Source organism: Muntiacus reevesi, chromosome 9, assembly GCF_963930625.1.
Source record: "Muntiacus reevesi chromosome 9, mMunRee1.1, whole genome shotgun sequence".
Taxonomy (NCBI): Eukaryota; Metazoa; Chordata; class Mammalia; order Artiodactyla; family Cervidae; genus Muntiacus; species Muntiacus reevesi.
The window spans coordinates 855,139-926,492 of NC_089257.1; the positions used below are offsets into that span (position 1 = coordinate 855,139).

General features: G+C 44.1%; 3 protein-coding genes, 2 long non-coding RNA genes and 1 other non-coding gene across 6 annotated transcripts in view; all 6 read right to left on the minus strand.

The window, feature by feature from the left end:
* Window positions 1–3,409: 3,409 nt before the first annotated feature.
* Window positions 3,410–19,382, minus strand: LOC136174531 (membrane-spanning 4-domains subfamily A member 7-like). Its single transcript, XM_065944709.1, is given in 7 exon segments — window positions 3,410–3,509; window positions 3,511–3,527; window positions 6,640–6,846; window positions 8,517–8,573; window positions 10,271–10,405; window positions 18,890–19,008; window positions 19,304–19,382. Coding segments are annotated over 7 exon segments (714 nt in total).
* Window positions 19,383–42,897: 23,515 nt separating this feature from the next.
* On the minus strand, window positions 42,898–44,262 carry LOC136174172 (uncharacterized). The gene is made up of 3 exons (XR_010664383.1): window positions 44,247–44,262; window positions 44,053–44,166; window positions 42,898–43,085 (listed from the first exon to the last, which is right to left on the minus strand). It is a non-coding gene; the product is annotated as an uncharacterized lncRNA (long non-coding RNA).
* Window positions 44,263–45,225: 963 nt separating this feature from the next.
* Window positions 45,226–46,621, minus strand: LOC136175098 (uncharacterized). Its single transcript, XR_010664431.1, has 3 exons — window positions 46,540–46,621; window positions 45,656–45,791; window positions 45,226–45,270 (listed from the first exon to the last, which is right to left on the minus strand). It is a non-coding gene; the product is annotated as an uncharacterized lncRNA (long non-coding RNA).
* Window positions 46,622–54,921: 8,300 nt separating this feature from the next.
* MS4A2 (membrane spanning 4-domains A2) lies at window positions 54,922–65,647 on the minus strand. The gene is made up of 7 exons (XM_065944758.1): window positions 65,586–65,647; window positions 64,012–64,135; window positions 63,105–63,239; window positions 61,497–61,553; window positions 60,139–60,294; window positions 59,693–59,791; window positions 54,922–58,452 (listed from the first exon to the last, which is right to left on the minus strand). The coding sequence occupies exons 1-7, from the start codon at window positions 65,645–65,647 to the stop codon at window positions 58,354–58,356; spliced, it is 732 nt and encodes a 243-aa protein (XP_065800830.1). The 3' UTR covers window positions 54,922–58,353.
* On the minus strand, window positions 60,543–60,615 carry TRNAC-ACA (transfer RNA cysteine (anticodon ACA)). Its single transcript has one exon. It is a non-coding gene; the product is annotated as a tRNA-Cys (tRNA).
* A 3,244-nt stretch (window positions 65,648–68,891) lies between the features above and the next one.
* Window positions 68,892–71,354, minus strand: part of MS4A3 (membrane spanning 4-domains A3) — a 7,825-nt gene continuing 5,362 nt past the window's right edge. Inside the window, exon 6 of the mRNA XM_065944711.1 lies at window positions 68,892–68,981. Within this exon, the coding sequence (XP_065800783.1) occupies window positions 68,892–68,981 (90 nt within the window). The remainder of the gene's footprint in view (window positions 68,982–71,354) is intronic.

The following is a 71,354-nucleotide window of genomic DNA, read 5'->3' on the forward strand; positions in this document are numbered from 1 at the left end:
ACTTTTAAAAAATGTTTATTCATTTGCTTACTTTATTTTTGGCTGTGCTGGGTCTTCACTGCCGCACCGTCTTTTCTCTGTTGCGATGAATAGGAGCTCTCTGTAGTTGCGGTGAATGGGCTTCTCATTGCAGTGCATCTCTTCTTGTGGAGCACCAGCTCTAGGGCGAACAGGCTCAGTAGTTGCGGCACATGGGCTTAGTTGTTCCACGTGGCCTGTGGGATCTTCCTGGATCAGGGATTGAACTCCTGTCTACTACATTGGCAGGTGGATTCTTTACCACTGAGTCACCAGGGAAGCCCTGTTTTCCACGTTAATCCTTGCTATGCTTATATTTGTCGTGATTTTAACAATTAAACCATAAAGCAAATAGTTTCACAAAATCTGCCATAATGTTCAAATATTATCTTGAGTATTTCCTAGTTTGTGGCAACCAGATATAGCTGGGTTTCTTAACCTTGGCATTGCTGGCATTTGGGGCCTGAAGATTCTTTGCTATAGAAAGTTGTTCTGTGCATTGTAGCATCTCCCAGGGCTGGAGATTAGAGGGTGCCTTCAGCTCCTTGCCTACTCAGTGAGGCTGCTAACTTGCGTCATCAGACCAGCAAGGAGATTCTCACCAGAGTTGGTTAAGATCAGAAGGATCAGAGAGTTTGTGATAAGGATCTGAGTACGTGTGACTCAACCAGTAATTTAGGATTAAGTTTCTGAGGAAGCTGCATTTTTTAAAAATCGTGACTGAGAACTTGGTCTTCTAGTATGTATGATAAATGTCCGCAGTGTCTTCTTGGGCTTGGTTGAAACCTTTCACACCTTTTCTTGCCATGAGTTTATTAGACCTTCCTGTTAGTGATTCTTGCTAATTGATTTCCCAAACTGAATGTGGTTATGAGGCAAAAAGTAAGGAGCCAAAGAAAGACTCCCAAATTTCTGACTTTAGAAACTGAGTGGATGGTCACTCCAGTTTTGAAAGACAACCAGACTAGGGGTAAGGTAGTGGATGAGTTAGAAATGAAAGGTGAAATGTCCTTACCAATCATCCCATGAGTTTGCAATATTATCCTAGATAATGCTGAATATAATCCTCTAGACAGTCTGAAGAAACTTTATATTAGCAGTAAAAAGTAAGCAAATAAGTAATAGATCTTGGATAACATATAATTTTATTGCATTGCTTGGCTTACAGGGTAAAAAGAAATCTCAGTTTCTCCAGTCCCAATGTAAAATATTCAACACACACACTTGAAAACAGTCAAGTAGGGAGTAGGAAGTGAGTACTCTACTGTAGTTAACAGACTAGTGAGAATACACATACAATTAACAAACAAATAAAATCCATAGGAAGTCAGCTGGTGGTAAGTGCTGTGGAGAAAAAGCAAGCAAATGAAGGCAGAAAGAGGGATATAATTTTATGTAGATTGGTGGGGGGATGTTTCATTGTGAGTGAGCGGTTTGAAGAAAGACCTGAAAGAGATAAGAAAGCAAGCAACGTAAATGATTGTAAGAAAAGCATTCCAAATCGAGGCGCCTGCAAACGTAAAGTTCCTGAAGAAAGAGTATGCCGCGAGACAGCAAAAGCCCATGTTGGTAGCATAGCGAGCAGGGAGGAGAGTGATCAGAGAGGCGGGAGAGGAAGTGAGAACTCCGATACTAAGGGCATTTAAGGAGGCTGGCTTCTATTTTTAATGAAATGCAGTTGCTTTGAGCAGAGGAATGACATGACCTGACATTACATCTACAAACAACCCCACCATCTGCTATGTGGTGTGGGTGCCCAGTTGGTTTATCACTGTGATAATGCCAGTGGAAAATGATGCATGCTCATGAAATGGTGAGAAGCAACCAGACTCTGGATGTTTTGAAGCAGGGCTTAGAAGTTTTTAATGATAGTTTACATATGGTAAAGTGGAAGAAATTAAAGAGTCAAGGAAGACTCCAGGGTTTTTGGAAGATGGTTTTTTTTTTTTTTTTTTTTTGAGGAATCTGACCATGGAGAAGAGGTGAGTGACAGCTCAATAACTAAACTGGCACAAGAACTCAAAAGTAACTTTTGAAAAAAAGGTTTTTTTCAACTGTTCCCTGCACACAAATCATATAGGCAGAGTACTGGTATCCAGATCAAGAAAAAGAGTATCTGCAGGAATGCATAGGCCCTCTGGGTCCCCTTCCAATTATTAACTGCAAAGGTAACCATTATCCTAACACTCTGAATTAGTTGTGTTTGTATTTAAACTATATACAGGGAATCATACATTGTGGATTCATCTGTATGGCTTGTAATTGTTTGCTCAATTGTGTCATTGGTAGATCATTGGTGTATCATTGGTAGATCATTGGTGTATCATTGGTAGATCATTGATGTATCATTGGTAGATCATTGGTGTATCATTGGTATATCATTGGTGTATCACTGGTGTATCACACTCCATTGTTTGTGTGTGTAAGTCACTCAGCTGTGTCCTTTGTGACCCTCGGGACTGCAGCCCGCCAGGCTCCTCCGTCCGTGGGATTCTCCAGGCAAGAACACTGGAGTGGACTGCCATGCCCTCCTCCAGTGGATCTTCCTGACCCAGGGGCTGAACCCGGGTCTCCTGCATTGCAGGCAGACTCTTTACCATCTGAGCCACCAGGGAAGCCCATCCATTGTTTGACTGCACCACAATTTTTATTTGTCTCTCCTACTCTTTGGCATTTGGATAGTTTCCTCTGGAGGGCTATTGTGTGTATCACTTCTGTGACCACCTCTGTACATGTCATTTGGAAAGCGTCCTGTGAGTTTCTGTTGCACATTTCCCTCTAGGATAAGGCCTAAGGCCTAGACCAGGGGACAACATGAGGAATCTCGTTATTGGGTAGTTCACATTGTTCACTGCAGTACAGTAACAAAGTTAATTATATTTCTATATGTCTAATTTCTTGTTTGGTCTAGATCTTAGATGGGAGAGAGCCTTGTGGTTAATTATGATCTTTGAGTTTAGATATTTAAGAATAAAGTCGTTAAATGAGACAGGGTTCAGAGGCATATTTAATGGACAGAAATAGAGCCATATTATTTTAGAAGTACTTTTTAATTGAAATGTTCTTGGAATCTCTGGTGTTTAAAATTTAAGCAATGTGAGCATGAAAACACCACAGAAGCAGGGCCTACAAAGCCACATGACTCCGCCAGCTCACACTAGCTCAAGATCACACATTTCCTCTTCTTTTTATTTTGCTGTCTATTGGGGTTCAGTTGCTTTGCCACCTGTTCGGCGACGCAGCAGAGTGAGCCAGCCCTGCGTGCGCGTGCGCTCCCTCCCTGCCTCCCAGAGCGCTGAGCAGAGTCCCCGAGTTACGCAGCAGGTTCTTAGTGGTTATCTGTTTTACCCGTCGTAATGTGCATATGTCAGCTCCAGGCCCCCAGCCCTTCTTACTCCTGACCGGACGAATGCAGGGCTGTTGGAGTAGACCTTTTCCACCAAAAGACAGACGCGCATGCAGCTGCCAAGAGCTCCAGCGCCGTGAAGGTAAATCGCCACTAGGGCACCCTGTAAACCCACACAGGCCTCTTGTTCAGGAGGCGAGACTGCGAGTGAAGGCTCTAACAGTGGAGAGAAGAAGGCACGGCGAGGACCTTGTCCTCCTCTTTCCTGCTTTTTCTTTCGGATCTCTGAGCCAAAGCAGGGAAATGAATAGCAAGGATTTCCACTCAAGACCTCGGTATTCCACATTCAGAGATGACAGTCATCCTTCATTTACCTGTGCGTGTGTGAAAGTCGCTCAGTTGTGTTCGACTCCTGGCGACCCCATGCAGTCCATGGAACTCTCCAGGCCAGAATACTGGAGTGGGGAGCTGTTCCCTTCTCCAGGGGATCTTCCCAACCCAGGGATCGAACCCAGGTCTCCCAGGTTGCAGGCAGATTCTTTACCCGCTAAGCCACCTGGGAGTTCGCTCATTTACCTCTAGTTGCTCCTATTATTTTCTTTTTTTTCTTGGGTGCTTTTGATTGCCATGCTGTTTCTAGGTATGGGCTTGTTTTTATTCATCCTGCAACAATCTCAGTGCAGTCCTTCAGTCTGAAATCTCATATCTTTCTTACACTCTGCAAAATTCTCGCTTATTTCTCTTGCACCCTCCCTGTCTACCGAGCTGTCCCACTGCAGCTCATATGAGATGTGTTGAACCTTCTCCCTTCACTGTGTACTCCATGTCTTTTAACTTCTTATTGATATTTGCTAAATTTTTATCTTAGTGTATTGTGTTCTATGTGTTTTAATGACACTTATATATTGTATCTCCTATTTAACTGATGCTAAGTTCTTAATTTCAAATATTATAATTTTTATTTTTAATCATACTGTTTAGCTCTTCTTCAAATCCACTTTTTTTGTTGTTGTTCATTGCCATATTCTTTCATTTTGGTTTTAATTCCTTTTTTAATATCTTTAATCATTTAAAATGTAGTTTCATTATAGCATTTTTTCAAATTATGATGTAATCTCCGACTCTCAGATAACTAAATTTCATATTTGTCCCATTTTCTGCTATCCCTCATTTTTTCCCTTATGTTTTTCAAAATATTTTTATTCTTAGATAACTTCAGTGTGTGGGTGGTGATGATTGGAGAGTTCTTTGGTATGTGGGAGACACATAATTTGGACTTCTGGACATCTCTGTTGATGGAGAAGACTCTTGAGAGTCCTTTAGATTGCAAAGAGTCCATCCTAAAGGAAATCAAGCCTGAACATTCATTGGAAGGACTGTTGTTGAAGCTAAAGCTCCAACAGTTTGGCTACCTGATGCAAAGAACTGAGTCGCTGGAAAAGACCCTGCTGCTGGGAAGGATTGACAGCACAAGGAGAAGGGGGCCGCAGAGCGTGAGGCGGTTAGACGGCATCACAGACTCCAGGAGACAGTGGCGAACAGAGGAGCCTGGCGCGCCGCAGTCCACGAGGTTGCAGAGAGCTGGACTTGCGTTAGCAACTGAACAGCAGTAACTCTTGATGGGAGTTGGGTTTGATTCTGATAGTACCTTAGGAGTTCCACAGATCCAGGGACAATTTTAAGTTAGTCATTTTATTCAAGGTTCCTCTATTTTATATGTAATTTTGGATTTGGATACCCCACCTGCTCAAGGCTTGGCGAGATGATTTCATCCTATAAACCTTTATGGAAGAGTTTCTGGAAGGTTCTTGAAATGCAGAACAGAGTTTTTTTCCTGATCTTATTTCTTAAATAGGCTAAATATTTAGTCTCAGCTCCTAACATTTTGCGGGGCACTCAGTGTGAGCCTCCTGCATCCAGTGTGCCTAAAGAACCTCAAACCCTATCGTGGGAATTAAAGCTCCATGAGCCCAGCCTCCAACACCTATGTTCCTGTCCAGGCCGCCATGGTCTTCTGATCTCTGCTCCGGCTTTAATCTCCTTCTTAGTGTCTAGGACATGAGATGACCTTCCTGCCGCCCTCCCTTCTTTCCTTCTTCCATCTCTCGACGTTTATTTTCAACTTTAAATTTGTTACTTTCCCCAGGTAATCTTTATGTTGATAAAGAAAGAGTGGACCTTTGAAGTCTGCCCAGTCTGCCGAGTTGCAGCTTCTCTGATGCTGCAGGAAGTTCTCTTTGGCTCTAGTTACCTGAGAGTGGGAGGTAGTTTGAGCTGAGTTTTCGCTGAGTTAAGCTCTGATTACCCGAGGCGGGAAGAACGCCTCTCCCATTCTCCATGCTTTGCCTGACCTCTCCCCTGCACCAGGGTGGTACTATCTGCTGGACTTCCTCAAGCTGATTTCCAACCAGATGAGTCTCCGTGCCCTTCTGTTTCCTCAAGCTCCTGGATCAAAGCACATGCTTTTGCCAACCTCTGGGTCCCACAGGCAACCTCACAGAAGGCTGTGAGTTCAGAAGTGTGCACACATTCTCTGCAATTCAACAGACAGATCCAAGGGAATGAGAGAGGTTGCCTTTGTTTCCTCAGCTCAGACAAGGGGGAGTCACAAAGGGAGTGATCTTTCTCCTTAAAGGGCCAGAGTTTATGGTGTCCAAACTCTGAGCCTGCATATAGAGGACTGACTAAGCCAAGATGGTCATAATCAACAGGTGGTGACCATCAAGTTTGGGGGAAAAGCGGCAAGAAGATGGTGCCTGGGGATGCTGGTGTTTCTGCTAAGAGTCAAATCCCTGGGTAGACCGTCTCTCATTGTCTGCAGCCCTGCTGGGCCAGTCTAGTAATTAGGTGCTTGGGCTTAAGGTTCAAGTTCCATACCAACTTACCATATGGTGCATTAATCCCAAATCAAATCAAGTTCAAATCAAAAGGAAATGTTTCTGTCCATGTTGGGGGTGGTGGGAATGCCTGTTCAACAAAGGAGGCACTTTGAGGGCTAGAGCTGTCGAGAATAGGGCATTTATTATTTAAGAAGGATGACCAAACGGATCACCACGCACAGTCCTTCTTGATTCCCTGTTATGACTTTGCACAGTGCTTTGCCTGTATTTTGCAGCCCGCTGACCAACCTCTTTCAACCATAATTTTTTGTCTTTCCTGTTTGCTTGCAGACATTCAAAGCAACCGGGCTGCAGACTGCTGAAAAGTCAGAAATGTATGCAAAGCAGGGACACTGAGATTTCACATGACAGGAGGTATGATCTGAAACTACTTACTGTTAGACCGACGCTGTTCAGGAGACAGTCCTTGACTTTGTATATCGAATAATAGTACCTCGAATAAGGCAGTGAGGCTAGGTAATCCCTTCCGGAGTCACACTGCTGAGAGGCCGTCCTCAGAGCTACCAGGCTGTTGGCCAGCAGGACGAGGCCCGCTCCAGCAGCCACCGAGCTCACTGCACTGGAGATGAGGCTGTTCGTGGCCTGGAGGAGAAACTCTGCATTGGGACCTCATCATGGACGCAGCACGTGGCGCTGTTCACCCCCATCCACGGCGCTGCAACGGGACTTCCCTGCGTCTGTTTTCCTCCGACCTGTGTGCTCCCTGGGGACCCAGACTGTGTCTTATTTACCCTGTAGGCCCTTCTCACTACCTGGCTTGTCACCTGATATAATCAGTAAAAGTTGGCTGAATGAGAAAACGTATGAACAATTCCTTCTTAGGGGAAGAGGTCTGGCTCCTTGACTCTGCAGGGCCTCCAAGACGGAGGAGCAGCTACTCAGGCAACTGCCAGGCGCCCTTGACTCCTCAGCAGCTTTAGCATCTTTCTTTTGCTCTTTAGGGCTTCTGGAGTATGGCCTTTGGTCCCTCCTGGGAGGACCAGTCTATGACTCTCTTCCCATCAAGAAGCAGCTTCAGAGAAAAGGCAGAAACCAGCTGGAGAAGTTGGAATACCCATCTGGAGGCGGATCAGACCAATGAGAACCACATCCGCCACACTCTCTCCTGGGGCACATTCCGCGTCTTGGGGAAAAGGGCTTTCCCAGGATGTGACTCCTCCGCAAAGAGGAGCCAGGCTTGGTGGCAGGCTCCCAGCACGCGCTCTGTTCTTCTTTAACATCACAGTGGGGTACCGGCTGTTGGGGAGCCCCGTCGCCCTGTCCTCTTACCTCTTGGCCCCGCAGCTGTAGGGCTTTGTGTGCTGAGTCCCTGAAGGGGGCGCAGACTGAACGGGCGGCGTCTTTGCCCGGAGTTGCCAAGTGCAGGCGCTGGAGCCCACGTATCGTCTTGGGTCCCACATGTGGAGCCCACAGCATCTTAGGTCGTCCCAGCTGTGGTTTGCCTTTTCAGTGAATTCAGGGCACTTGGGAAACCACCTCTGAGAGCCACATGTTTCTCTTCCACATTCTGGAGATGAGAAAGCTGGGGGCTAGAGAAGGAAGGAACCTTCTGAAGCACACAGAAGTGTCAGCGGCAGAGCTGGGATGGAAGTAGAGGTCTCCTGACCCCAGTTCCAGAGCTCTGCCCCCACCCCATGCTGTGAACTCTTCAGTCCATTGGCTCTGGGGTTAAGACATTCAGCTTCAAGCTTCAGGAGCTTATACTGGCCTCATACGCCGTCTGATGTGCCCTCATCCATAGCTAACCAGACTGTGGATCTTCCTGAGTCAGGATGTGGCTTTGCCCTACATCATCTTTGTGGGTGTGTGGCTGTGGGGAGGGGAGCTTGCTATGGCGAGGATCAAAGACCTCAGCGCCTGCCTCCCCTCGCGCCCTACTGACTTTGTCAGCGAAACGACTGCAGTCTGACAGCTCTTTCTAAGGGGGTGGAGGAGATGGCCACAGGACCTAAGCCCACACAGCTCTGCCTCTCCCTGTCCTAGGAAGGATCTCTAGGCTCTAGCGAGATGGTCGTCTGTCCCCTTCAGGGCCAAGAGAGCAAGTCATAAAGAGCCCATGGTATATTCAAGATTTTCTACCGCTTAAGCAAATAAGGTAAACCTTCTGCAAGCTTAGAATATGACACTGGAGAACTATTTTGCAGGGCAAAGAGCATGCATCAAGGAGGGAAGAGCACAAATTCCCTCTTAAGAGTTAACTCCAAAGTTCCTTTTATTCCAGTCAGCTAAGAATCCATGGTTCTCGTACTTACAAAAGGCTTACTTGATTTTTTCCCAGAGATAATTGAGAGGGTTCCGGTAATGGCAAACTGCTCAGAAAAGAGAGAAATGATGAGTTGACTTAGAGAAATGTGACCACCATGTTACTCTCAGTCGATCAATGTGTGTGTGTGTGTGTGTACACATGCTGAGTTCTCAGTCATGTCCAGCTCTTTGTGACCCATGGGCTGTAACCCACCATGCTCGTCTGCCCGTGGAGCTCCCCAAGCAAGAACACTGGAGTGAGTTGCCGTTTCCTTCTCCGGGGGATCTTCCCGACCAGGAGTCAGACCCTCGCCTCTTGTGTCTCCTGCACTGGCAGGCAGATTCTTTACCAGTAAGCCGCCTGGGAAGCCCCAACTCAATCAATACATCACGTAAATTCACTGGGATCCATATGGAGAGAGACCCCTGATTTTCACCCCCAGGATGCCTCCATTGACTTTGAAGAATAGGCAGATACACAGAGGAGCTGGATTTATGTTCATGGAAATCACTGGGAGCTGAGGAGGTCTGGGAAGGGGGCACACATGGACGGAGGAGAGTGTTGCTAGACTACGAGGTAGGAAGAGAGGAGGCTGAGAAAGACCATGACTTGAGGGCTTAGAAGGATAGGAGCAGCCACCCACAGCACGGAGGAGACAGGCTCTAATGCAAAGTGCAGAAACACATGGGCGTCCAGCCATTGGTGGCAATAACCTGAGTTAGGCTGGGAGTTGAGGGAAATGCGAAGGGTCAGTGAAGAGTCTTTTATGTGAAGAGTATTTTAAAGCCCCGTAAGTCCGCATTTGATCCCAGTGGTATTAAGGGTCCACTTGGTGAAGGGATAATGTTTTGAGCTGAAACATGGGTTAAGCTGTGGTTTAAACTTGGGATCGGGTGGTCACAGACAAAGACAGTCAAGCATGCTAGCTTCATTAGAGAATGCAGGAGCCCAGACCGTGGGTTAGATAGTAGAGTCAAGGACAAACAGTGCTCTGGGGGCAGAAGCAGGGCTCCCCTGCCTCAGTGCACGGATTGTCCACACGAGGAGTGTATCCATACAGAGGGGCGCCATGGAAAGTCTGTCTGCCCAGAACGCCCCTTTTTCTCCTGTCAGGATGTTGCATGGAGAAGAAGTGGCCTTTTCTGGGAGATGTGGGGAGGTCCTGGACAATCTCCAAGGAAAATGATCTGCTGGGCCCTTTTCCATGAGCTGCTACATGGAAGGCCTCAAAAAACTTTCTACCAGATGCTCGGGATTGCCTCTGACAATGTAGCAAGAGTGTTCCTGGTTCCCATGAATCTTACCATTGTTAGTTTAATTCTCTGCAGATCTGTGGCATCTACCAGCAGTGCTCATTTTATTTAAGAAAAATGAGCTTTTCACTTTCTGCTGACAGGTGGATTACTCTTAAACTGGAGGGATTCCAATGGCCTCACCAAAGGGCCAAAGAAGGATATGAAAGACCTGTCACTTTCTGGAAGCATGTCAGGAAGCCAGGTAAGAAGTGCTGTACTGGCATGCCCACTGTGTCACCATATTGCCCCCTGCCCCAACCAGTCACTCCCTGGGAGGCTCACACAGGAGGGACTAAGCCCCTCTGCCGCTTTTCCTGAACTAGAGACACGTGATGGGCAATAGTAACAGAGGAAAGGTGGGGGAACTCAGCCTTCTCCTGCTTCTTGGGATTGAGTCATTCCATGACTTAGAACCCAGTTGGCATTTATAAAGCATATCCCCTCTTGGAGACCCCACTCTACTCACACATAAAGCTCCTAAAAATGGGTACCCAGACATCAGAATGGTGGAAATTGCTGGGCTGAGCTGGGAAGAATTGGGAGCAGAAACCAAAATGACCCCCAAACTTGAAATCACCAGGAAACACAGGATCTGGATGGTCTGAAAGAAATAAGAGGGAAAAGTGTAAAAACTTCCAGAGAACACTGTAAACAGATGAGAGCTATCATTGCATGCACATTGTGAATTCTAAAGAGTGCAGAATATACGTCATCATCTGTAATTAAAAAGGAGCAGGGGAGTGTTACAAGTTGCCAATAGGCATTCTATTAGAGAAAGTCATATATAACTAACCTCTTTTACTTTTGATAGAATTATTAACCTAGCAAATCAGGGAGTGATATATGCATTTTTAACTTTATTTTGCAAAAGGTAGTTTACAGGTTTTTGTTTGGTTTGGTTTGGTCTAGGGCAAATAGATAGGGAAAAATTTTCTAGACAATACTCCAGTTAGATGGCTATAGAAAGCAAATTTATCATGGGAATGTTAATAAAGGGCTCAGTTCCAATTGAAGTAAAGTAGAGTAGAAAGTCTTTAGTGCCATAATTAATCTTAATCATCATTGGATTTTAATAATTATTAATACTTTTTAATGACACAAATGGTGGTGATAATAGTCTGTATTTATTGAACACTTTCTACATTTTAGCTACTCATCTTGTCTCACTTCTAGATAAGAAAAATGAGGCACCAGAATTAAAATAACTTGTAAAAACCCATGCCAATGGCCAAATGGAAGAACTAGGTTTTTAGCCCTATTCATCTGATATTGAGTTTTACTCACTTTACTCACTGTTTAATATTTATTAAACACTGTTTTAAAACTCACTCTTTTCATATTTATTGACTATCCCAGACACCAGGGGAATAAAGCAAGTGAAAATCACTGCCACCAGATGTGTATTATGTCCTTTACTGATGAATTCCTTGGGAAGCAAAATGAGTTAAGAGCAAAGTATTAGGAAATGAGCCCTCAGAAGCACTAAGGGTGTGATACAAGCTGTGTACGGCCTTGTCGGCTCTTTTTACCAACTTTGCCGTTCTTTTTAGTAAAAAGGTAAGCCCACTGGACAATTTTGAGCAAGGATAGTGCATGATCCAATTCACATTTTTAAAAGATCATTCTGTCTGCTGAGTTGAGAGTAGATCATAAGGGAACAGAGCAGGGACATCTATAAAGAGGGTATTTCCATAATTCACATGTGAGATGATGCCAGCCTGGAGGAAGATGTGGATAACAGAGGTGGCGAGAAGTTCCGTCATTTGGTTCTAGATGTGCTGTGGAGATTAAACCTATGGGACTTGCCAACGGTGTGAATGTGGATTATGAAACAGGAATGAAGCGTGCCTCCAAGGGTCTCGGCTTGAGTATCTGAAGTGATGGAGTCAACACGGATTTAAAATTGGCAATACTGTATGAGGAGTGGGCTTGGGGCTGGAAGATCAGGATTTCAGCCTGGGGCAGACTAGGGAGAGGTGTTGAGTAGATATCCAAGTGGAGATGTACATAGGCTTTTGGATATGTGAGTCTTAAGTTGGGAGAAGAGATCCTGGCAACAGATATAGCCTTTTTGTTCCAAGCTGCAAGTGAAGATAATATTTAAATCCCTATTACCAGGTGAGTTCCCCGTTGTAACAGATATGGAAAGAGTGGAGTCAAGGACTGAGCAGTGGAGAACCCCAAATTTAGGATCAGCAAAATAGAAACATAAAAGGCACAATCCAGGAGAAAGGAGGAAAACTGGAAGAATTGATGTCCAAGAATAGAAGGAAAATGAAAGTCGCTCAGTTGTGTCTGACTCTTGGTGACTCCATGGACTATATAGTCCACAGAATTCTCCAGGCCAGAATACTGGAGCAGGTAGCCTTTCCCTTCTCTGAGGGATCTTCCTGACCCAGGGATCAAACCCAGTTCTCCCACATTGCAGGCAGATTCTTTACCAGCTGAGCCACAAGAGGAACCCAACAAGACTGGAGTGGGTAGCCTATCCCTTCTCCAGCTGATCTTCCTGACCCAGGAACCAAACTGGGGTCTCCTGCATTGCTGGCAGATTCTTTACCAACTGAGCTATCAGGGAAGCCCATCCAAGAATAAATACAGTGTTTCAAGTAGGAGAGAGTGATCAGCTACACCAAACCTTCCTATTAGTTTGAGAAAATCAACACTGAAGACCTGGAAATTGGGTTAGCAGCGTGGAGCAAAGGGGACAGATACCACCAGATATGGCTCAAGAGAGAATATCATCCAAGAGTAATTAGAGACACTGACTTCCCACCGTTAGGAAGTGCTCCTGGGAAGGCAAGGGAGAAGGTGGCATTAGCTGGAGGGTGTGTGAAGTTAAAAGTATTTGTTTTTGCTTTTTGTTTGTTTGTTTTCAAGATTGGGAGAAGTTGCATTAAGATTCTGCCCTCGTGGAAATGATTAAGAAAATTTTCAGAGAATTACTGGACAAGTGATAAGGGTTGGAGTCTACCACACCCAGGGAAGAATATCTTAATTAGAAGGTGGGCATTTATTTTATTTTTAGCAATGGGGAGGAGATAAAGAATGTATGGGCACAAATGTGGGTAATTACAGACATGTAGCAGCTTGCGGATGTTCTCACCGGATGGGCTCAATTTTCTTAGCATTTTAGGAAGCAAGGTGATCAGTGGAAAAGGAAGACTCTAGAGGTTTTGGGGGCGGGGGAGGGAAAGAATGTACGAAGTGGTTTTCTGGGGTCAGAGGAAAGTGAACAGATGAAAGAAATACCATGCATATTTTAGGCAGCTTTGACAGTCCATTTGGGCTTATGGTCATAAATAAGAAGTGATGTGTATGTGTGCATGTGAGTGTGTGTATGTTTTCAGGCATGGTTAGTCACATGAATTCAAGTACAGATTAGGCAAATGGGCAGCATTAGAGTCAAATCAATGTCATAGATTTTTTTCTGGAGAGTGTGCTATAAGGATATGAGGATGAGGTTGTTGAGGGCATCACAAGAGAGTGGGCTATGGGGGTCATGGCTGGGAGAGGAAGGCTCCGTGAAGGAGGGTTCTTATCAATAAGTTTCAGCAAGGTTAAACAGTCAATGGAAGTTGGAGGGAATGATCTTGAGAGATTAGAATTTGTAGCTGGAGTATGAGATTCTTGAAAAATAGACAATGATTGTGAAAGGTTGTTGCTGAGCCATGAAAGACGCTGGGATTCTTGGCCTCCAAAGGCGAGGAATTTGATCCAGGCCCAGAGATGAGGCTTGATTGTTCAGAGCTTTTGTGTGATAAAGATTTATTAAAGTATAAAAGTGATAGAGAAAGCTTCTGTCATAGACATCAGAAGGGGACAGAAAGGGTGCCCCCTGCTAGTTTTTAGCAAGAAGTTATATACCTATTAGCAGGTTGATAATTAGAGAAAGGAAATGTCTCAAAACTCAGAGAGTGGCCCCAGCCGCTCACCCACAACATGCATTCTGAGATAACATTGGCACCAGCAGGGTCATCCCAGGCCATAAGACAATTGACAGGAATCTTGAAGAAAGGCAGGTTTCCAAGAAAATACACAGTCTCATTAACATAGCTTAAGAGAACATTTCCATGAGTAAAACATACTGGTTTGTTGAGCCCTAATCCGTTCTGAGTCTTAGGAAGAATCCACTTGAAGAAAGGCAGAGTCTAAGGTAAACACATAGTTCATTAACATAGCTTAAGAAGAACATTTCCATAAGAAAAATCACATTGGCTAGCTCAAGGTTCAAGAAACCTGAAGTTCAGGTGGAACCAGCTGTCATCATTGCAACACAGAATTTTATTTTATTTTATTTATTTTTTTTTTTAAATATTATTTTATTAGTTGGAGGCCAATCACTTTACAACATTTCAGTGGGTTTTGTCATACATTGACATGAATCAGCCATATAGTTACACGTATTCCCCATCCCGATCCCCCCTCCCACTTCCCTCCCCACCCGACTCCTCAGGGTCCTCCCAGTGCACCAGGCTCGAGCACCTGACTCATGTATCCCACCTGGGCTGGTGGTCCGTTTCACCATAGATAATATACATGCTGTTCTTACAAAACATCCCACCCTCACGTTCTCCCCCAGAGTTCAAAAGTCTTTTCTGTACTTCTGTGTCTCTTTTTCTGTTTTGCATATAGGGTTATCGCCACCATCTATCTAAATTCCGTATATATGTGTTAGTATGCTGTAATGTTCTTTATTTTTCTGGCTTACTTTACTCTGTATAATGGGCTCCAGTTTCATCCATCTCATTAGAACTGATTCAAATGAATTCTTTTTAACGGCTGAGTAATATTCCATGGTGTATATGTACCACAGCTTCCTTATCCATTCATCTGTTGATGGGCATCTAGGTTGCTTCCATGCCCTGGCTGTTATAAACAGTGCTGCAATGAACATTGGGGTGCGTGTCTCTTTCAGATCTGGTTTCCTCGGTGTGTATGCCCAGAAGTGGTATTGCTGGGTCATATGGCAGTTCTATTTCCAGTTTTTTAAGAAATCTCCACACTGTTTTCCATAGTGGCTGTACTAGTTTGCATTCCCACCAACAGTGTAAGAGGGTTCCCTTTTCTCCACACCCTCTCCAGCATTTATTGCTTGTAGACTTTTGGATAGCAGCCATCCTGACTGGCGTGTAATGGTACCTCATTGTGGTTTTGATTTGCATTTCTCTGATAATGAGTGATGTTGAGCATCTTTTCATGTGTTTGTTAGCCATCTGTATGTCTTCTTTGGAGAAATGTCTGTTTAGTTCTTTGGCCCATTTTTTGATTGGGTCGTTTATTTTTCTGGAATTGAGCTTCAGAAGTTGCTTGTATATTTTTGAGATTAATCCTTTGTCTGTTTCCTCATTTGTTATTATTTTCTCCCAATCTGAGGGCTGTCTTTTCACCTTACTTATAGTTTCCTTTGTTGTGCAAAAGCTTTTAATTTTCATTAGGTCCCATTTGTTTATTTTTGCTTTTATTTCCAATATTCTGGGAGGTGGGTCATAGAGGATCCTGCTGTGATTTATGTCGGAGAGTGTTTTGCCTATGTTCTCCTCTAGGAGTTTTATAGTTTCTGGTCTTACATTTAGATCTTTAATCCATTTTGAGTTTATTTTTGTGTATGGTGTTAGAAAGTGTTCTAGTTTCATTCTTTTACAAGTGGTTGACCAGTTTTCCCAGCACCACTTGTTAAAGAGATTGTCTTTTTTCCATTGTATATCCTTGCCTCCTTTGTCAAAGATGAGGTGTCCATAGGTTCGTGGATTTATCTCTGTATCACTGATGAACATAGATGCAAAAATCCTTAACAAAATTCTAGCAAACAGAATCCAACAACATATTAAAAAAATCATACACCATGACCAAGTGGGCTTTATCCCAGGAATGCAAGGATTCTTTAATATCCGCAAATCAATCAACGTAATACACCACATTAACAAATTGAAAGATAAAAACCATATGATTATCTCAATAGATGCAGAGAAAGCCTTTGACAAAATTCAACACTCATTTATGATTAAAACTCTCCAGAAAGCAGGAATAGAAGGAACATACCTCAACATAATAAAAGCTATATATGACAAACCCACAGCAAGCATCACCCTCAATGGTGAAAAATTGAAAGCATTTCCTCTGAAATCAGGAACAAGACAAGGATGCCCACTCTCACCACTACTATTCAACATAGTGTTGGAAGTTTTGGCCACAGCAATCAGAGCAGAAAAACACATAAAAGGAATCCATATAGGAAAAGAAGAAGTGAAACTCTCGCTGTTTGCAGATGACATGATCCTCTACATAGAAAACCCTAAAGACTCTTCCAGAAAATTACTAGAGCTAATCAATGAATATAGTAAAGTTGCAGGATATAAAATTAACACACAGAAATCCCTTGCATTCCTATACACTAACAATGAAAAAACAGAAAGAGGAATTAAGGAAACAATACCATTCACCATTGCAACAAAAAGAATAAAATACTTAGGAGTATATCTACCTAAAGAAACAAAAGACCTATACATAGAAAACTATAAAACACTGATGAAAGAAATCAAAGAGGACACAAACAGATGGAGAAACATACCGTGCTCATGGATTGGAAGAATCAATATTATCAAAATGGCTATTCTACCCAAAGCAATCTATAGATTCAATGCAATCCCTATCAAGTTACCAACGGTATTTTTCACAGAACTAGAACAAATAATTTCACAATTTGTATGGAAATACAAAAAACCTCGAATAGCCCAAGCAATCTTGAGAAAGAAGAATGGAACTGGAGGAATCAACCTGCCTGACTTCAGACTCTACTACAAAGCCACAGTCATCAAGACAGTATGGTACTGGCACAAAGACAGAAATATAGATCAATGGAATAGAATAGAAAGCCCAGAGATAAATGCAACACAGAATTTTAAAAGAAACCTCCTTTTAAATTTGTATAGAGAAGGGAAAAAAGTCTTAGATTTGTAGTTTGTTTCCTCCTGCTGCTTAAGAGAGATAAAAAATCGTCTGACACTTGCAGCCTGTTCCCTACATTTGGGGGCCGTAGCTTTCCCGCCTGCTACCTTCTCATTTGGTTTCCTGCTGTTAGTATTGATAAGATACAGGATAGGACTCAGGGAATGTTTGTCTAAGGAAGGTTGGACAAGATCCGTGGGGAGAGGAGGTCAAGGAACGAAGAGGGCACGGCGCTGGGAAGGATCACAAACACTGATATTGAAACAGCAATGGCTTATGATAGAATCTCTGCTGCATGGAGTGATGGTGACTGAACAGTCAAACTCTTAAAGAGAAAGAGCGAATTACCTGGGAGAGTGAAAGAAGTGGGAAATCACTGAAGTTTGTCTTTGTCTCTCCAATTCCTTCAAGGAATACAGGAATGGGGCTTAAAAAAACAAACTCTTAAGTGTATAGTTCACTGATTAACTCAAGTGTGTAAAATAGTAGCTGGCACATTGAAGGTGCTCAATAAATGATAGGTGAATGTATGAATGAAAATCATATCTCTTATTGATATAATCTCTCATTGGTATCTCTTATTGATTGCTGAAGCAAATGGTGAAATGTGTTTGTGATTCTAGGCTACCTGTAGGCTAGATTACAGGCTGCATGGGCAAAACAAGAAGGAGAAAGGCAAGTCAGCTCGGAACCAGCTATTTGAAAGAAGTAAATTAAGAGAGTGAATACTGGTAAATGATAGTATAATAATAAACATTAATTGGTTTTATTTTCAAGCAACACATTCATCAGACAGTTATCCTAAAGATGATGATGTTTCAAACTTTTCAGTATATCACTTACTGTTATTTTCTAAAACACTGATTATTCTTAGGTCTTTTAAACTAAACTCAATCTTCTTAAAATTCTATTCTATCAATTCTTAATTATTCCTAAGATTAGAATTACCTTTAACAAATACCTTTTGAAGTTCATGACTGTCTACAATTGCTTGAAATAATTGTTCTCTTCCAGTGTTCAAAACACAAATAACATTTCAAAAATATCTTTTTCAGGTGAGAGACTGAAATTAGGAATTTTCAATTAATAAATGAAAAGGACAATTGCATTGTATTTTGTTAAAAGTTGGAGTGAATAACCTACCAAGATGACATGAGATTCTAGAGTAGGAGTTTTTAGAAATGAGAGGGAAAGATTGATCTAGAAGTCTCCATGAGAAGCAAGGAAGATGCTGCCTTCATTTCCATGCCTGCCAGTGAGTGTGTCGGGGGGAACTGGGCCCTGGGGAACAAGATTTCTGTTTGCACAAGCTGTCAGAAGAGGCTTTGAGGAAAAGAAAAAAGAGAGATAAGGAATATAATGCTGCTGTGCCGCGTGTGAGCTGCGTGTGCTAGGTCACTTGGTCGTGTCCGACTTTTTTGCAACCCCGTGGACTGTAGCCCGCCAGGTTCCTCTGTCCGTGAAGCTTTCTAGTCAAGAACACTGGAGTGGGCTGCCATTTCCTTCTCCAGAGAATCTTCCCAACCCAAGGATCGAACCTGCGTGTCTTGCATCTCCTGCACTGGCAGGTGTATTCTTTACCACTAGCGCCGCCTGGGAAGCACCATAATGCTGTCAACTAACCCTGAATTTCGATTTTTGGCAGAGTTCCAAATCTGGGGATGAGTGGGAGTTAGGTCTCTAAAGGGAGTATTAAGGAGCATGTGGGAATTAAGTCCTGAATATGAAGGATGGTGACCTAGGACACCTGGGTGTTTCATAGTTACTCCAGTAAACAGGGAGAAAACGAACAGTGAGATTACTCTAGGTTCTCTTATTTCAAAATGTTTAAGAAATATGCTCAAAATAAAGTCAAGTTGAATCATACTGAGTAAAATCAACTGGTTAAATCCTAAGTCTCTACTATACTAAAGATGAATTACAAGAGGCTTTATTGTGTAGATTTCTGGTGGAAAAGATCTAATTGTTTCAGTTACTCTACAGAAGGGCCTGAGGAAGATGCAGCTCCATTTCATGTCCCAGTAAGCCTGGAGTCAGGGGAGAAAAAGAAAGATTCTCCCAGGTCCATTGTAGACTGTGGTCTGGATACATTCATAATATTTTCCGCAGGGTCCCCCTTGTAAGGAGATATACTTGCTCCAAGAACTGCGGCTTCTCTTGGCAGACCTTTTGGCAGGTGATCTTCTTCCTGGTAGACCTGTGCAGGCTTCTCTCTTTCGGAAATAATGACGCCCTTCAGAGTGAAGGCATTAAAGGCTCAGGTGGTCATGAGCTTGAGCGGTGGTGGCATGGTGCTGGTGATGCTGGAAAAAGAAGTGAACCCAGCTGGGACCCAAGGTTTGACTTAAAGATAGGAAACCAGACTTTCCGGGAGCTTGAGATTTTTCCCAGTTGTCCAAGACGTGACCTGTCCTTTAGGAACAGAGCTGAGGATGGGGAGCGGCAGCAAGCCTGCTACAGTGCTTTCACTGCGGCCAGGAGGCGTGTCGCCGGGAGAAAGCGGGAAGCATTTTGAAGAGTCGAAACAGCTGACAAGGAGCTTGCTTCGTACCCACTCCACTCTCCTTGCAGCCACCGCTAATCTCACCCCTCTGCACCTCGGCTTCGCTGTGGGACGTTCCCAGCCACATCGCCCGGTGTGGCATGGCCAGACCTCGCGGCACCAGGGGTCGGATCCGGGCCCTCTGCAGTGGAAGCACAGTCCTAACCTCCAGGGAAGTCCCCCCCGTATTGTAACTTTATGCTCCATCTGTTCTTCCCAGTCTTCCGTCATAGTCTTATTTTCTCTCCTTTAAGACGTTGATCAAGCCTATTCCACATCCCTTTCAGCAAATGACTTATCTCACCTAGAACGGGGGCTTCCCCGGCGGTGCTGGCGGTAGGAAATCTGCCTATTCAGTCGCTGGGTGGGGGTGGCCCCCTGCAGGGGAAAATGGCACCCAGGCCAGCTGTTCTTGCCGGAAGGAAATCCCGCGAACAGAGGAGCCCGGTGGGCTGTACAGAGTCCAGGGGGTTGAAGAGTCAGACCCGACTGGGCAGCAGCCCCGGGAACAAGCGCCTTGTCTTTGTTGGTTTAATAACTGTCAGTGTGAGTGCTTCTTTAACTCCCGCTGAATTCTAGGCACTGGGCCCTAGTAGTTATAATCCTCATAACAACTTAGGTGCTATTAAACCCACTTTACACAGTTAGAAACTTAGGGATAATAAGTTCACGTGGTTTTCATTAAATGAAATTGTCATGCAAAGTACCTAGCCTGCCATCCTATAGCCAACATAATCAGTACCAGCTTGTATTCGCATAACTGGAAAGTGTCTGCACCAAGGCCATCTGACCTGCGATTTTTCTCAGTACCACAGTCATCCTTGTCGTTCGTTTTCTTTCATCCTAACTGGCAGCTTCAGTGTGGACTCAAGGAGAGAGCTGCCTGCCGCCCACCGGCTTGGCAGCACGGCTGGCCCCCGGGGTGCTCCCAGATCTGTTCTCAGATCAACATTCTCTTTCTTTCAGGTCAGACTTTGAATCGAGCCCCATGATTATCTGCTGGGGCCACTCTTAGGAACCAGCCTCTCAAGCTTCGTTCATATTGTCACATGGTGCAGAATTAACTTTTTTAAGATGGTTCTTAGGGAAGGCTAAGTGTAGTAAGCCAGGCACATTGGACAAAAACTGCGTGATTCAACTTACGTATGGTATCTAAAATAGCCAGACTCATAAAAGCCAGGACTAGAATGGAATGGTGGGTTCCAGGAAATGAGGAGTTGATATAAAATATGTATAACGTTTCAGTTATGCAAGATAAGCTCTGGAGATCTGCTGTACATCTTGCCTATAGATAACAATACTGTATTGTACATTTAAAATTCCCCTACAAAGAGCTCAAGTTCTGTGCTCTTAACACAATAAGAAATTAAAAAATAAAATTCAAAAGAAATAAAAAAAATTGACCTTCAACGTAAAGATTTTTTTACAAGTATTTGTAGTTCTGGATTCCTTCCTATATTTGTCAGTTCTCATACCCAAGGGCTCTAGCCTGTGCTTGGTTCTAAGCCTGAAACTAGGACTGGAATCCTAGTTGGTACCCTCTACCTCACTGTATTCTCATATACCATGTATGTTTATTTTCTCTTACCGCTTAAAATTTTTAGTTTTATACAAGTGTTGAGTTGGTTGATAATGTTGTGTTAGTTTCAGGTACAGCTGCTGGAGGCTCCTGGACGCTCCCGGGCAAGTCTGGGTCAGTCCCTTGTGGGGTCACTGCCCTTTTCTCCTGGGCCCTGGTGCACAAGGCTCTGTCTGTGCCTCCAGGAGTCTGCTTCCGAGTCGTGTCTAGGTTCTGCCAGCTCTGTGGTGGGGTTAATGGCGACCTCCTCCAAGAGGGCTTATGCCACCCCCAGGTCTGCAGCACCCAGAGCCCCTGCCCCGCAGCAGTCCACTGCTGACCCGCACCTCCACAGGAGACGCTCAAACGCAGTTCTGGTTCAGTCCCGTCACTTCATGGCAAATAGATGGGGAAACAGTGGAAACAGTGACAGACTTTATTTTCTTGGGATCCAAGATCACTTCAGATGGTGACTGCAGCCATGAAATTAAAAGATGCTTACTCCTTGGAAAAAAGGCGATGGCAAACCTAGACAGCATATTAAAAAGCAGAGACAGTACTTTGCCAACAAACATCCATCTAGTCAAGGCTGTGGTTTTTCCAGTGGTCATGTACGGATGTGAGAGTTGGACTGTAAAGAAAGCTGAGCACCAAAGAATGGATGCTTTTGAACTGTGGTGTTGGAGAAGACTCTTGGGAGTCCCTTGGACTGCAAGGAGATCCAGCCAGTCCATCCTAAAGGAGATCAGCCCTGGGTGTTCATTGGAAGGACTGATGCTGAGGCTGAAGCTCCAGTACTGTGCTGTGCTTAGTCGCTCAGCTGTGTCCGACTCTTTGCAACCCCATGGACAGCAGCCTCCCAGGCTCCTCTGTCCGTGGAATTCTCCAGGCCAGAATACTGGAGTGGGTTGCCATGCCCTTCTCCAGGGGATCTTCCCAACACAGGGATGGAACCCAGGTCTCCCGCATTGCAGGCTGATTCTTTACCAGCTGAACCGCCTGGGAAGCCCATTATGAGCAATGCTACAGTGAATGTCTTTGCCCCTCTGTGGTGCCACGTCTATTCAATTACCTTCTGAGAGTAACATTTAGAAGTGTTTTTAAGGAGTTTAAGGCCACACTACTTCAATTTTGACACATAGGGCTGGTTTTTAGGAAGAGTTCTGTATCACCAAGATTCTTTATGACTTTGCAAGAAGGCTTCAGACTGATGCCATCATCTCCAAGCCTCACTGTTGGAGAGAGCTCCTTTTTCCTTCCACATTCATCAAGGGGAGATAAAGTTGTGGTAGCTCCCAACTTTGCAAAACACTTCTAAAACCCCAACTTTGAAGACAAGTCACCGCTTGGAGGCCACCTGTGCTGCAAAGAGCAGTTTTCTCTCTTACAGAATTAGGACAAAGCAGTGGGGCTCCATGCTCAGGATTCAGTCTAACTGCACGGGGTTTATTGAGACCGTGTTTATAAGACTGACACACAGGAAATGCAGAGAATTATAGAAAACCATCCCTCAACATCTTGAAGGAAACCCAAGGATCATTTCACCCCATCCTCTGATTTGGAAAGTAAATAAACAAACACCTGGGACGTCTTAGCAAGTCAGCAGGCAGGGTGTCAGAGACAGAATGAGAATCCTATTCCTGGCTGCCCATTTAAAGGACGGCCCTGGCCCTGCAAATTCGTGATCCAAGTCAAAAGAAAAAGTGAAAATGTTAGTTGCTCAGTTGTGTCCGACTCATTGCGACCCCACGGACTGCAGCCTTCAGCTCATCTGTCCATTGAACTCTCCAGGCAAGAATACTGGAGTGGATTGCCATTCCCTTCTCCAGAGGAGCTTCCCGACCAGGAACCCGGGTCTCCTGCATTGCAGGCGGATTCTTTACCATCCAAGCCACCTGGAAAGCCCAAACCCAGGTGCCTACCTGTTCCTGCAGCTCAGGCCTGTGTGCTGCGGCTGGTGGGGCAGCTCTGCTCAGCGGGGCTCAGCCAGAACCTCCCACTACCGTTCCTGCCGCAGTGACCTTGCTCCTCTGCCCTCCCACTTCTGACACTTCCCATCCCTTCTTCAGAATAGCAGTACTTCCGATTACACAAGAAACGATTTGCTCTATTTACAGACAATTGATGTGAGAAAAATACTTCTTCCTCTTTCTGAATTTCAAGGTCTGGGAAATAACACAAAAGAGAAGTAACACATAAGAGAAAGAGATTGTGAAGATATGTGAGATGAACAACACCAGTTAGAATCCATCTCCATTTTCCTTGGGTACATTCAGCTAATTCCTTTTAGCCTGAGCTTTCTTATCTGCTAAACTTTGGCCACCTGCTGTGAAGAGCTGACTCATTTGAAAAGACCCTGATGCTGGGAAAGATTGAAGATGGGAGGAGAAGGGGACGACAGAGGATGAGATGGTTGGATGGCATCACCGACTCAATGGACTTGAGTTTGAGTAAAGTGTGGGAGTTGGTGATGGACAGGGAGGCCTGGAGTGCTGCAGTCCATGAGGTCACAAAGAATCAGACACGACTGAGTGACTGAACTGAACTGAACTGAAATGAGGGTTGTTGTTTAGCCATTAAATCATGTCCAACTCTTTTGCATCTCCATGAACTGTAGCCCCCCAAGCTCCTCTGTCCGTGGGATTTCCCAGGAAATAATACTGGAGTGGGTTGCCATTTCTTTCTTCAGGGGATCTTCCCAATCCAGGAATTGAACCTGTGTCTCCTGCATTGCAGGCGGATTCTTTACCACTGAGCCACCTGGGAAGGTAGACAATAATAATGTGGGTAGACAATATTAACTCCACTCTATGGCTGTTGGGAAAATTAGAGGGAAAGGACAGAAAGAGTTTACAGAATGTAGGCATTCCATAACTTGTGATAATAATGATATTAATTTTGAACTTGGGAGAACTGATATATTTCCCCACTGCCCTGGCTGCTGGCAAAGTGAAAGCAACCTTTGGCATCTCACTGCCCACTTGTTGCTTCCTTTGGATGTCTCTTCATTTCCTGGCTTCATATCTTCCTAAGTTCAGGCTCAGAAAAGTCCAGGCACATCTCAGGAAGGATGTCAGTAGACTGGAGTCAAATATAAAGCTATCAGGGCTGAAAGCAAGCTCATTTTCCAGGAGGTATGCGTTGCCAGGGGTTTCTCTGGTTGCTCAGTCAGTAAAGGCTCCACTTGCAATGTGGGAGCCTGGGTTTGATCGCCAGGTTGGGCAGATCCCCTGGAGGAGGGCATGGCAAGCCGCTCCAGTATTCTTACCTGGAGAATCCCTTGGACAGAGGAGCCTGGCAGGCTGCAGTCTATGGGGTCGCAGGGTCGGACATGACTGAGCAGCTGATCACATGTGCGTTGCTGGGACGTGTTGCCACTTTCACCTCCTTTGAAAGCTGCTTGGAGAACAGGAGGGGAGGGAATAGGACGATTCTGGGATGTGCAGCCAGTGACAACAGCTGACAGGAGGACATGCTTCAAGCTTTTTAACTTCCCCAGGGCTGACAAGGCTGTCCCCTGAGAGAGGAACAGGTCTCAGCCAGGAGGGTTGTAAGAAACTTGTAAAATGCTTGGGGGAAATTTTAGTCCACTTTTTTAATCACTTTAGTCCATTAAAAAAAAAAAAATCACTCCAAATGAGGTGATACTGCTGAGGGAACTCACCCCAGATCACGGGTCGAGCCGGTGAAGAAGAAGGACAAGTTTTAGCAGAAGGTCCAGGCCGACACGTTGGCGACAGTCTGCCGTTTTGTCAGCACCGTCTTCATCCGCATGACCAATGGCTCCTTCATCTCAGAAAACCCTCACGGCCCAGGCCTTTCTCCAGGTCTGTGATCTGCTTTGAACAATTTGCCAAAGAAGAATCTCAGTCATCTGGGATACTCTCATCCTCCTTCTGAGTCTAAGTAGGAGTTTATAGGAAGACCAGTTGGCTATCTCGTCAGTTTCCCCGTATATTAAATGAGATGCAGCGTCTCCAGAGTTTGTACGATTGTCGTTCATAAAGCCGTGTTCATTTGTTTACTTATCGTCCTTGACCGCCGAGTCTCTGCTGTGAGCGCAGGCCGCTGCTGGCGGCAGTGCTGGGGGTTCCCGTTGTAGTGGCGTCTCTGGTCGTGGCCCGTGGGCTCAAGAGTAGTACCTGTGACTCACAGGCTTAGCGGCTCCGTGACACATGGAATCTTCCCCGACCAGGAATCGAACCTGGGTCCACTGCATCGGTAGGTAGACTCCTAAGCTTTGGACTACCAGGGAAGTCCAGCAAAGTCACATATAAAGTGCCCAACATCGAGTCTGACGTAGAGTAACATTGAGAAAAATCTGTGTTCCGTGTCCAGTATCTTGTCCCACCTCCTCTATAGAAAAGCGTATTTTATCCCTAGGTTGATCTCTGGTCTCCATGGGGAATTTTTTTTTTTTTAACATTTACTGTCTGATTCTCTTGTGTGTTGATTGGGACATCCTCAGTCCTTTCACCATTTCCTGGTGCTCTGCACTGGGAGGCACCTCCTGGTGTTAAGTTTGCTCTAAAGGTGCAGTCTAGGGTTGGACATGACTGAGCGACTGAACTGACTGCCTCGGCATTTAACAACTTCCCACTCACCCCCTCCCTCTAACCAGCAGTGAACCTGGCACAGGTGACATGCATCTCAGATTTCTACTGACTTTGGAAGGGGGTGACTGAGACTTTTTCTCTCTAGAAATGGGGAATGCAGAGCCTACTGTCCAGGAGTGATTCCCCAGGGCATAGTTCACTGACCTCTTTGGAGTCTGACTTCGGTTACTGTCTCTGGATGCGTGCTAAGTCGTTTCAGTCTTGTCCGACATTCTGCGACCCCATGGACTGTAGCCCAGCAGGTTCCTCTGTCCGTGGGATTCTCCAGGCAAGAACACTGGAGAGGGTTGCCGTGCCTCATCCAGGGGATCTTCCCCACCCAGGGACTGAACTTGAGTCTCTTACATCTCCTGCATTGGCAGGCGGGCTCTTTACCAGTCACACCACCTGGGAAGCCCGGATGTTGACTCTATCCATAGGTTTTTCTCTGCTGCTTCTTAGAATCTCACATCATGACGGCAGAAGGAAAGTTAAAGGATCTTTACCCCAGCCTCACATTGGGAGATTTTCGTCTCCTGACTGTTAGCCTAAGTTATATCAGATATGTGACTTACTGCCAGCTGTGTGGTGCTGGGAACTTGCTTTCCCGATCCTCTTTTCTTTTTTTAATATATATTTTTATTAGGCGCTGTATTTCTTTTTTGTAATTTTTTAATGTTGACATCTAGTTGATTAACAGTGTTGGTTAGTTTCAGGTGGACAGCAAAGTGATTCAGTTATGTGTGCACACATATCTGTTCTTTTCCAGATTCCTTTCTCATTTAGGTTATCATAGAATATTGAGTAGAGCTCCCTGTGCTATACAATAGGTCTTTGTTGGCTATCTACAGAATGATCTCTGTTCATTTCAAAGGCAAACCATTCACTATCACGGTAATCCAAGCCTCTGCCCCAACCAGTAATGCTGAAGAAGCTGAAGTTGAATGGTTCTATGAAGACCTATAGGACCTTTTAGAACTAACACCCAAAAAAGATGTCCTTTTCATTATAGGGGACTGGAATGCAAAAGTAGGAAGTCAAGAAACACCTGGAATAACAGGCAAATTTGGCCTTGGAGTACAGAATGAAGCAGGGCAAAGGTTAATAGAGTTTTGCCAAGAGAATGCACTGGTCATAGCAAACACCTTCTTCCAACAACACAAGAGAAGACTCTACCCATGGACATCACCAGATGGTCAACACCAAAATCAGATTGATTATATTCTTTGCAGCCAAAGATGGAGAAGCTCTATACAGTCAGCAAAAATAAGACCGGGAGCTCACTGTGTCTCAGATCATGAACTCCTTATTGCCAAATTCAGACTTAAACTGAAGAAAGTAGGGAAAATCACTAGACCATTCAGGTATGACCTAAATCAAATCCCTTATGACTATACAGTGGAAATGAAAAATAGATTTAAGGGACTAGATCTGATAGATATAGAGCTTGATGAACTATGGATGGAGGTTCGTGACATTGTACAGGAGATAGGGATCAAGATCGTCCCTATGGAAAAGAAATGCAAAAAGGCAAAATGACTGTCTGAGGAGGCCTTACAAATAGCTGTGAAAACAAGAGAAGTGAAAAGCAAAGAAGAAAAGGAAAGATATTCCCATTTGAATGCAGAGTTCCAAAGAATAGCCAGGAGAGATAAGAAAGCCTTCCTCAGCAATCAATGCAAAGAAATAGAGGAAAACAACAGAATGGGAAAGACTAGAGATTTCTTCAGAAAATTAGAGATACCAAAGGAACATTTCAGGCAAAGATGGGTTTGATAAAGGACCGAAATGGTATGGACCTAACAGAAACAGAAGATATTAAGAAGAGGTGGCAAGAATATACAGAAGAACTGTACAAAAAAGATCTTCACAACCCAGATAACCACAATGGTGTGATCACTCACCTAGAGCCAGACATCCTGGAATGTGAAGTCAAGTGGGCCTTAGAAAGCATCACTATGAACAAAGCTAGTGGAGGTGATGGAATCCCAGTTGAGCTATTTAAAATCCTGAAAGATGATGCTGTGAAAGTGCTGCACTCAATATGCCAGCAAATTTGGAAAACTCAGCAGTGGCCAGAGGACTGGAAAAGGTCAGTTTTCATTCCAATCCCTAAGAATCAATGTCAAAGAATGCTCAAACTACCGCACAATTGCACTCATCTCACATGCTAGTAAGGTAATGCTCAAAATTCTCCAAGCCAGGCTTCAGCAATACGTGAACCGTGAACTTCCAGATGTTCAAACTGGTTTTAGAAAAGGCAGAGGAACCAGAGATCAAATTGCCAATATCTGCTGGATCATCGAAAAATCAAGAGAGTTCCAGAAAAACATCTATTTCTGCTTTATTGACTATGCCAAAGCCTTCGACTGTGTGGATCACAATAAACTGTGGGAAATTCTGAAAGAGATGGGAATACCAGACCAGCTGACCTGCCTCTTGAGAAACCTGTATGCAGGTCAGGAAGCAACAGTTAGAACTGGACATGGAACAACAGACTGGTTCCAAATAGGAAAAGAAGTACATTAAGGCTGTATATGGTCACCCTGCTTATTTAACTTCTATGCAGAGTACATCATGAGAAATGCTGGGCTGGGAGAAGCACAAGCTGGAATCAAGATTGCCGGGAGAAATATCAATAACCTCAGATATGCAGATGACACCACCCCTATGGCAGAAAGTGAAGAGGAACTAAAGAGCCTCTTGATGAAAGTGAAAGAGGAGAGTGAAAAAGTTGGCTTAAAGCTCAACATTCAGAAAACTAAGATCATGTCATCTGGTCCCATCACTTCATGGGAAATAGATGGGGAAACAGAAACAGTGTCAGACTTTATTTTTGGGGGCTCCAAAATCACTGCAGATGGTGACTGCAGCCATGAAATTAAAAGACGCTTACTCCTTGGAAGGAAAGTTGGGACCAACCTAGACAGCATATTAAAAAGCAGAGACATTACTTTGCCAACAAAGGTCTGTCTGGTCAAGGCTATGGTTTTTCCAGTGGTCATGTATGGATGTGAGAGTTGGACTGTGAAGAAAGCTGAGCATTGAAAAATTGATGCTTTTGGACTGTGGTGTTGGAGAAGACTCTTGAGAGTCCCTTGGACAGCAAGGAGATCCAATGAGTCCATCCTGAAGGAGATCAGTCCTGGGTGTTCATTGGAAGGACTGATGCTGAAGCTGAAACTCCAGTACTTTGGCCACCTCATGCGAAGAGCTGACTCATTGGAAAAGACCCTGATGCTGGGAGGGATTGGGGGCAGGAGGAGAAGCGGACGACAGAGGATGAGATGGCTGGATGGCATCACCGACTCGATGGACAGGAGTCTGAGTAAACTCTGGGAGTTGGTGATGGACAGGGAGGCCTGGCATGCTGCGGTTCATGGGGTTGCATAGAGTCGGACACGACTGAGCGACTGAACTGTACTTAGCATGTATATCTTGATTGGGACAGCTAAACTCAGTCCTTTTGTGAAAACTTTCCTTCCAAGTCAGATGTGAACAAATTGTTATTTGGTAATGGCCTGGATCAACACAGCCACCGGGACTGACCGTCCACTGGTGCAAAATCGGACAAAGAGTGAGACTGCCTCCGACGGTGACCAGGCTGAGCGCCTGCGCCCTTGGCACACTCGTGCCCAGACAGAGCAGGGGCACTGCGGAAGGCGGGGTCGCTTTCACGCCGCTCTCAGCAGCTCTGTCAGGCCATGGAACTTCACAGAAAGCCTTCCTGAAGAGGTGTAGGGACACAGCAATCCTTCCAAGAAATTTCCCAATGGAAAAGTAATGGGCCTTGCTTTTCGTGCAACTGGCTTTTTTGAGTGCCTTTTCTGTGCCAGACTGTGTTCTACAGACTGAATGCTTGTGCTCCCCCCAGTTTACTTGGTATTAGGAGGCGGAAGCTTTGGAAGGCCATCAGTTTGAGATGAAGCGATTAGTGTCCTTATAAACAGGAAGAGACCAGAACTCCCTCTCTCTCTGCCATCAGAGGACACAAGAAGGGGGTACCTGCAAACCAAGAAGAGCGCTCTCTCCAGACACCAAATCTGCCGGCATCCGACCTTGCACCTCCCAGCCTCCAGAAGTGTGGGAAGCCTACGCCTGTTGCTAACACCGCACTGTCTGAGACATTTTTTTTATAGCAGTCCAAACTGAGAACGACAGGTGCACCAGTGGGCCGAAACCGACAGAATCACCTGCCTTTGAAGATTTAGTGGAAAATGTTTGAAAAATTATGAAATGAAACATTGAAGACTTAATAAGTCTACTTCCTAAGTATTTTCTTAAACAAGCTAGTAGCAGTGAATAGATATGGGGCCATTTTACCATCACTTTGCAGATTGCTATAAAATACACTTGGAAGAATTGTATCTTTCATTTTTAAATATACAACACCTGTATTATGTCAGATTTTAATGGTATTTTAAAACCCAAAACTTGTTTGTCAGTGTTTCCTATCATTTTGGCTAGCAATTAATTTTGAGTATAAAAGGTAAATATCTCTAGGAAATAAAGCTGAGTATGTCTCATTACAACTGATTCAGCCTCCTGAAGCTGATAAATGATTATCAGCTATGCACAACAGGACTTCTAAACAACTCATATTTCCCACCCATAGTTTTAGTTTTCAGTCTCCTTACTCTGCATAAACAGTATGAAATGTCCTTCTTACACCCAGTTGACAAACTCCTGACTTTCCCTTCACTGAGTAATGAATTTCCTCTCTGGTTTGTTTCCTTTCTGGGTGCATGTATAAACACACAAACTCAGCTTTACTTATTTCTTTATTTTGGGTGCCCTGTAGTGATATTTATTTGACTCTTTGACACACATGTCAAATCTTATGAGATAACGGAATTAAGATGTTTTGAAGCTTCTGATTCCACACGTGATTTGAGATTTTCAGTATTGGTTAAGGGTCTCCTGCACTGTAGGCTGACTTTTTTACCATCTGAGCCACCAGGGAAAAGTGGGCAAATTTTTAAAGAGATTGTTATGAAATGTCACCTTCATTTTAAGTAAGTAATATTCAGACAAAATCACTTCACCTCTAACCAATTATAATCACATTTATTCTTGTCATTTGTCAACTAGGTGCATTGTTACAGATATTTATTTACTTAAACTATAATGATTTTTTTATTTAAATTACATTTATTTGTGGTTACCTTTTACTGTAAAAAAAATACTGCATAAAAATGTACCAGGGTGGTATTTGGTTTATTTTTAAAGGTATGAATTAAATAGAAAAAAAATGGGTTACTTAAAGTAAGTAAATAATATTACAACTGGTTTACAATTACGGCTCTTTAAGTATGGAATTTAGGGGTAGAACACTTTTTCTAAGACAGAGCCCTTGAAAATTCCCATTTTATTTTTAAAGAGTATCACACAGTATTAAGGAATTTAATAGCTGAATTCCTAAAGCATGAATTTAGGCAATATGAAGAACAGAAAAATAATATACTGCTTTTTCTCCTATTTGGGTTTTCAGAATCTTTGCAACTTGTAATTGAATAAGCTGGGCTCACAGAATCCAAGGAAAACAACCTCATTCTTTCCCCACAACTGTCCTTCGTAAACCCCTCAGTGCGGTTCTCCTCAGCTTTCTGTTTAAAATCTAAGATAAGTTACTGTCAGCAAGTGGAGAATTCTCATCACTTTAGCATTAAACTGTACTGTCTTATGCAAGAATAGAAAGTCGGGCATTTACAGGGAAGTTGGAGCTGCTTGAGGCAGCTCCCATCATGGGGAGGAGAGAGAGGTTCTGTTTTTAACCATCGTCTCTAGCTTGCTGAGAGGACTTTCCGGTCCTTGCAGCGTGCAGAGCAGGACGAGGACAGCTGAGGGGCAGGAAGAGTCTCCTGGACTGCTGCTTCCCCAGCTTGCTGTCCAGCTGGTGGAGCTGATGGCTTTGGGGCTCCGCGGCTGGGATTCCTTGGCTGTGCATCCTTTTATTCTAATCCACTTCCTCAGTGCTCACAACTCCTCCCATGTCCCACCCTGAGTGTCCATCGGCGTTTTCCAGCCTCCGTCTCTTCCAGGTCTTCTCCCCCTAATGTCCTCCTGGGGCAAAGTCTAAGGCCACCCAGGCGTTGCCTCTCTCCCGTGGCTTCCCTGTGGCGGGAGGCTGTCCCAGGACGACCTTCCTCCCCTGCTCAGTGGAGGCAGACGGCCCTGGGGTGGCTCTGATGGCCCCTGCCTCCTGGCACTCGGGCCCTTTGGGGAAGGCTTCCCCTCGACTGTGGACAGCGGGACCTGTGACTCGCTCTGAACAAGCAGAGAATGGCCAAGGGGTCGGGAGGTGTGTGCGTGGGGGTGCCCTATTATATTACCGAGGACCGTAGCACCTGTCGTTCTGGCTTCTCTATTTTTATTTTTAATTATTTCGTTGTTATTCCTAACCACTGAATTAGTAATTTCACAGCCATCTTTATGTTTTAGTTTATTTTCGAGTGCGCCGCGCCTTCCTGGCTGTGCTCCGCCTCCGCTCCTTGCGGCAGGTGGCCCCCACTCATCCCAGCCCTCCGGCCTCGCGCTGTGCCAGCATCTCCTGGCGCGGTCCTCGCGGCTTGCGGGCTAGCAGCTGCGGCGCACGGCCTTAGTTGCCCTGTGGCGTCTGGAACCTTCCCAGACCCGGGGTCCGACCCAGTCGCCCGCATTAGTAGGCAGCTTCTTAACGCCCGACCCGCAGGGAAGCCCCCGGGGTCTCTTCCCCTCCACGGCCGGCTCAGAGGAAGCAGGCAGCCGTGCTGGGGACCTCCACGTAGCAGGGGGCTGGGGACGCCTTCAGGTGTTGAGGGCGGCCTTAGCCAACAGCCTGCATGGACCGCCAGCGGGAACGCGGGGCCCTTGGTCCTACAGCTACAAGGAACTGGATCCTGTCAACAACAGGGGAAGCTTGAGAGTGAATCCTTCTCCAGCCAAGCCTCAGTTGAGATCGAAACCCTGCCAACACCTGGCCATGAGTCCTGCAGCCTTGTGAGATCTAGAGGCAGAGCAGCCTGTCAGCCACAGCCGCTTTCTTGTGCTGTCTCAAACCTCCAAGGCTGCGGCGATGGGTCCTGCAGCGATCGGAACAGACACTGGCCATCAGAGTCAGAAGCCCCAGCCGTGGCCTGTTTTGGTTCCTCCCAGAGCGCTAGACTCACGTCCGCGGTGACGATCTACGCTAGACCCCCACGTGGTCCCGCGGCGGCCTGTCTCACGGACCCAGCCTTGAGGAGGGGTAAAGCCCCACAGAACTCCAGCAAGCTTCTTCCAATGGAGTTCTGCAGCAAAGTTTTCGAACAATATGTGTGTGAGTGCTAAGTCGCTTCGGTGGTGTCTGACTCTGCGGCCCTGGACTGTAGCCCTCCAGCCTCCTCTGTCCATGGACTCTGCAGGCAAGAACAGTGGACTGGGTTGCCATGACCTCCTCCAGGGGACCTTTCCGACCCAGAGAGCGATCCCTGGTCTCCTGTCTCTCCCGCTTTGGCAGGCGCATCCTTTACCGGTAGCTCCACCTGGGAAGCCCTTTCAGATAACAGTCCGTTTCTTATGACGTTCTCTTGGTTCCTTCTCAGTCCTCAAGTTTATTTTCTGGAAGAGTTGAGAAAGCCACCTGGCTATTCTTCTGTAGTTTTATCTTGGGAGAATGCATTTCAAGTTGTAAATTGGGAGTGATTGTCAGTGGCAAGAACGGGGTGATGGAAGTGGCCTCCCCAGGTGCAGGTCATAAGGAAGAACACGGTCTGGGGAAGCTTTTAAACAGTAGCTGAACTGTCATCTACCCTTCATCATCCATGTGTAAGCAATTCTAAATACTGATAATAAAATACTGCTCCAGAAAAGTCTAATCTGAAAATGGCGTGTTCCCGGGGCACAGCCATCCCACCGCCTGTGTTTGGTATGACGCTGTGCTATCTACTGTCTCTGGGCCTCAGATGAAACTGGGCAGACGTCCTTCCCACGTAAGGCCCGTTACCCCCGGATGGACCACGAGTCACCAGCTTCACCGTGCCTTCCGAGGCCGGATCAGAGAAAACGGCCCTTCCTTTGCTGCCATCTGCTGGGCAGTTGTAAAAAGTACCCTGGACCCTGTAGGTGGCAAAACTCAACGGGTGGGGCCTCTTAGATTCCTGCATTGTTCCACCTGCACCCTCGTTTGTGGGTGTGTGTCTGTGTGTGCGTGTATGCCCGTGTGCATGCACACAAATGTGTACGTGCAGCTGTCAGAAAGCAGATGGAACACTTATTGTTATCTAAGATTGAAAGCGGCTTCCTCAGTGGCTCAGTGGTAGAGGATCCACCTGCCAAGCAGGAGACACAGGTCAATCCCTCTGTCGGGAAGACCCCTGGAGAAGGAAATGGCAGCCCACTCCAGGATTCTTGCCTGGGAAATCCATGGACAGAGGAGCCTGGTGGACATGACTTAGCGCCTAAACAACAAGATGAGAAGAACTAAGATGCACACTTTCCGACATATACAGTCCACGGGATTCTACTGGAGTGGGTCGCGTTTCCCTTCTCCAGGGGATCTTCCCAACCCATCGAACCGGGGTCTCCTGCCTTGCAGGTGGATTCTTTACCAGCTGAGCTATCAGGGAAGCCCCTGATACATAGCACTGTACGGTAATGAATTTATAATACTTTTCTGACAAATAATACATGAAAAACAAGCACAAAAAGTAAAACTTTTTAACCTCACCATAGAGTACCTTGGAAATTACAGTAGTACAGTAAACAACAGTGGCACACGGAGGCTGGCATCGAGCGAACAGGTGGGCAGAGTCACTGACGGAGGAGGCGGAGGAGGGGGGACGGCAGAGCTGCAGGGTGGGCAGCCTTAGGAGACGGGGGCGAGCGCACACGTGTTCACGCCTGACCCTGACGGCACGGGTCCTGGTTCCCTGCTGGACTCAGCTCCTTATCTACCCGCTTGAGAAAAACGATCCAGGGCCGTGTGGGTCTCTCTTCCCCGTCTCGGATGAGGCGGCAGCGCTGGACTGCAATCTGAACGGCTGCGGCGGCCTTCCTGCAATGGTCTATGAGGTTCTGAGCCTCATAAACCAACAGTGTCTCCTCCAGCAGAACTGACCTGCAGGGTTGGACGTGTGAACACACATTCTCACCTTGTCAAAGTCGGCGATGTGAAGGTCCGTGTGTGGGGGGCTCACTGTACTGCTCTCCTCTGCTAGACCTTGCAGGAGTTTACCAGGAACTCACTTGAGTGGGGCTGGTGGTGGGGCTGGGTAGGGCGTAGTGGAGAGGGCTGAGTTCTTTGGAGAAAATAAAGGAGTCAGCTGGTGGAAGCAGGGGACTAGCTTTGCCGTCTAGGAAGCAAGGCAGCAGATAGAGGACGGGGAGGGAAGGACGCCTGGAGAGCGCGGTGAAATGCCTGCTAGGCACCGTTCTAAGTGACGTGAGTTTTCTCACCCTTTTCACACGGCTGTTCTTCAGCCGGTAAGTACCGTGAGGCTCTTTGCCGCCCCGTGGGCTGCAGCACGCCAGGTCCTCTGTCCTCCACTGTCTCTAGGAGCTTGCTCAAACGCACGTCCACTGAGTCGGTGATGCCATCCAGACATCTCATCCTCTGTCGTCCCCTTCTCCTCCTGCCCTCAATTTCCCCGAGTATTAGGGCTTTTTCCAGTGAGGTGGCTCTTCGCATCAGGTGGCCAAAGTATTGGAGCTTCAGCTTCAGCATCAGTCCTTCCAATGAATATTCAGGGTTGATTTCCTTTAGAATTGTATGCTTTGATCTCTTTGCAGTCCCTGGGACTCCCAAGAATCTTCTCCAGCAGCACAGTTCAAAGCATCCTGTGTTGTTCAAGAATGATCCATATATATTCAAAGAAAAGGAACACGATATCTCAAAGAGACATTTGCATTTCCATGTGTATTAAAGCATAACTCACAAAGCTAATGTATGGAAATGAACTAAGGATCCTAAGGAACCAAGGAGCCAACCTAAGGAGCCAAGATGAATGGATATAAATATATTACAAGAAAGATATACATATATATATCTGAGAAAAGAGGCAGTGACATTGACTCATTAAATGCATGGTTTTTTTTTAATGTGTCCTATTGTTTATAAAGAGCTAGTTAAATCAGTAGTTGAGTTCTTGGAGAAAATAAGAACATGATTCATATATATATGATTACAAGATCCTGGAACTCTCCAGGTGTAGTTCTTCCATTACTGTGGGGATAGGTCTTCTGGAACGCTTTTCTGTTGGTCTGGTGGCATCAGACCTCTTGTGAAAGGTGCAGGAGATGCTGTCTCTGCTGTGTGAGGATTTGCTGGCAGAACGGACGCAGCCTGTGGAACCAACAGAAATGCCATAGGTGAGTCACCCAGACAACCTCAGGGCTTCTCTCCTGTCTACACAGTCTCGTCATTATTAGAGTCAATGCTGTCTTCTCTGAATTCGGTCTCGGGGTCTATTTAGTTGAGTTTCTCAAGTATTCCTTAGATCAGGCTAGAGTGAAGAAGAACCTCGGGTGATGGCTTTGGCATGAGATGTGGCCGCTGCAGCTGTGGGCTTCCAGGTGGGCCCATCTTACACGTGGACGATGATGCCCAACACACCGGGTGAAGCAGAGCATCGCTGGAAAACAGGGCGCTTCTTCCAAACCAGGAAGAAGCTGACGGCAGCAGCACACCCAAATCACTGATCTGCTTGCCGTGACTGCAGCGCTGCAAAAACCCTACTGACCCAGGATGGGAGGAATCATCGGAAGCTAAGGAAAACGCTGGTCCTTCCTCCACAAACTCAGTGTGAACTGGCGTGTTTGAGGGAGAGGGAGGGAGGCGGGAGGACCAGAACGAGATAAGGACCAGGCATTACGTGCCCCAGAGCCACTGCTCCTTGGGGTGCACACTCCCCAGCTCTGTCCCCAGGGGGGTTAGTGGGAGCAACATTTCCTACTGTGAAATGACTCTAGGAGCAGAAGGAAACACAGGCACAGATATCGTGACAAGAGCGTTACAAAAGAGTCTGTCCCCATGTGCAGATGCTTCACTTTATGAAAACGAAATGCCTCACTTAGCAAAATCACAAAGTCAATAGAAATTGCTGAGAAACACTACCTTCTAGGGTCTTAAAATGCAAAAGTTAACTAACAAAGTTGACATAATTAGTCGATCTCTCTTCTATGAGGAAACGCTGTGGGGTTGAAGGTTGAGGTGCAGCATGGAAGCCCCAAAAGGAAGTAGAGATGAACAGAATGGTGTAGAAAAGGAACAGAAAATGAGCTCACTAGACAATTACTGATTTGCCATTTGACTTTGGGCAGCCCAGGTCTACACCTGGGCTTTTGGGTAAGGAAGTTAATGAACATGTCTTGGGGGTTTTATGTCCATTTTCTCACTGTGGAACCCCTAATTCTTTAAGGAATACTTCCCCACTCATCCTAGCACCTGCGCTCTCTCTGCTCCCATTTCCTAACCCTCCCTGTCTCACCTTCTTTCTGCTTAGCAGTCAGGAGGATCTGAGCAGGTCTCGAGGTAAGAGATGTGTGCCCACACTGACAGAGGAGTCTGAAGCCCTGACTTTCTTCAGAGGCCCAGGGAAGGGTCCTCTCATCGGATGACGGAGTAACATCTGGCAGTCTCCGGGATCTCTGCGCCGTGAAGTATTCTCCAATCTGGACCAAGAGGGGATGCCCTCTGAGGTAACAAGGATGGAGAAAAATAGCCTTTCTTTATGCATCGTGGTCGGCAGAATTCTAAGATAACCCCAGGTGACCCATGTCCCTGTATGAGTCCCTCCTCTTGAGTTCCGGGTGGACCTGTGTAGAGGATGGGCTGTCCCTCCTGTGAGCAGGTTACTCATCAGTTGCCTTTGAGTTGATCAAAAATGGCATTTTCCTAGATGAGCTTGACCCAATCACGTGAACTCTTTAGAAGAGCCTTAAAACTTCAGAGATAGCTCTCCTGCTGTCTCAAAGTAGAAATAAGTTGTCCTGATTCCACTGTGGAGAGAAAATCAATTCTGTTATATGAGCTTGGAGAGAAGCTACCCCACATCCAAGGTCAGGGGCGGCGGCCGAGAGGAGCTACCCCATGTCCAAGGTCAGGAGCAGCGGCTCCGCTTTGCTGGAGCAACCGTGAAGAGATGCCCACGTCTGAAGTAAGAGAAACCCAAGTAAGATGGTAGGTGCTGAGAGAGGACATCAGAGGGCAGACAGACTGAAACCACAGTCACAGAAAACAGGCCAATCTGATCACATGGACCACAGCCTTGTCTAACTCAGTGAAACTAAGCCATGCCGTGTGGGGCCACCTAAGATGGTCGGGTCATGGTGGAGGGGTCTGACAGAATGTGCTCCACTAGAGAAGGGAATGGCAACCCACTTCAGTATTTTTGCCTTGAGAACCCCATGAACAGCATGAGGAGGCAAAATGATAGGATACTGAAAGAGGAGCTCCCTAGGTTGGTAGGTGCCCAATATGCTACTGGAGATCAGTGGAGAAATAACTCCAGAAAGAATGAAGGGATGGAGCCAAAGCAAAAACAACACCCAGTTGTGGATGGGACTGGTGATAGAAGCAAGATCCAATGCTGTAAAGAGCAATATTGCATAGGAAGGTGGAATGTTAGGTCCATGAATCAGGGCAAGTTGGAAGTGATCGAACAGGAGATGGCAAGAGTGAACATCGACATTCTAGGAATCAGCAAACTAAGATGGACTGGAAGGGGTGAATTTAACTCAGATGACCATTATATCTACTACTGTGGGCAGGAATCCCTTAGAAGAAATGGAGTAGCCATCACGGTCAACAAAAGAGTCTGAAATTCAGTACTTGGATGCAATCTCAAAAACGACAGAATGATCTCTGTTCATTTCCAAGGCAAACCATTCAATATCACGGTAATCCAAGTCTATGCCCCAACCAGTAATGCTGAAGAAGCTGAAATTGAACAGTTCTATGAAAACCTACCAGACCTTCTAGAACTAACACCCAAAAAAGATGTCCTTTTTTCATTATAGGGGACTGGAATGCAAAAGTAGGAAATCATGAAACACCTGGAGTAACATGCAAATTTGGCCTTGGAGTACAGAATGAAGCAGGGGAAAGGCTAAGAGAGTTTTGCCAAGAGAACACACGGTCATAGCAAACACCATCTTCCAACAACACAAGAGAAGACTCTACACACGGACATCACCAGATGGTCAACACCAAAAACATATTGATTATATTCTTTGCAGTCAAATGGAGAAGCTCTCTACAGTCAGCAAAAACAAGACCGGGAGCTGACTGTGTCTCAGATCATGAACTCCTTATTGCCAAATTCAGATTTAAATTGAAGAAAGTGGAGAAAACCACTAGACCATTCAGGGGTTTGATTTGAGGTCATACAAATCCCTTATGACTATACAGTAAAAGTGAGAAATATATTTAAGGGACTAGATCTGACAGACAGAGAGCCTGATGAACGGAGGTTGGTGACATTGTACAGGAGACAGGAATCAAGTCCATCCCCAAGAAAAAGAAATGCAAAAAAGCAAAATGGCTGTCTGAGGAGGCCTTAAAAATAGCTGTGGAAAAAAGGGAAGCAAAAAGCAAAGAAGAAAAAGAAAGATATTTCCATTTGAATGCAGAGTTCCAAAGAATAGCAAGGAGAGAAAAGAAAGCCTTCCTCAGCGATCAATGCAAAGAAATAGAGGAAAACAATAGAATGGGAAAGACTAGAGATCTCTTCAAGAAAATTAGAGATACCAAGGGAACATTTCATGCAAAATTGGGCTCAATAAAGGACAGAAATGGTAGGGACATAACAGAAGCAGAAGAGATTAAGAAGAGGTGGCAAGAATACACAGAAGAACTGTACAGAAAATATCTTCACAACCCAGATAATCACGATGGTGTGATCACTCACCTAGAGCCAGACATCCTGGAACGTGAAGTCAAATGGGCCTTAGAAAGCATCACTACGAGCAAAGCTAGTGGATGTGATGGAATTCCAGTTGAACTATTTCAAATGAAAGATGATGCTGTGAATGTGCTGTACTCAATATGCCAGCAAATTTGGAAAACTCAGCAGTGGCCAAAGGACTGGAAAAGGTCAGTTTTCATTCCAATCACAAAGACAATGCCAAAGAATGCTCAAACTACCACACAATTGCACTCATCTCACACACTAGTAAAGTAATGCTCAAAATTCTCTAAGTCAGGCTTCAACAATACATGAACCGTGAACTTCCAGATGTTCAAACTGGTTTTAGAAAACGCAGAGGAACCAAAGATCAAATTGCCAACATCTGCTGGATCATCGAAAAATCAAGAGAGTTCCAGAAAAACATCTATTTCTGCTTTATTGACTATGCCAAAGCCTTCGACTGTGTGGATCACAATAAACCGTGGGAAATTCTGAAAGAGATGGGAATACCAGACCACCTGACCTGTCTCTTGAGAAACCTGTATGCAGGTCAGGAAGCAACAATTAGAACTGGACATGAAACAACAGATTGGTTCCAAATCGGGAAAGGAGAATGTCAAGGCTGTATATTGTCACCCTGCTTATTTAACTTCTATGCAGAGTACATCATGAGAAACGCTGGGCTGGAGGAAGCACAAGCTGGAATCAAGATTGCCGGGAGAAATATCAATTACCTATCAATAACCTCAGATATGTAGATGATACCACCCTTATGGCAGAGAGTGAAGAAGAACTAAAGGGCCTCTTTATGAAAGTGAAAGAGGAGAGCGAAACAGTTGGCTTAAAGCTCAACATTCAGAAAACTAAGATCATGGCATCTGGTCCCATCACTTTGTGGGAAATAGATGGGGAAACAGTGGAAACAGTGGCAGACTTTTTTTTTGGGGGGGGGTGGCTCCAAAATCACTGCAGATGATGACTGCAGCCATGAATTAAAAGATGTTTACTCCTTGGAAGGAAAGCTATGACCAACCTAGACAGTATATTAAAAAGCAGAGACATTACTTTGCCAAGAAATGTCTGTCTAGTCAAGGCTATGGTTTTTTCAGTGGTCATGTATGGATGTGAGAGTTGGACTATAAAGAAAGCTGAGTGCCAAAGAATTGATGTTTTTGAACTGCAGTGTTGGAGAAGGCTCTTGAGAGTCCCTTGGACTGCAAGGAAATCCAACCAGTCCATCCTAAAGGAGATCAGTCCTGGGTGTTCATTGGAAGGACTGATGCTGAAGCTGAAACTCCAGTACTGTGGCCACCTGATGTGAAGACCTGATGCTGACTCATTTGAAAAGACCCTGATGTTGGGAAAGATTGAAGGCAGGAGGAGAAGGTGGCGACAGGGGATGAGATGGATGGATGGCATCACCGACTCAATGGACACGAGCTTGAGTAAACTCTGGAAGTTGGTGATGGACAGGGAGGCCTGGTGTGCTGCAGTCCATGGGGTCGCAAAGAGTCAGACATGACTGAGTGATTGAACTGAATTTAAAGGTGTTATAAAAGTAAATACTATTAAAAGGATTACAGTATTCTACAACTACAGTTTAATGACTAAAATGAGAAGCACACAATACCAAGTCTTGGTGGAGATATACAGTAATGGAACTCTTAGGCACTGATGGAAGGCATGCACAAACACTTTGGAAATGAATTAGCAATTCCACTACTATATACACACCCAGGGAAATTTTACACATGTATGTATCAAAGTATATGTATAAAATTTCCATGGTAACACTAGTCCCAAATAGAAGCATCTCAAATATTCATCAATACTTAAATAGGTAAACTTGAATTTTTAGAAAAGAATATTTTGCAGTGATATAAACAAACAGACATTATCTCATGCTTGTTTGAACAGCATGAATGACGTTCACAAATATATTAAAATAAAGGTGTCAGATCCAAAGGTATACACATCATAAGATTCCCTTTTACAAAATTTAAAAACAGACAAAATTCATAATGGCATCAAAAGTCAAGATAGCATTTACCCTGAGAGATCTCAGTGAGTGGAAGGGGCAAGCATCATCTTCTGGAATTTGGTAATTTTCTATTCATTAAATAGGTGCTGGTCTATCAAGGATGTTCACTTCCCAAGCATTTTGAAATGTGTCAACTGTGACACCCATGATTTATTCATTTCTCTGTGTGTGTCATAGTTCCTTTAAAAGTTAAAATAAGTCATAGGATCAGTTGGGGATGATAGGAGGATGAAATTCAAAATCAAAATCAGTGTCAATAGAAGGAGAAACATATTTTACTCAAGTTTGTGTAACTCTGTTCACATGCAGACTAGACACTTTCAGATGGGCAAATTATTATCCACACAGGGATACAAAATGAGGAATATTTTTTTAAAAAATCAAGGACTATTCTACTGAAACTTCAGCTTGTCATAAACATGATCATAAGGGTCTATTGTCTATTACTGTTAGCACATTGCCATTCGTTGACTGGATAATCACCACCTGTGGAAATTGAGAACAATATATATCATTAGACACATATGTCCTCAGCCAAAAGGATCCCCAATTATCCTGGGAACCCCTACCTCTTTTCTGTATCCTGGGACCTAAGAGATGAATATACCTTCCTTCAGGGATGTAGGCGCCTTGCTAGACAAAAACCAATATACAACAGGAGCTAAGAGGCTCTGGAAACATCAGACATAGTTCTATTTTTGTGTTCTGCTGTCTCCTCCAGTTTCAGAAAGAACTCACGTACCTAGCAATCTTTTCCTCACTTCTCTTCCTGACTTTATTTTTGGGGGGTTCCAAAATCACTGCAGATGGTGATTGCAGCCATGATATTAAAAGATGCTTACTCCTTGGAAGGAAAGTTATGACCAACCTAGACAGCATTTTAAAAAGCAGAGACATTACTTTGTCAACAAAGGTCCGTCTAGTCAAGGCTATGGTTTTTCCAGTGGTCATGTATAGATGTGAGAGTTGGACTATAAAGAAAGCTGAGTGCCAAAGCATTGATGCTTTTGAACTGTGGTGTTGGAGAAGACTCTTGATTGGACTGCAAGGAGATCCAACCAGTCCATCCTAAAGGAGATCAGTCCTGGGTGTTCATTGGAAGGACTGTTGCTGAGGCTGAAACTCCAATACTTTGGCCACCTCATGCGAAGAGTTGACTCATTGGAAAAGACCCTGATGCTGGGAAAGATTGAAGGTGGGAGGAGAAGCGGACGACAGAGGATGAGATGGTTGGATGGCATCACTGACTCAATGTACATGAGTTTGAGTAAACTCTGGGAGTTGGTGATGGACAGGAAAGCCTAACATGCTGTGGTTCATGGGGTCGCAAAGAGTCGGACACAACTGAGCAACTGAACTGAACTGAACCTGCTCATTAGTCTGAAGAGGAGGATAGAGACAGTGAGAGGAAATAAAAACACAGACTCACCATCAGTACGAAACCAATACTGATTCATTATCACTAATTAAAGCCCATACATTACAGATAATTTTTTACTTAGTGTCCTTTTTATACCATAGGATCACATCCAGGACACATTAGATAGAGACAGTGAGAGAAACAAAAACACAGACTCAACTCATTTGAACCTCAATCAGGTCCCAAAAATTTCCCTGATGACAAAACAGGTCACTTTGCACCCAAACACAGAGAGAGAGCGGGCGATGCAGGCGTCCAGCAGGGAGGAGACTATTATCACAATCTCAAATACCTTCTAAAGAGGAGCAGATTCTACAAAGAAATAAAAGAAACAAAAGAGGGAAAGAAAAATGTTATGATAGGTGGATACTTCCATCAGCCTTAGATACTGACTTCAATCTGACCCATTCTCCATTACAGAAATAGATAAGTTCTTTCTCATGCCAAACTAAAAAAGAAGAATTAAAAGAAAATCCTAGGATGGTTCAGAGGAATTTTACTCTTGAACTTAATATCTTTAGAGTAATTGAGATCAAATCAGATATATTTCCATAGTTTTCTTGGCTTATAAATTCTCTCTGTTGTCTAGTTCTGTCAGCTGTCTATTTCTATTTCTTGTTAGTTTATTGTCTATTTCAAGTTAGTTTCCTTATATTAATAATAACCTTCCTGTGTGAATTCATACTTTGTCATCATGTAAAGAGCAAAGACTCTGGAGTAGGAGGTAACAACTCACTCCAGTATTCTTGTCTGGAAAATCTCATGGACAGAGTAGCCTGGAAGGCTACAGTCCGTGGGATTGCAAAGAGTCGGACATGACTGAGCGACTGAGCAAAGAGCGAAGAACCAGGTCTGTGGAAGTTATGTCACTGTCCTGGCCTTATATGCATATACACAAGAAGCTCTAACCATCTCGGCTTGGTGTTCCAACTCCCCTCTCCTGAACCCCCACCCACCAAGAACAAGGAGCTAATTTAGCCACAATAGCACCGGTCCATCTCAACGTGAAGCTGCAGTCTTTGAAGAAATATCCTAAGGGCTCATCTCCTAACATCAACATGTTCGGAGAAGGCTGTTAGAACACAAGGTAACCATTCTAGTGGGCCCGTCAGAAAGGGGGCGAGCATTCTCCCCAGGAGATCAAAGCCCCAGATCTCTTTGTGATCACTGGGCAGGATCAGTTGAAGGACAATCACCTCAGGCCAATATACATGTATATAATATAATATAAATTTAGGGGAAGGTAAGCAGAAAATAAAAGCTGTTCAGAAACACTTACCAGAACAAGGCACTTGGTTCCGGGGGCGGACACGGCAGCCAGTTCTGCAGTTAGGATGAGTGTCCCTGTGCCTAGAATGACTCTGACGATGTTCACGCCCATGCTGCTTTTGATCTGGAAGACAATAAGTGCTCATTACATTTCTCTGTCTCCTGTCTTTCCTCCTTCTTGAGAACAAAAACACATTTACTTACTTTGAAGGGGTTGAAGATTCATCCTCAAATTACTTTCCAGGGTCTGAGAACAAAGGAGTATTGCCAAAATAATGGATTTTATATTCACAAAAAAATACCAGGGCTGGAGTCTCACGCCATAGGAATAGGAAAAGGAGGTCCAACCTCAGTTTCCTGATGGAAGAATTTGCAGTGACCTCCTAGAGCCTGGATGATTCAGAGAATCAAAAGGGGCTCTTACTAAGTGAGGTGAGTCAAAGACAAACATATGATGTCAATCGTGTGGAATCTAATTTTTTAAATAAGATTTAAATTTTAAAAATTAAATTTTTTTAAATTAAATTTTTATAATTTATTTACAAAATAAATAGACTCATATATTTTAAAAAAGAGTTTATGGTTACAAAAGGGGAAATATGGTGGGGAGGGTAAATTAGGGGCTTGGGATTAACATAAACACACTACTACATCTAAAAGAGATAACCAACACGGACATACTGGATAGCACAGGGAACACTACTCATTATCCTGTAATAACCTATATGGAAAAACAATCTGAAAAAAGAATGAATATATCTTGCCGTATATCTGAAACGAACACAACAGTGTTAATCAACTATGCTCCAGTTAAAAAAAAAAAAAAAAAAAAAACTTAATGACTTCTTCTGCCTTGAGATGGAGCACTTCTAATTTTGCTTTCAGGCACGGGGAATACTTACCGGGTCCAGTGTCATTTTTCTTCCAGCAGCAATAGACAGAGCCCCAGGTGTGAAGAAATGGAGACAGAAGAATCCTCTTAACCCGAGGAGCCAGCAACTGTACATGATTGGCGTCTGAGAGACAGGGCTGAAGGGAAGATTTGAAAAATTCTACCATTGAGAAAGTGGAGCTATTCCAACATACTTAAAATAAGGATCCCACACAGGGTATCCTGGGAGCACGATAAAGGGATAGCACCAGTGAACGTAAGTGTCAGAGGATGATAAAAACACAGACCTGTCACAAACAGGCATGTTTTCATCAGACCAGTGAAGATCTGAGCCACCTGGGGAGAGAAAAAGATGTTCAGGGTATGAAGCATGAGGGTTGGTAGGAAGACAAATCTGTGATCTTTACACATAGCTGTTTCCCATCTCCTGATTATTTTAAAGGCCTCCCAGGAAAGCACCCTGGGAATCTATCACTTTTCCTCTAGTTTAAGGCTGTTTAAAGAGGTTTCATGATAATTTTCTTCTTCCTCTCTCTCTAGAGAAATTCATTTTCCTTTTAGATGATGGCACTTCTGATTTTTTTAAAAAATTTATTTCTAGGTACTGTGAGGTTTATGGAGGTCAGGTTAATCACACCTCAGGCACCAGAAGGGACATCCCTTCTTCTCTCTGGAAATGGCTATCTCCCCAAATATTATGCTTGTAGGTCAAGTCACTCACCCCCAGTATTTGGGACTCCCCCTTCAGGAAGTCCTTCACCTCGTCCATCCGGCTTACTTGCATGATTTATTTCTGGAGAAAATCCAGGCAAAATCATACTGTTGTTCCTTCTGGTCTCTTGACACAATCTTCATTGCTGTAAAATGCAAGTATTTCACAAAGAACAGATTCACTCTCCTACTCCGTTATTTTAGACTTGAAAAATGACCTTTGAAAGAATGGGTACCATGAAGCAACTTTGTGAGGGGGTAAGTTAAAGTGCCTGAGTTATCCTCTCAGTCCTGCATGTGTGTACTCAGCCACGTCGGACACTTTGGCGACCCCGTGGACTGCAGCCCGCCAGGCTCCTCTGTCCATGGAATTTCCCAGGCGAGAATACTGGAGTGTGTTGCCATTTTCTCCTCCAGGGGATCTTTCTGACCCAGGGATGGAACCCCCATCTCCTGCTTTCACAGGTGGATTCTTTACCACTGAGCCACCTGGGAAATCCAGTAAGTGCCACGCATGCCAAAATGGCCTTCTGAGTCCACTTTAATAGGGTTATGTTATCGTTGGAAATAGATCTATTGAATTAATAGCCTTTAATCTTTCCCCTTCCCTCTGTTCCTACCAGTGCCATGTGACTTTGCTATTCCATGTACTCTGGAAGTTAGTGTTTTCCTTTTGAGACAGATGTTGAGAAGGCCACCATTCTACAGCCTGAATAGTCACCTTCCACAGAGACTAGAATCTGTCCTTTGAAAGCCCAGTCACAAGAATCCTTACTCATCCCAAGTTCACTCCCACCTCAGCCTGTACTAGATGCTCTCCCTGCATGTCATTCACTGAGAACCCAATGTAGAACTCTTTCTAGAAGCTGGAAATAGAACATGAGTTCTTCCTACCTTTGCGTCATTCCAGAATTGCACCAAATGGGTCCTCTTGGCCATAAGTCTCTAAAGCATTTCCACGGAAAAGTCTGGTCAGATCTGAAGAGTAATGTGACAATTATCTTCAGGTCTGTGTGGCCATTATCTCCTGTGAGTCATCCAAACCGGCCTACCAGATGGCAACAGCAAAGAAACTGTCATGAACCAATCAGTACTTTCTTAAGATAGTCATCAATCTCCATTCTGAAGCTAAGGACAAATTAACAGCAAGACCCTGCTTTTAGATCTTGATTGGGCTCCCAAGCTGTTTTCTGAAGTACTACATTTAGGGCTGTTCATATCAAAGCCTTGGTCACATGGAGACAAGTGATTCTGACTCTTACTGATATATTAATACAAAAATTTAGAAAGAAAATAACATCAAACTTATACAAAATTTTTGTATTGGAGAAAGTTGTTCAGTCGCTAAGTTGTGTTCAACTCTTTGCAACCCCATGGACTCTAGCACATCAGGCTTCCTTGTCCTCTACCATCTCCTGGATTTGCTCAAACTCATGTCCATTTTGTCGATGATGCCATCCAACCATCTCATCCTCTGCTGCCATCTTCTCCTTTTGCCTTCAATATTTCAAAGTATCTGGGTCTTTTCTAATAAGTTGGCCCTTTGCATCAGGTGGCCAAAGTATTGGAGTTTCAGCTTCAGCATCAGTCCTTCCAATTAATATTCAGGACTGACTTCCTTTAGCATGGACTGGTTGGATCTTCTTGCAGTCCAAGGACTCGCAAGAGTATAATAGGGGGGAAATCCCAAGTCATCTAAGCGTGATTCTAACCCTGAAGTTTATATGTTTATGAATCTTGTCATCTCCTTCCCTTTCTCTCCTTAATTCCCAGTGTTGCTCACCAAACGCACGCCAATTATTCTAAGAGGGGGTTATCTGTCTGGGGGGTGGTGGAGGAGGGGATGGAAGAGGCAGACAGTTATCAATAAGATGAAGATGATTCATGCTCATGGAAGAAAAGTGGTCTCACATTCCAGGAGACTAGAGAAGAATTTAGTATCAAGCTCAAAATTTAAATTTTAAAGATAATACAAGTATAGTGGATATCAGATACACATCTCTAATGAGTCTCTTATTTTACTGTCAAGGATCATAATAAAAAATAAAACAATGGAATACTGAGACTTGAAATGGGGATATTTTCATGAATATGTCTGAGAAATTTGAGTTCCTAGATTCCCCTGTAGCCTGTAAACTGGCAGAAGTTTTCTTACTCCCTGAAGAAGCTCTTTCTTGCTTTTCCTGATGAATTGGGAGAAGTTCAAGCATGACTCACTTTTTAAAATGCAATTGAACTTTAATTTTAAAGGGTCTGTTCTTTGGAAGATGTTGCTCTAGAATAAAAAGATGCAAAGGTTGGAGTTTCAAATCAAATTTAAGATAAAGGACTTCTATGCAGAATACATAAAGACCTCTCAAAGCTCCGTAATCAGAAAACAACTCACTTTAAAAGAAGTCAAAAGATTTGAACAGAGGCATCACCAAATGATGACATGAAAAGAAGTTCAAAAGCATTCGCCACAGAGTAAATGCAAGTTAAAATCACAATGAGGTAGTACTTCACGTCTATCAGCACGGTAAAATGTAAAAGACTGGCCATACCAAGTGCTGGCACTGATGTTGGGAAATGGGATCTTTCACACACCGTTGGTGGAAATGATGATACAGTCACTATGGAAACCATTGGGCAGTTTCTTAAATGTCAAACATCTTCCCTATAACTTAGCCTTTTCACTTTAAGTGGAAGGAAAATTGTTGTTGTTTAATTGCTAAGTCATGTCCAACTGTTTTGTGACCCTATGGACTACAGCCCGCCAGTCTTGTCTGTCAGTGGGATTTCCCAAGCAAGAATGTTGGAGTGGGTTGCCATTTCCTTCTCCAGAGGATCTTCCTGATCCAGGGATCAAACCCGCATATCCTCCATTGCAGGTGATTCTTTACCCCTGGGGAAGCCCAGAAGGAAATTTACCTAAGAGAAATTAAAGTTTGTGTCCATAAAAAGATTTGAACATGAATGTTCATAATATGTCATAGCCCAAACTTGGAGACAGTCCAAATGCCCTTCAGTAGCCAAATGGATACACTAATTGTGGTACATCTGTACAATGAAAAACTACTCTGTACACACAAAAACATGATGACCATCAAAATAAGTCTGCTGGGTGAAAGAAGCCATGTAAAAAAAGAGTACATATTTATTACAAGAGATTCTGTATCTTACTACATTATGACTGGAAAAAGAAGCGAGGCAAGAAAGATAATGTTGTTTTGGATGGAAGATCTTCTTTCTGTAATAATCTATGAGGTCACCTTCTCTTACACAGGAAATGGGATGATCTTCAACACCACCATTGGGAATATATAGAACCAATATTTAACAGTAACCAGGAATAAAATTTTTATATTTAGTGACTGACTCCACTCTCTAAGATGCAAAGTTGGGCCAGACATTAGTTATAGCACTGTAGATCCACAAACATAGTTGAATGCTTTCACAAAAGCATGGAGGAAAGACAGTATTGAACTGATAGCTTATAGTTTTACTTCCACACATACAAAACCCCTGTTTTAGTTTTGCAGCATCATCTCTGGTGACCGATATCTGCTTCCACCCTAGCGCCCTGGTCCTTTCTAAATTTCCTTCTTCCTGATGAAAGAGTACATTAATTAATCAGTAGAAAGAAGAAGGGATGTCCCAGCTGGTCCAATGGTTAAGAATTCACCTTCCAATGCACGGGATGTGGGTTCTTAGTTGAGAAACTAAGATCATACATGCTACAGGGCACCTGAGCCTACATGCCACAACTGTGGGAAGCTTGGGAGCTGCAACAAAGATCCAGCACAGCCAAAATTAAATTAAATTTAAAAAAAAAAATAGAAGGAAGATATGAAGGTAGTCAAAAGGCACAAACTTCCAGTTATAAAATAAATAAGCACCAACGATATAATACACAACAGGATAAATATAATTAATACTGCTGTCATATACGAAAGTTTAAGTTAAGAGAGAAAATCCTTAGGGTTTTCATCAGAAGGAAAAATTTTTTTTCTATTTCTTTAATTTTTTATCTCTACAAGATGATAGATATTCACCAAATTTATTACAGTAACATTTCATGATGAACTTAAGTCAAATAATTATGCTGTACACCTTAATCTTATACAGTGCTGTATGTCAATCATATCTCAATAAAACTGGAAGTAAAAGCAATCTTCAGTTCCAGTTTCTGGTAGGATTTCTGTTATTATTTCTTTTTTTTTTTTAATTTTTATTAGTTGGAGGCTAATTACTTCACAACATTGCAGTGGGTTTTGTCATACATTGACATGAATCAGCCATGGATTTACATGTATTCACCATCCTGATCCCACCTCCCACCTCCCTCTCCACCTGATCCTTCTGGGTCTTCCCAGTGCATCAGGCCCGAGCACTTGTCTCATGCATCCAACCTGGGCTGGTGATCTGTTTCACTATAGATAATATACATGCTGTTCTCTTGAAACATCCCACCCTCGCCTTCTCCCTGAGTCCAAAAGTCTGTTCTGTACTTCTGTATCTCTTTTTCTGTTTTGCATATAGGGTTATTGTTACCATCTTTCTAAATTCCATATATATGTGTTAGTATGCTGTAATGTTCTTTATCTTTCTGGCTTACTTCACTCTGTATAATGGGCTCCAGTTTCATCCATCTCATTAGAACTGAGTCAAATGAATTCTTTTTAACGGCTGAGTAATATTCCACGGTGTATATGTACCACAGCTTCCTTATCCATTCATCTGCTGATGGGCATCTAGGTTGCTTCCATGTCCTGGCTATTATAAACAGTGCTGCGATGAACATTGGGGTGCACGTGTCTCTTTCAGATCTGGTTTCCTCAGTGTGTATGCCCAGCAGTGGGATTGCTGGGTCATATAGCAGTTCTATTTCCAGTTTTTCAAGAAATCTCCACACTGTTCTCCATAGTGGCTGTACTAGTTTGCATTCCCACCAGCAGTGTAAGAGGGTTCCCTTTTCTCCACACCCTCTCCAGCACTTATTGCTTGTAGACTTTTGGATAGCAGCCATCCTGACTGGCGTGTAATGGTACCTCATTGTGGTTTTAATTTGCATTTCTCTGATAATGAGTGATGTTGAGCATCCTTTCATGTGTTTGTTAGCCATCTGTATGTCTTCTTTGGAGAAATGTCTGTTTAGTTCTGTGTTATGATTTCTCTCTCTTCACTCAATATCTCTTTGTTCACAAATTGTTTCCTGATTTCATTAAATTTTTTAAATATTTTTTCACAGCTCACTGAATTTCCTCACAACAGCTATTTTGAGTTCCTTATCAGCTAAATCACAAAATTTCATGCCTTTGGATCCAGCTGCTAGAGAATTCTTATCTTCTGATGGTAACGTATTTCCTCAGTTCTTCTCGGTGCTTGTGTTGCTGTTTCCACGTTTGAACCAGCGGTGTGAAAGTGAAAGCGTTCGTCACTCAGTGGTGCCCAGCTCCTTGTGACCCGCCAGGCTCCTCTGCCCATGGGATTCCGCAGGCAAGGAGGCTGGGGCGGGCAGCCATTCCCTTCTCCAGCGGATCCTCCTGGCCCAGGGGCCAAACCCGGTCTCCGCCGTGTCTGCCGACTCTGCGCCCCCTGAGCCACCGGAGGAAGCTGCCCTCTGAGGGGCTGGTTTGCGGTTCTGCTCCTGTCTGGGATCCCCCCAGCCCCGCGTGGACACACCTAAGCCGCCCGGCGCCCTCTCGGCGGCTGACTCTTGCGCGCGTCTGCTGGGGGTCCCGCCGCGCCGACCTGGCTGGACCTCCCCTCGCGGGTTCTTCGGCCGGGGGCGCTGCATTCCAGCCCGGGGCTTCTCCCTCGCGCAGCCCCTGGCCTGTCTCGTGAGGAGGCCGCTGGGGCCGTCTTCCCACTGCACAGAAGCGTGCGCGGGGAACGCGCCCAGCGTAGGGGCAGGCAGCCCGCGCGCCTTGGGGCAGCGCGGGCCAGGCGGGGCGCCTCAGGGGAGGTCTCCCGGCGGGGCTTCCTGCCGGGGTCCCAGAGGCAACCCGCGCGAGCCGCGCCCCTCTAGTGCTCTGACACGCTCACCTCTTTCCTGACCTCCTCCTTCCCACCCAGGGGCGTCCGCCGTCACACCCAGGCGGCCGCAGGGAGAGGCTTTCCCCCGCGGCGGCCCGGGGCGGCGGTCGCCGGGCGCTCGCCCACTGCCCCCCTGCTCCCCGGTGACGCCACTTCCGGGGAGGGGCGCCGCTAGCCAGATTTCTCTGGCCCGCTTCCGTGCGGCCGATTCACTTGCTTATTCTCTAGTGGCAAGCCGGCCTCTCTCCTCGGGGGCTGGACTTCTGCAGTCTCTTCATCCCTGGGTGTCTTCCCCAGGCAGCCCTCTCGGGGCTTTCCCCTGCTGGGCGGAGAGGGGCTGCGGAAGGCTCGCAGGCCCCTGCCGGCTCCACACCGGCCCGAAGCTCCGTCTCCCAGCACCCGGGGCATGGTGGGTGGGGGCTGAGACCCCTCCTGGGTCCCTTGGCGTGTGGCGCTGAGTCCCACAACTGCCAGAGAGGCATTTTTGTTCAGGGACGGATTCAGCATCGGTTGCTAAAAGGGGGACCAAGGAGGCCCGTCTTATGCCGCTGTTGCGCGGATGTCACGCCAGCCCTCGTCTTTTCTGCAGCAGGAGCAAACGCCCAGGCACTTGGAAGACAGGACTCGTTTATTACGCACCTCCCGTAACTAACAGAGACGGTGAAGTCCGGTGGAAAGAACACGGATACTAAAGATAAACTGGCCCGGATCTAAAACCCAGTTCTGTGATCTACTGACTAAGCAAACATGGGCCACGTATTTTCATCCTTGTTGTGTAAAGAATCTTGCAGCTTTAAAAAACAGATAATTGCTTATCTCAAAAGTATGGGTTACAATGAAGTAACACAAGTTATGCTTCTAGCAGAAGTCAAGACATAACAGAACTTCAATTAATTTTAGCTTTACTCCTTCTTACTCTCCTATAGAATTCAGAATTCCAGTTCAACTTTTTAATTTAATTGTTGATTTCCCATGGTGCCTTCCCATGCTAGAGGTACTCTTCTCCTATGTTCTAATAGCAGCTCCGATTTGCTAGGTGAAACCTTATATATATTTGAATATGACCTCCTGAAAGGCTGGATTCATGGCTTATTTGTATCTTCTGTTCTGTGTCCTAGTGAAATGTCTTGAGTCCAGCAGGAAATCAGCCCTTATTCTGGTCTGTTGCCATACTTTTAGAATCCTGTTAGATAAAATACCAATGCATTTACAAATGATAAAGGATTTGACTGAAGCATGCCAGGGCACTTGTCTTTTGGAAACAAAAAACAAACAAACATTGAACACTACTACACCCTGTAAGAAACAACTTTCTGACATACACCAATTGCTAGATTAAATCTATACCCGTGACCAAGACCTTGCAGAAGCGCTGGGCAATCCTACCGGAAGCAGTGTTATCGGGGCCCCGTGAATGAGAACCGGAAGTGAGCTGTTCTTTCTGGGCACCTTGCCGATGGGGGATTTTGCACCGTCTTTTCCTGGTAGTTCATTCCTAGTGGGCTGATAATACGTTTCATTTTTATTTTTTTGATAATACATTTTAAAACATTTCTCACTGCTGAAGAGATGTTTTTGGTGGTTTCTCAAATCTGATAGTATTTCCCTACAGCCTTTTCCCATCCACTACATTGCCTTTTTAGGACTAAAACAATTTTATCTTATATATTTCTTGCTTTTCAGTTTGCCTAGAAATAGTCTATGGGCTTCCTTGGTGACTCAGTGGTAAAGAATCCGCCTGTAATGCAGGAAACCTGGGTTCGATCCCTGGGTTGGAAAGATACCCTGGAGAAGGAAATGGAAACCCACTCCAGTATTCTTGCCTGGAAAATCCCATGGACAGAGGAGCCTGGCGGGCTAGAGTCCAAAAGGATTGCAAAGAGTTGGACAAGACTGAGCCACTGAGTATTCATCTAGTGTAGCTTCTGGGTATATTTCATGCAGGGCTTCCCAGGTGGTGCTAATGGCAAAGAACCTGCCTGCCAATGCAAGAGATGTAAAAGATGCGGGTTCAATCCCTGTGTCGGGAAGATCCCCTGGAGGAAGGCATGGCAACCCATTCCAGTACTCTTGCCTGGAGAATCCCACGGACAGAGGAGCCTGGTGGGCTACAGTCCGTGGGGTCTCAAAGAGACGTGACTTAGCACAGCATAAGGCAGCATATTTCATGCAGCGTTCACATTCTAAACAGTCTCTGCTCCTCCGTGTTGTTCAACATAACACTGTGCAGGGATTCCCAGACAGAAGTTGTTTGGGAGATTTAAGCTGAGCCCTCTTGATGGTTTGTGGAGTGAGCAGAGGTTTTTCCAGGGGAGGGATGTGCTCATGTCTCACAGGTGGTGACTACCAACAACCTCTCACACTCTGGTACATACAAATTTACCTCGATGGTCTGAATCAAGCTGGAAGTATGAACACGGTACTCTGTTTAATCAGTGTTTCATAAGTAGAGCTGTGCCTTACAGAATGAGAATTATTTGTGAAAAAAGCTTGTAATATTTATTTATTATTTGGCTGTGCTGGGTCTCAGCATGCATGCAGGATCTTTAGTTGCAACGTATGGGATCTAGCTGTCTTAGCAGGGACTGAACCCAATCCCTACATGGGGAGCGGGGTATTTTAACCTCTGGACCACCAGGGAAGTCCTGGGGAGAATTTTTTTCTGAGACAATTTTTTAAGAGAGAGCTGTGATTAGCTTTTGTCCCAGGAGTTTAGAATGAATGTTACTGTCCCAGATGTCTTGCTTGATCATACATAAAATAGTGTTAAATAGCTCTGATTGTGGCTGCTGTCCGAGTCACAAGCTTAGTAATTATGATCACCAGTCATCCAGACTGTCCAAAAGCAGGGAATATGGAAGCAGGAAGTTCAGTAGGGGCTTTTTGGTCCAAAGTGCTCATTGTCAGGTAGAAAAACTGAGGTCCTCAAAGGGAAAAGACTGACCCATAGCAAAACAAATCGGAGTCAGGACTAACTTGTAAAATGCAACTCCCAGTTCAGGTTCCTTTCAACTTGATCCCACCATTTATTGGCAAGAAGGCCAATGATTGTTGTTTTAGTCCATTTTCTGTCTGTGGGGTTGTTTACAGATTATCCCATTTTACAGAGCATTATTTAAAATGCGGACTCTGGAAACTGTTCTTGGTCCTTAGCATCACTGAACTGATGTTTTGATTCCCAGTTATCCCTGATCAATCTCCTCCCCACTGTACACATACACACACACACACACACACATACAGATAAATCAAGTCAAATGATTCTGATTTATTGAACAAATACCAGTGATTAAGGATACATCAAGGAGATCAAAAGTACACTCATAATACATAATAATACATTGCATCATGGGGTAAAGTGATTATGAAGCAGGTTGGATGAATGCATGTGCATTAGACAATCTCAATGGAGAAAATAACCTTTAAGTTGATGTTTTAAAAAAGATAAATTGAGACACTAAATATGTGAAGAGCATTCCAGTTGCGTTCTCAGTATCTGCCTAAAGTAGGCACATGATAAAAGGCAGGAAGATAAAGAACAACTATCAGAATGATCTTAAGACAAAAAAAAAATGTGTGATATATATAGAAATACATAGTCAGTATGTGGTTAAAATCCTAACTGAGTGGAGGAAAGAGCAGAGTAAAATATCACACAGTACAAAGACAGACCAGAGACACTGCTAGAGGTCCTGGTGGGCCGGGTGTGGATGTGAACATCTTTCCTTGAAAGTGTGTGATTATATCTATGAATGATTAAGAACGGTGAATCAGTTTGGCAAGCTATGCAGTAAAAGAGTATATTTTTAAGCTGCTGTCAAGTTTGGGGAAATAAAATTTTAATTTCAGAAAAAAATGAAAATAGAAAATCTAGGCTCCTAAGCTCAGATAAGCATAAGAACTGACTTCACCATTGGTTGTATGGTCATGTGATCTCTTTCATGGCCTGGGGAAATTAGCATCTACTTATCAATTTTTAATTTTGGCAATCCAAATAAATAAAATGTAGTCAATTATTTCATTAATGAAGTTGTGAATAATACCCCCAGCTGATTTCTTCAGTCTCTTCACAGGACTCTTCTATTAAGATTTAGGCTAAAGGTGTGAACTACTTTTTCCTTCTCTTAAAAATAAAAATGTCAAAAGAAACAAACTCATCTGGAGAGCTTTCTTTACCATCTTCTATTCACAATTTCATCACTCATTCTTACATCACACATACCCCCATTATCTCTCTCTAAATATTTCTGCAGACGTTTTACTATTTAATGTCTCACCATAACCCTGTTTTGAGCTTCTCTGCATCTTTTTCATTCATTCACTATTGCTATTTTCTCTGTCCCATCTCTACCTCTTACCTGGATCTATCCCTATTGATTTTTGCCTTCCTCGAGTCAGCAGATACTGTCTCTGACGGTTACTTATTCTTTGTCTAACCTCTATCTACTTTGGGCTACCTGTTGGCTGCAGCTTCACAATGCATTTTTCTCCCTAATTCTCTGATTTTCTATCCTAGTTATTTTCTCTCCTTTCCCCACCTCCTGGTGATGTGTATGTCCCCACTGATTACAGGCATGTAAAGGTTAACTTGGCTTTACTTTTATCTCAATATAGTTCTCTTAGAGTGTTAATTTTATTCATTTAATACTGATCTCTCTTACAACAATACTAAACCTCTGTCACCAAAATCCATCCTTACCAGCACTCTGCCCTGAATACTACCAGGCAATCTTAAACTGTGTTTCTCTTCAATCTCCTAAAAATGACAGTCTAAACCTGATCTTAATCTGGGTCTGTCTGTACTCCTCACGTGTCAATTTGTATTTCTCACTTCCTATGTCTTTCAACATTACCTGATGTTCTTTGATCTTAGATTCAAACGCATAATATGTTAAGCAACCGGTTGCCTCTCTGGTTTCATTCTTTAATTCAGCTAATTAGTGGGAAGACCAATAACTCTTTCTCCATTTTTTAGAAACTATCATTTCTCTTCATTTCCACTGACTTCATTTTAGCTCAGGTCTTAATTGATTCTTCTTTCATTTCAAATTCTTCTTTAAGTGATTTTTCCTTTATGTTTTACATCTCACCAGGCATAGAGAGTAACTTAACAAAACTCCCTACTGCTTATTCATCAGTCTGCAAACAATTTTGAGCAATATTCTATCAGTGAATGTGCTACTGATTCAGGCAAAATATGGATTTTTATGAGATTTTGTGTCTCTGAAAAAATATATTATCATTGAGGGGACATGAAACATTTGCCTGTGGAAAATTATACAGACTGTAATGTGTGTGTGTGTGTGTGTGTGTGTGTGTGTGTGTGTGTGTATTTGATTACAAAAACTTATCAGCCAGAGAGAAAAGCAATCAACTAGAAAAACTTAAAGAATCAGATGGGATTTAAGATAGGTTTTACAGAAAGGAGAAATTCAAGCAAAAACAGAAAGGAAGAAAGAACATTTCAACCCAGGATGCTGGCATGAGGTGGTCAAGCACAGTGCATACTAAAGAGAAAGTTGAAGTGGGGTTAGGAAGTAGGACTTTCGAGACAAAATGGACCTAAATTTTATATCATTAGAGACTACTAAGACTTGGAGACTGCTGCATGTGAACGTGGATGAGTATTCATGACTGAATATGAATGAATTGATTTCACAATCATTTCTTTCTTGGAGCACTTTTAGTTTACCCTGTGGTGTTAGCTTTGGCAGCACGTATGCTAATTTACCCTGTGTTTGCATGTGTTTCTACCCACACTTTTAGAGCTGATGGGTCAACTATTCCTAATATCTTAATGTCACAGATGAAAAAACCCTGATTAAGTAAAACGTTAAATGATTTGCCACAGCTCACTCAACAAATAACCAATAGGCCTGGTATTCCAATGCGCTTTATAAGATCAGCAATCCTTCTACCACACTATGTTGCTTTGTTCATATAAGACCAAACACAATGAGGAAATATCTATTGCTAATTTGATATGTATCCACCAAAATGCTTAATACATGCCTAAAGAATCTCTAGTCACACGTCCGTCTAACAGACTCTTTCTGACTCTATTCTTAATTTATGTCAATTTGGTCTTCTCATCATCTCCACAATTTCTCCTTTCCTATGCTACTTCTGACTTGACCTGCTGGTATGCCCTCTCTGAATCTCCACCCCTACACTCCATACACCCACACTGAGCACCCACCACGGATGAAATACTGTGAGATCAGTTTCACTTAGTTGGTTCTCAGTACGAGTTTGCTGAATGGACTTTGCCCTCATGGTTCTTACAGTCCAAAAGGGGTCACAGATCACACACATCTGCAGCTCTGAAAAAGGCTAAGAGCAGATATTATCAAACTGCTAACCTTAACTCAGCTCTCAGCCAGTCTTCCTCTTGTTTTCCCTATTTGCAGTTATGCTTACTTCTTACAGGTGGACATCCCAGAAGGGATGGGTGTGAGACAGTAACAGAAAGCAAGAAATAGAGAAGTCTATCTTATCTACAAATGGAGGGGGGATGGGTTTAAGTGAACAGAAATAACAAAAATAGAATATTGCCGTCTGGAGAATAAACCATGATATAAACTTGTCAAGTCATAGAAAGAACTGAAATTTTGCCAGTAGCCTCCTACACAGAGATCATGGCTTTCTAAGCTCTTTGCTGTGAATCAGGATGTTCCGGACACACAAGTCTTACGAATCAGCAGGAGAGGCTGTCTCCTCTCTTTCTTCCAGCTGACTGTAAATCGGTGCGTATATATTCACCTCTTCATAAAGACGATCTTCTGGAATCTGATGAGGTGAAGGAAAAAAGCATTATCAATCACCAAGAATTTTCTGCCCTAGAATACTTACTTAAGAAGCATATCTCATCTCTTTTTGTATCTCACAGCCTGCCATTACACTGTGATACTTTAGCCACCTGATGTGAAGAGCCGACTCATTGCAAAGACCCTGATGCTGGGAAAGGTCGAAGGCAGGAGGAGAAGGGGACGACAGAGGATGAGATGGTTGGATGGCATCACTGACTCAATGGACAGGAGTCTGAGCAAGCTCCAGGAGACGCTGAAGGACAGGGAACCCTGGCGTGCTGCTGTCCATGGGGTCGCAAAGAGTCAGACACGACTGAGCAGCTGAGCAACAACAGCAGCAATACTTCCATCTCCAACAAACCAGCGTGGCTGGCCAAGTGGGTTCAAAAGAAATTGTCAGTCAACGAGAAGTTGTTGAGATGATTCTGTATCGGAAATGTAGTACATCTCTTATCTTATTTATTTCTGAAGGAAAGTGATCAGAAAAGGCAGGCAGACCTGAATGCTTCAGGCAAGTGGAAAGGTGGAGAGAGTGTGTTTTACCTGGAAGATCTGAGTAAATGTATATGCATCTAACTCTCTTTCATACGTCACAGGTATAAAAATGGGTAAGACAAGTGGAAGCACAGCTGGTAGTCATGACTCAGAGAGGAAACAAGATACAGACTTCAGAGCAAGTGGGAAGGTGAAATCCAAGAAAAAAGAGAGCAGGAACAAATTTTTAAAAGCCCAGCTATTTAAGTGTTTCTATCATGTACTACCTATATATTCATCTCTTATGCTCAACATATGCTTATACTTTGAAGCACCTACGTTTTTTAAAATGATGAAGATCTTACTTTCCTAAACTTCAGCCAAATGAATTATATTAACACTATGAGGTTTGTGAGTGGAAAATTTTATTCAAAACATGAGATTTGGTTCCCATTTCTTCACACCCTCTCCAGCATTTATTGTTTGTTGACTTTTTGATGATGATCATTCTGACTGGTGGGAGACGATACCTCATTGTGGTTTTGATTTGCATTTCTCTAATAATGAGTGAGGTTAAAATAAATTAATTCATTCGAAACATGAGATTTGGAAACCAAAATACTGAAACTTGGAGAAATGGAATGTTGAAACTGGAAACAATGTTGCAGGAAACCCAGGCCATACTTTTAAGCAACAAAGCTCAAGTCCTTTATCATTTAGGATTTAACATCAGGCGGTCCACCTACCTGATTCCCTTCAACTATTTCACCAATTCCATAAACTATGTGTGACACAGCGCTGCCAAAGCCCAGGACAGTGAGAAACAGGATCATCGCCACAACCTCCTGTTGAGAAACAACCAACAACCCAAAGGACAGGCGGAGTTACAGGGTAGGAAAGTGCATTCCCTACAGCAGCCCCGGCTCATCACCCACCCCCACTCAGCACACGGCCAGTTCCTGCAGAATGACACGTGCGAAAACCAGGAGGTGGTGACTCAAAGCCCCTGGCACCACCCTTGCGGGACTCAGGTCGAGGTGGGGGAAAGAGGCTGGCATGACCCTGGGCATGAGCCTCCGGAGCACTGTGTTATATGATGCGGTGGCAGAAGGGTGGTGTTCACGGAAGGGAAAAGAAGGCGTGCCACTTGGACCAGGACCAGAACCTCGGCCAGCCCACGAGAAACACCCACGGTGGAGAAGCAGGCCAGAGAGCAGTAGTCGTTCACGTAGACTTCCTCACAGCTGTAGAGGTAAGCGGCGCTCTGCTCGAGGTTACTGATGAGGATGCCGACGCCTGCTCCCGCGGCGACGCTGCTGACCGCGTTTGCTCCCTGGCATCCTCGGATCTGACGACAAAGAGGAACATTCAGACTCGGTCCCGCACCTGCCGCAGTGTTCAGTAAACCTACCTGCATTTCGGGGCTGGATACATCCAGTAAACTCCGCACTTACGCAAAGTGAAAAGAAAGTGAAGTCGCTCAGTCGTGTCCGACTCTTTGCGACCCCATGGACTGTGGCCTGCCAGGCTCCCCCATCCATGGGATTTTCCAGGCAAGAACACTGGAGTGGGTTGCCGTTTCCTTCTCCAGGAGATATTCCTGACTCGGGGATTGAACCCGGGTCTCCTGCATTGTAGGCAGACGCTGTACCATCTGAGCCACCAGGGAAGTCCATTTGTTCAAAATATAGATTACAAAGGGACATGTAGAAAATGCACTTGTGGAATAAGAACCTCCAGCGGTCCCTCTGAGACTGCGTGCAGGAAGACCCACGTGAATGCTCACGGGGTCGTTGCCGCTCTTCGGTCACTGAGCCCTGCCCACCTCTTTGTGACCCCATGGACTGCAGCCCCCAGGCTCCCCTGCCTTTCACTGTCTCCCAGAGTGTGCTCAGATTCGTGTCCTCTGAGTCTAACCATCTTGTCCTCTGTTGTCCCCTTCTCCTCCTGCCTTCAGTCCTTCCCAGCATGAGGATCTTGTTTAATGAGTGGACTCTTCACATCCGGTGGCCAGAGCTTCAGCTTCAGCCTCAGTCCTTCCAATGGATTATTCACGTTGATTTGCTTTAGGATGGACTGGTTTGATCTCTGAACTGTCCAGCGGACTCTCAAGAGTCTTCTCCAACACCACAGTTTAAAAGCATCGGTTCTTCAGAGCTCAGCCTTCTTTAGGATCCAACTCTAACATCTGTACACGACTACTGGGAAAACCATAGCTTTGACTATATAGACTATACTCATAGTCCCTCAACAAATAGACTCCTTAATTGGAAATGAATCACTCGTTGGATCACAGGACTATAGTTTGAGGACACAGCTGGTGTGAGGGTATTTTTTCAACAAGTGTCAACGTAGTACATTCATTGTTTTTAAGTGATACAATTGGTATTTTAATGATTACATGCTTATGACTATATCCAAGACAAAAGTAAATTGGAAGAAAATCACATATCTACATTCACTCATAAGAGATAACAACATGTCTCCTTCAAAACTCTTAAAATTAAATTTTTCTTACCTTCTCAAGGATAAAGACAGAATGCAACTCACCAGATATACTGACTGTTTCTTTTCAGACACGATTGACAAAATTCCAGAAATAGCAAACTGTTCAAAAGGAAGGAGGGGGAAAAAGTGCAGTGGGTCTCTGTTCTTCTCTGTGTCGCTTTCATCCTCACCTTCCAAATAGAAGGTAAAGTTGTGGGCATTCTATAAAGAATATCCTTTAATCCATTTTATTTTTTAGTTTTACTATTTTATTTTTCTAATTTCCTATAGAAAACTTCTCAAAATTAAATGTCCATGTGAATTATCTTGTTAAATGCAAATTGTCACTCAGTAAGTCCTAGATGCGGTCTGAGATTCTGCATTTCTGCCAGGCTGCCAGGTAATGCTAACCCTGAGAGTCCATGGGTCACGGCTAAGGGCTGTGAAGTCCAGCAGCCCTGGGGCGTGACTGTTATAACACTGCTCTCATTTTATTGTGATCATTTGCTCATATGAGCATCTTGTGTGTTACAGTGTCAGTTCCTCTGGGCGAGAAACACGTGTCTGTCTCCGGAGTCTGACATATATCTTGTGGACATATAGCCGTTATGAAAATACACATGGTGAAGGATTTAGTGAAATTATCAACCAGGAGCACACATTCAAAGCATTTCATAGATTCAGATTGTATGGTGAGGTGAGAGACATCTAATAAACTAAATGATTGGAATGAAAAGACAGTAAGGAAGTTTCAAATTAAATATAGCAAAAGTTTAAGGAGAGTTTTGAACAAGTGACCTGAGACCTAGGTATTTAGCAGAGGGCCAAGCCAATGCAGTATTTTTAGGGTTAAAATGTATCCTCGTGAATGAAAATGTTGATGCAAAAAACAACATGGATTAATCAAAAACAAGAATGCTGAGTGCAAGAAGCCAGGCATTAGAGAGACGATGGTGTTATCATTCCATTTGTATAAAACTCCAGAAAATGAAAACTAATCTATTGCAACAGAAAACAAGTGATCGCTCAAGGATAGGAGGAAGGGGTTGAGGGAGGGAGGGGTTGCCAGGGGGAGCAGGAAATTTTTGGCGGTGATGAGTACTTTCATTATATTGATGTGGAAAGGGTCTCATGTGTCATGTCAAAATTTATCAAATTATACACCTTAAATAGATGCTGTTTATTATACATCAGTTATACTTCAATAAAAACTAAATATTTTAATGAGCTCATTCGGCCATCTAGTTTTTAACTAGTACAATGACTAAAAGAGAGACAATGAGAAAGTACCTAAAAGAGTTTCTAGGGCTCAGTAGAAGTTCATCAAATGTCAGCATTGTTCTCATTTCAACAATCTCTCCCCCCTACCTTTGCTAAGATAGCTTTACTGACAAATGGTGTTACGAAAATTTTTCTCAAATTGGATTCTGAAAGTTTAGGTTCGATTCTTACTAGCTAAATGCCCCTTGAGCAATACATAAACATGTATTAGCTAATTTAACCCAAAATGCTTTGCAAACTAAATATGCATCTATATTTATATATATCCATATACATATTAGAATACACTCATATATTCTCAGCACTAGAATAAACAATTGTTAGATCTGATCTGGATAAAAGAAAAGCCATGTGCAGTATTATTTCAGACAACTGTAGACATATACTCACAAATAGGGCTCCCCAGAATGGGTAGCCGGCTTTAAATGACGAAAAAAAGTATTCCATAAACTCTGAATCATTGATCTCGGAGCTCACAATTATTCCAAAATAAAGGTATATCAAACCAATCAGAATTTGTGTTACCTGTAGAAAAATGCATAGATTTTGTGGAATCAGAAGGTATTTTTTTAAGATTACATCAGTTTCCTTATAATTGAGGCCAATATGAGAAACTGCTTTGGTGTCTTAGGCAGTCCTCAAAAGGATCCAAGTGCAGTTTTTCCAGTATCATCTGGCCACTCTAAGAATTTATACTGGCATGACCTCATGCCAGAATAGCCATGAGGTCATGCAAGCATAGCCATCTCCTACGCCTTTATTTACATACTCATGGTGGACATCAATAATGGCTCTTTCTATCTATGAGAAGACAAAGATTATAAATCATTCACAGGATGATATTGATCCTTTGGCAACTGACCAGAGTTGGCAGATCCTATTTGCTAGTCTAACCCTAGTCTTCATGAGGAAATGCTTCTTTCTACCCAACAGGGTGCCTGGAGGTGGTGGATCAGTTGCTAAGTTGCATTTGACCCTTGCAACCCCACGGACTGCAGTCCACCAGGATCTCCTGGTGAGATTTCCCAGGTAAGAATACTGGAGTGGGCTGCCATTTCCCTCTCCAGGGAATCTTCCCGACCCAGGGACTGAACCTGGGTCTCCTGCACTGCAGGCCGATTCTTTCCCAACTGAGCCGCTGTTAGGACTCTGCCTAACAGTGTGCGGTGAGTGTCAACAATTTTCTACTAGGTTTTTCCCTCCATGAGTCTGAGTAGGGAAGCTATGTTGATGCCACCAAATACTCTTTCTTAGAGCCAGTCTCTACTCTAGTTGAGGTTAGAGGAGGCTCACTCACCCCCAGGAATTCCAGCTCTCTCTTCAAAACAGTCAGCCATGTTTGGCGTGGTGCGGGTGGGGCAGGCTTTTCCAGTAAGACGCTTTCATGGAGAGATATTTCTGCAAGTTCAATTTCAGATGCACTGTGAAGTTTGAACAGAAGTGCAGCTGTGAGAAAATTCTCTAAGTCTCTATGCAAGATCTCAACTGACAGAAAGGGGAATTTTGCTTATTTTTCAAAATAAGTCTGTAATTAAAATCTTCACTGTAAAGTACAGGAAACTCGGAAGCTCAGAGGGTCCAAGTTAGTGGCCAGGATCACTATCTGATCATGGTTAGACGGAACAAAAACCATAGCAAGCCTTCTTGTTCTTGTGCTTGTGTGTGCCTAATCACTCAGTCATGTCCAATTCTTTGCAACCCCAAGGGCTATAATGTAGCGCACCAGGCTCCTCTGTCCATGGCATTCTCTAGGCAAGAACATCGGAGTGGGTCGTCATTCCCTCTCCAGGTGATCTTCTCGACCCAGAGATCAAACCCGGGTCTCCTGATTGCAAGTAGATGTTTTGCCCTCTGAGCCACCAGGGAAGCAGGGAAGCCCCTTCTAATTCCTAATCCAGAGTTATTACCAGGTTCTTTCTCATTAATCTATGTTGGTGAGTAAAAGTAAAAACTATTACATCTCTCAGTCTTTTAAACATAGAAATGTATCTGAAAAGATGTTGTCAATGACATACTCAATTTCATGTGCATAAAGGAATGACTTTGAAAGGTGTGTTGATCTCTGTTCCTATTTTCATCCTTAGAGGAGGCTCACTGACAATACTATGTCTTCCTAAGCATTGGAGTATACTTAATATTTCGCAATGACTTTCAATCTGTTACTGATTTCTGAAGCTCTGTCTTCAGTTTCTCCTAAAACCTTTAAAAAGAAAGTTTTAATATGTGTTGGGGCTTCCCTGGTGGCTCAGATGGTAAAGAATCTTCCTGCAGTGCAGGAGACCTGGGTTTGATACTTGGGTCGGGAAGATCCCCTGGAGAAGGGCATGGCAACCCACTCCAGTGTTCTTGCCTGGAGAATCCCATGGACGGAGGAGCCTGGCGGGTCACAGTCCATGGGGTCACAAAGAGTCGGACAGACTGAGCGACTAACACACATCATATGTGCTCATCTTCGGTATGCAAAGGGAAAGTAAACTATGCACATCTCCACCAGGTTTCAACCTGTGAACATTCCGCTCTAAACAGTGGGGCAGGACCCTGCAGCTTGAGATTCACAGAGATTCACACACGTCAGGCACAGAGGCAAGAGGGTACAAAGCCCCTACGTCAAGCCTAGAATATGAGCCTCTTTTGTTAGAAAACTTCAGCTGTTCCCAGCTTACAGGCTAAATAAAAACCTTCCCCATCGACCAGAGAGGACTGCTGGGAGAGTATAGCAAGCAACTTCTTTATACTTGGTGTTTCAATTAAACCCAGTGGGTCTACGCCCAAGTTCTCGATCTGGCATCTCCCCAGCACTGTGACTATCTCCGGTTCATTAAGTGACTGGGAATAGAAAAAATAATAATAATAATAACAGATTGCGCCTACCTGGTGGGCTCTTGTGGAGTGGGGAGCGCAAGCTCTGTCCTGCTCCTGCTTTCCGTCTCCATTTCTTCGTTAACAGAGCTCTCCAGGGATGAAGGACAACGTTACCGTGAGCCTTGGTGGGCTCCCTCTCAGAGCCTTCGGATGGCCAGCTAAGATGGGAGACTCATGACTCGGATAGCTATCTTCATACTTAAGACATTGGTCAGAAAGATAAGTTTCCTGGCTGATTAAGATCAACGGGGCTTTTCTTGTTATCAGAAAGAGCAAAATTGAATGGGTTACTGAATTGGGATGAGTGTGAATTGGGGAGATTTGAGACTCTTGGAGGATAATTCTTTCTGAGACAGGATTTACAGAACCCCAAAATGAGAGGGTTTAGTTGGAATTGCGAAGCTGAGAGAGAACCGCAGGGCAAGAAGAGACTGCGCTTCTCTCCTGGTGTTTTCTGTTTGTGACCCAGGTCAGTCTTTCCTATGTCAGAAGTCCTCCAGTTATCCTCAGAGGAGTGGGCTTCACAGGTAATCTAAGGCTGAAGCACTGTTTGCAAATATGAGTGCTTCTGATTTCTGTCTTTCTCTAGATTCATTCATGTTGCTGCAGGTGGCGTTCTTTCATTCTTTTTTACGGCTGAATCCCCGGTGGCTCAGAGGTTAAAGCATCTGCCTACAGTGTGGGAGACCTGGGTTCGAGCCCTGGATCAGGAAGATCCCCTGGAGAAGGAAATGGCAACCCACTCCAGCATGGACAGAGGTGCCTGGTGGGCTACAGTCCATGGGGTCGCAAAGAGTCGGACACGACTGAGTGACTTCACTTAATATTCCATTGTATATATGTACCACAGCTTCTTTATCAAGTCATCTGTTGATGAATGTTTAGGCTGCTTCCACGTTCTGGAGATTGTAACTAGTGCTAAAATGAACACTGGGGTGCATGTATCTTATCAAATTGTGATTTTCTCCAGATATATGTCCAGGAGTGGGATTGCTGGATCACAAGGCAGCTCTATTTTTAGTTTAAATAGAGCCTCAGGATTTTTCATTCTCTCACGTCTCCCTTAGCGAAGTCACACCATATCTGCTAGAAAAGACCTTAAATAAATGTCTCCTTATGGTGCTTTCTGGGAGCAGTCTGTAATACTTCATTATGTTTCCAGAGAATAATCAGAAACTAAACCTGAGCCTTAGAGAGGAAAGAGATTGAGGATGGTCTTTGGTGTTTGGACACAAGGCTATTTTGTGAGAATTTTCAACAGAAACTTGCAAAATGCAAACCAGTAACTGAGATGCATCTTGTGAGTTTCAACTGGCTTCATACCCCAGTTTTCACCAGCTCCTTCCCCCTGTTGAGACGCTTATCATCTTCTGTGCCCTCACTTTGGGTCTTTGTGTAAACACACTCCTCGATCTTTCACAACACTAAACATTGAAACATATACCAAAGTGCCTTTTTTTGGTGGGGGCAAAATTATCAAGATGAGTTTTAACCATGCTTCTGCCTGAAGGAGATAACAGTGCTAGCATTCCTCCCACCGCATGTGTTTCCTCCTTCTGGAGGCACATCTGTCCCCACTCTTCACTCACTCATCATCCGGCTTCCTCTTTGACAAGCAAAATTTCTTCTCTCTGATATACACTCGGTTTATTTTCCCAAACTCCAAAGAAATTTGCTTTCAGATCCCATCTGGACAATTGTTTTCTCAAACTGAATGCTCAGGTCAGTTAAATATGCACGAATTTACATATTGTGAATTGAAAATTGCTATCTCTTCAGGGTATTTTCTGACACTCCCAAAGGTATCCCAGTCTCTCTCTCTCTCTCTGACACACACACACAGACACACACACAGACACAGACACACACACACACACACACACACACAGACATAGACGCACGCACACACGCACGTGCACACATGCTGAAGAGCAAACAAGGATAGGGGTCAAAGAGCAAATTTCTTCCTCTTTTCAATGTCACAGACGTTATACACGCCAATTCAATGAGAGAAAAAAGTGTGAGTACAGATATTGATCTTTTTTATAACTTATACTTTTATTTATTTTTGGCTCCGCTGGGTCTTTGTTACTGCAAGGGTGTTTCTCCAGCTGCGGTGAGTGAGGACCATTCTCCAGTTGCGGTGTGGATCAGTCACTGCAGAGGCGTCTCTTGTTGCAGAGCGTGGGCACTTGCGCTTCAGTAGTTGTGGCTTTGGCCTCACTGTTTGTGGCTCGCAGACTCAGTAGTTGTGAAACGTGGGCTTAGTTGCTCTGTGGCATGTGGGGTCGTCCCGGACCAGGGATCAAACAGCGTCTCCTACACCGGCAGGCGGATTCTTTACCACTGAGCCACCAGGCAGGCCCTATACTGACCTTTAAAAAAAGAAATGAAATTGCTTTCATTTGTAGACGTAAATAAGAGCAAGATGTAAAGATGAACAAGATAAAGGAAAATATTATGTAATCAAAAAGAATAAAATAAGACCTGAAGAGCAAAATATAAATGATACCATTTAATATATTAATAATAGTAATATTTCAATTCCCACCAAATCGGTCTATGATTTTTAAATCAAAGTTGCAAAATATTTTAGACCTTTATAATAGGAAACGTAGAATTAATGAAAAATGATAATACAAATGTCACTGTAAATACCTTTCCTTGCACTGAAATCTATTCACCAATGGTTTGGTTTGTATATGATTTTTAAATCAAAGTTGTAACATATTTTAGAACTTCATAATAGGAAATGTAGAATTAATGAAAAATGATAATACGAATGTTACTGTAAATACCTTTCCTTCCACTGGTCTATTCACCAATGGTTCAGTTCACTGTATCAGACTCCTCACCAACCTTCTTCTCTTTACTCCTTCCAAATCACTCTGCATTGCGACTGCAATGATATTCCTAAATTCCAAGTAAGTACATGACCTGTCCGTCTTTGTTCATTGTTGTGTTGGTAAATATGTAACAACTGGCTTTCTAGGGTTGGTGGGTGGAACTTGGCCCTGGGCAGCAAGGAGTCCACCTGCAATGCAGGATCTTCAATGCCTGGGTCAGGAAGCCCCCCTGGAGGAGGGAATGACACCCACTCCAGTGTTCTTGGCTGGAGCTGCCATGGGCAGAGGAGCCTGGCGGGCTGCAGCGCACTGGCTCGCCAAGAGGCGGACACCGGTGAGTGACCAAGACACACGCACGTGATGTGCGCAGTTTCACCGCAGCCTGCTCCACGCCAGCAGCTGTGCTCATCTCACCGAAAGTCAGCGCTCTCAAGGCCACGCGAGCCAGCTCAACAGCGAAGCATCGGTTTCAGCTGCTCTGTTTCTCGTTCAGGAAGGCTTTCCTGGGGCCCGCTGCCGCAGAGGGGAGAGAGAACAAAGGCCCCTGCCTGCTCTCGCCCTGAGGAAGGGGCAAGCGCATTCCTTCCCCGGGGTGAAGGCAACAGTGCGCCCACAGGTCCGCCTGGAGACGTGCCTGGGGGCTGGCCTTCCCTCGGATGGTGCTGTGTGCAGGGGCATGCACAGCGCCTTTCTTGCTGCCTGTCTCGTCTCCGGCAAGGCACACACTTCTCTGTCCAAACTGAGGTCTTGCATCTGCCCCTCACGCATCAAAGTCAGACACACTAAAGCCTCTGGTTTGTTCCCCGAATATCCCCAATTGTCTCCTGCTTAGAGGCTTTTGCATATGTCCAGCTTCTTTCTTTTTCCCTTCATCATGCGAACTCCCAATCATCTTTAGGATCTCAGTTTAGGGGACCTCCCTGGAGGCCCAGTGGCCAAGACTCCACCTTCCCAATGCAGGGGACCTGGGTTCGATCCCTCGTCAGGGAAGTAGATCCCATGAGCCAAGACTTCCTATGCCACAACTAAAGATCTCACATGCTAAAACGAATACCCAGCACAGCCAAATAAGTAAATAAAATTTTTAATGGTTCTGAAAAAAAAAAAAATCTCAGTTTAGGAGAAATGTCTACTCCCCAAAATTGTCACTTTCATCTCTTTAACCTGGATTAGAAACTCTTTCTATGAGCTTCCAAAGATTCCTACACTCTTCCTATCACAGCCCTTAGGGCTCCATGTTATAATGGTATGTTCCTGTGGGTCTGTATCTCCCACAAAGAGGAACTAGAGAACAGGGACTGTGGCTCACTGGCTATTGTATGCAGAGCACATGGCACTTTCCGGATAATTGTTCAATGGATTGAAAAAAGAAACAAATGATATTTAATGTGTATGTATGCATTTCTTCATAAATTATGTATATTTTACATATATGTATTATCTGGAGAGGCAAGAATTGTTAGTAGAGAAGACTACGGAAAAATCTTTGCACATATGGCAAACAGGGAGCTAAAAGAACCTTATAGGTGTGACTTGATGGACACTGAGGATGGCTCAGTTCCCTCTCAAGGGAGGAAAATTAATTTATAAAGCAGAAATATAAGTCCATCAGCAGTAGATATACAAATCTGGAGCCAGAGATATCAAAAAGAACACCAAATTGCTACCTGAGAAGATGGTCATGGATGTCACTGGAGGGAATGGGAGGAGCCACAATGGAAGTGAGAGGGTTTCTGCCATCTTTAATGACGCCTATCTGACCACCACCCACCTCAGCCTTCACAGCACAAAAAGACCACCCCCACCACCAGCATCGCTATCAAATAGCTGTGATTCTATTTTCACATCTGCTTTATTTTTACTTAATCTACATAACAATGAATAAGATAATTGGTACTGTAATACCTATTTTACAGATGAGAAAAAAATAGATCAGAGAGATTAAGTTCACACAGTATCAGAATTTGCACTCAGGTTTGTAAGATTCTAAAGCCTTAATTCTTTCTTCTCTGCATTACAGATTCTCACTGTCCTTTGAAGGACAAATATTGATTTTGCTCTCAAAGATCCCCATCTAAGGCATCATTTTTGTATCCAGACATGTGTGAATTTTAGCAGCTCATTGAAAAAAAAAAAAAAAGACTTCAAGACTTGACCCTTCTACCTCAAATATAGTAAAAATTTATCTTAATGTTATTTTGGTGATTTTTTGGGGCAGTTTTTGCAATGCTGGTGTCAACTAAAGTCAAGAAGCATTTTTCTGTAATGGAAAAACATCTCACTCATTTTTCCTTCTCACTGGGTGGTTGGAAGTTGGAGTTTAGAAAGAATTAGGAAATAGGAAATATAGGAATAGGAATAATTCTATTCCTATAGAATATAGGAAATATTCTATATAGGAATATAGAATATAGGAAATATAGGAAATAGGAAGTGTTTTCCCTGCCTTTTTTAAACCTTAGAAGACAATGAAGCAGGCAGGTAAGAAGAAAGAGAGCTGATTTCTGGGAACAATTTTAGCGTGGTCACCATAGCAGTTACAACAGAAAGGATGCCTAGAGAAGCACAGGTGTCCTGCCATTCCCAGACTTTTGAGGGAGTTTACAGTCAGGACAGAAAGGACTGAGTTGAATGTCCAAGTTTCTCACGACGGGCACCACGATAGCAGAGATGTGGTTCATAGGCTCGTGTTCTCTTGAGTTCCTGGATGGAGCACGACTCACTGGAGATTTAAGACTGAATTGCCTTGCTTTCATTAGGAGCCATTCTTGATTCCCCAGGATCGGGAAAGGAGGAAGTTGCCTGGAAAGTAAAACAACATCAAATTCCAGGAACAAGATCAACACGGCCCTCTCCTTCCATTCCTTCCTATTATCATCATGATCAATGACAACAATACTCATTCACTGATTATCACTGTATTCAAATATTA

Coding starts and splice junctions, on each gene's coding strand:
- MS4A2 (XM_065944758.1), bottom strand. CDS start 65,647: ATGGAGACGGAAAGCAGGAGCAGGACAGAGCTTGCGCTCCCCACTCCA. Junction 63,240..64,011: donor GAGAGCTGGAATTCCTGGGG/GTGAGTGAGCCT, acceptor ATTTTTCTACAG/GTAACACAAATTCTGATTGG. Junction 59,792..60,138: donor CTCTGGCCTGCTTCTCCACC/GTGGGTGTTTCT, acceptor GTTTCTCAACAG/GAGGTTGTGGCGATGATCCT.